Genomic DNA, 72089 nt, shown 5'->3' with positions numbered 1-72089 from the left:
CTGAAGATAGGTGCAAAAATGTCCTCGGGTAAGGATAAATAAATAAATAAATAAATGGCAAAACTATTTCAAAGTTACAGTGATTAAAACAATATTTTGATAATTCTGGAATAAACAGGTAGTTCAGTAGAACTATCTAGAGTAAAAACATACTAACTCAAGTGGTCATTCTCTCAGCACAATCTCTTATCCTTCTATTTGTCTCCTTTAGTTATCCCTGTAGAGCTGCTTCTTCAATCTTATCAAAACCTTGAATTCCTGACCCCTCTGCTTCTTACTATCTGTTCCTACCTATTCATCTTGTCTTCACTCCCTTTCCAACCTAATAGAGACTCCATGTATCATCATCTCAACAATTATTTGCTCATACTTTCAACTTCCTTGCTCCATTTCCTTTCCATTACACCCTATGGTAAAAAAAAAAAAAAAAAAATTATTAAAACAAACAAATAAGCTTGGCTCTAGTGTCTAGAAAGAGACACAAAAAAGGTATACTAATTTGAAAACCATCCTCCCAAAATTCATATCCACCCAGAACCTTAGAAAGTTCCTTATTTAGAAATAGGATCTTGCCCTGGCCAGTTTGGCTCAGCGGTTAGAGCGTCAGCCTGCGGTCCGGAGAGACCCGGGTTCGGTTCCCGCTAAGGGCACATACTTCGGTTGCAGTTTGTCCCCGGCCCTAGTTGGTCGTGCGGGTGGCAGCCACTCGATGTGTCCCTTCACGTCGATGTTTCTCGCTCTCTCTCCCTTCCTCTCTCTCCCTCCCACTCTATCTGTACAAAAAATGGAAAAATGTCCTCGTTGAGGATTTAAAAAAAAAATAATAGAAATAGGATCTTTGCATATGCAATTAGTTATAAGATGTGATTACACTGGATGAGGGTGATCCTAAATCTAATGACTGGTGTCCTAATAAGAAGGCTCTGTGAAAAAAGAGACACAGAAACACAGGCACAGACATACACAGAGGTTTAAGACCATATGAAAACAGAGGCAGAAATCAGAGGAATGCATCTATAGCCCAAGGAGACTCAGTGATTGCTGGGAGCCAATAGAAGCCAGGAAGAGGCAAGAAGTGTTCTCCCCTGGAGCTGACACCTTGATTTCAGACTTCTAGCCTCCAAACTGGGAGGGATTAAGCTCTGTTTTTTCCAGCTACCTAGTTTGTGGTAATTTGTTACAGGAGCCCTAGGAAGCTAATGTAGGGGGTTGTAGGATGCTGGGTACACAGGTAACTTTACTGTGTGAATTCATCAAGCTATATATGATGTATGCATTCTTTCATGTGTATGTGGTACTTTAATTAAAAGTAAAAAATATATGAATAAATAAATCATCACTTTCCCTTATCTGAGGTCACACCTGTGCTGTTAAGAGCTGCCGGCGAAATTCTCCCAACCTCGGTGAGCAGCACTGACCTCTGCAGAGCTCCCAAGCCGCCAGCGATCCTTCTGTATGTCCCTGGGAAGGACTTCTCTTGCTCTAAAAAAGGCTATTTCAAAGTTTTCTTCCATTCTCAAAAGTCATTCCATGAGAGCATTACCTCCTTCACTTTCATGAAATGACCTTGCTTCCAACTTCTCAGAAAAAAAAAATGCCACTTAAAGGAAACTCCATAGTGTCCTGCCATACCTCCTCCCTACCCACCTCTGACACTTTGCCCATACCATTCAAACAGGAGAACTTTCCCTCCTCCTGTCAAGAATCATTCTATTCTCTGGATTCCATCTCTTCTGGCCTCTGAAAAGATCTAACTCTTCTGCCTTGTTCTCCAATTTATAAATAAATTCGTGCTGCCTGTGGCTAAATACAACAATCTTGCCAATTTTGTTTCACTCCATTTCCCAGAGAATCTAAAATGTTTCCATTAGCAAGGTATGTTCCGGTGTCCTTTTAAGAATTCTTCCCTCTTGATAACCTCGAGGCAGAGACAGCCGATTCCGCACAGGAGCGATGCCCCCCGGAGCCTCGCACCTCTCTGCAGTAGCTCCAGCCGGAATACGCCGGAGGACCTCAGCAATGTCGAAGCCCCATAGCGATGTTGGGACAGCCTTCATTCAGACACAGCAGCTGCACGCAGCCACGGCTGACACGTTCCTGGAGCGCAGGTGCCGCCTGGACATTGACTCACCACCCGTCACGGCCAGGAACACTGGCGTCACCTGTACTATCGGCCCTGCTGCCCGATCAGTGGAGATGCTGAAGGAGATGATTGAGTCTGGAATGAATGTGGCTCGTATGAACTTCTCTCATGGATCTCACGAGAACCATGCAGAGACCATCAAGAACGTGCGCACAGCCACAGAAAGCTTTGCGTCTGATCCCATCCTCTACCGGCCAGTTGCTGTGGCCCTGGACACGAAAGGGCCTGAGATCCGAGCTGGACTCATCAAGGGCAGTGGCACCGCGGAGGTGGAGCTGAAGAGAGGGGCCACGCTCGAGATCACTCTGGATGATGCCTACATGGAAAAGTGTGATGAGAACACCCTGTGGCTAGACTACAAGAACATTTGCAAGGTGGTGGAAGTGGGCAGCGAGATCCAGGTGGATGATGGACTTATTTCTCTGTGCGTGAAGGAGATAGGTGCTGGCTTCTTGGTGACCGAAGTGGAGAATGGTGGCTCTTTGGGCAGCAAGAAGGGTGTGAACCCGCCTGGGGCCGCTGTGGACCTGCCTGTGTGTCAGAGAAGGACATCCAGGATCTGAAGTTCGGGGTAGAGCAGGATGTAGATATGGTGTTCGCGTCTTCCATTCACAAGGCATCTGATGTCCATGAAGTCAGAAAGGTCCTGGGACAAAAAGGAATGAACATCAAGATAGTCAGCAAAATGGAAAATCATGAGGGAGTTCGGAGGTTTGATGAGATCATGGAAGCCAGTGATGGGATCATGGTGGCTCGCGGTGATCTGGGCATTGAGATTCCTGCAGAGAAGGTCTTCCTTGCTCAAAAGATGATGATCGGGCGGTGCAGCCGAGCCGGGAAGCCTGTCATCTGTGCCACACAGATGCTGGAGAGCATGATCAAGAAGCCACGTCCCACCCGGGCTGAGGGCAGTGATGTGGCCAATGCAGTCCTGGATGGAGCCCACTGCATCATGCTGTCTGGAGAGACGGCCAAAGGGGACTACCCGCTGGAGGCTCTGCGCATGCTACACCTGATTGCCTGTGAGGCAGACGCCGCCATCTACCACTTGCAATTATTTGAGGAACTCCGCCACCTGGCGCCCATTACCAGCGACCCCCCAGAAGCCGCCGCCGTGGGCGCCATGGAGGCCTCCTTTAAGTAATGCAGTGGGGCCATAATCGTCCTCACCAAGTCTGGCAGGTCTGCCCACAAGGTAGCCAGGTATCGCCCCCGTGTCCCCATCATTGCTGTGACCAGTAATCACTAGACAGCTCGCCAGGCCCACCTGTACGTGGCATCTTCCCTGTGGTGTGTAAGGACCCAGTGCAGGGGGCCTGGGCTGCGGACGAACTTGGCCATGAATGTTGACAAGGCTCGAGGCTTCTTCAAGAAGGGAGATGTGGTCATTGTGCGGACCGGGTGGCGTCCTGGCTCTGGCTTCACAAACACCATGCGTGTAGTGCCTGTGCGTGCTGGGCCCCAAGCCCCTCCTCCAGTCCCTGGCCCATCCCTTTCCCCCAACCCGTACATTAGGCCAGCGATGCTTGTAGTGCTCACTTTGAGCTGTAGTGTGGCACTGGTCGGCTGGGACACCAGGGAAGAAGATTAATGCTTCTGTAAAACATGATGATTTTTAAGACCCTGCTCAGGGGAGGTAGCCCAGAGCCAGACTGCCCATCTTATAGCCCCACCCAAGCCAGAGGGGCAAAGATGCAGGACTGGAGGCTCCAGAGCTTTACACAGAGGGCAGCAGCTCCTGCTTCTCCTTGGTGTACTCCATCCAGTTCCTGTAGAATGGATACTCAGAGAACTCCTGAGCCTAGCCTGGGGTCAGAAGACGCAACTAGAGAAGGCAGTGGTTCCAGTTTCAGCAGACGCTGGCCCTGCCTTCACTTGCTTGTCCCACCCCCTCAGCCTCCCTACGCCCACCTAGTTGTGCACTGTGCACTCCTGTTCCTGCACTCCACTCAGCTGTTACTGCAGGCAAACTCCACCTCCACCTGCGTCTTCCCCACTGCTGCAGCCGCCTCCAGGCCTGTTGCTATAGAGCCTACCTGTATGTCAATAAACAGCAGCTGAGGCAAAAAAAAAAAAAAGAAAGAAAGAAAGAAAGAAAAGAATTCTTTCCTCTTCTCGGTGTCTTCACCAGATAAGAAGACTCTGTGGAGCATTGTGTAAGCATTACATACACATTGTGTATTGTTTTCCAGATGTGGCAGGTAAAATATGGAACCTTTGTCCTGGTATTTCCTGTTACCCTCTCCCAGCCCCACATTTAGGCAGCTAGGCATTTTGTTTTGTTGTCTTGGGGAAGAGATGACACAGAAGAATTGGATAACAAAGGAGGTTCATTTTTGGCTTTGGAGTTTCAAAATCTCAGGCCTCAGGCAGATGTAATGAACTAAGAAGAATATAGAAAAGACAGGCTACCTTTCCAGAACCCAGATTCTGGGCCCTGAGGAGTCAAAAGAGAGTTAGAGGGGCCAGGGGCTCAAAGAAACTAATAGGCCAGTGGACCACAGTGGTAGATGCTGTCAGGCTATCCACCTCCCCTTCAAGACTGAACGCTCATTTGCTCCAGCTTCAGAAACTGTTGACAGCTGTTGGCTCTAACCTGAGTCTTCTGAGTTCCTCCCTGGGAATTGCAAGGGGCTGCCTTGCCCAAGATTATGCCCCCTCCCTAGAGACAACCAGTAATAAAGATTCTTCTATGTGAAAGAACAAAGGTCTGCCCCCTTGCCTCAGTTTTGGATAACCCTGAGGGGCCATCCAGCTTCAGTATTCCCTGGGGAATTGGTGGTGGCCTCTGCTGTGACACCAACTTCAGTCTTTCCCTCTGCCCAATCATAGCTATTGTTCCCAAAAGCACTTCCATTCCCATTTCTTGCACACAGATGTTTGTCTTCCTAAGAAAGATGCTCAGATGGGGCCCTGCTACCTCCTGGGATGATACATCTGAATATTGAAGAATGAAAGGCACCTGGAGAGGTCTTGGAGTTCCTGAAGCTCAGCCTGGTGCGGGAGAATAGAGAAGTGAGGTTGGTTTCTGTAAGCTGAGAAGGCCCAGTTTGACCTCAGCATTTCCTACAGGTTTGAGCTTCTGCAAGCACAATACAGTATCAGTGCGGGCAGGAGGGTCCCAGATGTGGCACTGGCCAATAGTGGACCTGAAGAGGCCTCAGGCTTGGGACCTGTATAGACCCACACAGATGACCAGATGGGAATGAGGGCATCTCAGAAGATGCCAGCGTGATGAATGGTGACACTGAGCCCCAGATCCCAGCCCCTCTCCTTAAAGTCTTGATATTATTCACACTTCCCTATGCTTCCTACAGAAAAGGGAATTGGGCTGGGATTGGGCAAAAATCTCATTCCCATAGGCTGTGAAATAATGGTTATCAAACTTCCATGTGACCTCCATGCCAATGATCAAAACAAAAAAGAAGTAATAGATTGGGGGAAATATTCAGCAAATGTGAAGACACAGAACTTTTATTTTTAATGCAGAGTCCCTACAAATGGACAAAAATAATCCCACAAAGACCCCAAATGGGAGAGGGAGAGGAGAAATAGGCACCAAACTATTATAGTGGGTATCTTGGGTGACATGGGTAGATTATATAGGATTTTCACATTTCTGTAATTTTTAAATTATCAAAACTATAAAAATGTAATTATAATAAAAGCCAATATCTTAGTGTAGCCACACATTGTACTCTGTTGCTTGCCATGTGTTACCTCATCAGTTATCTCAATGGTCTTTTAAGCAAGTTTTATTGTTTCTTTGTGTGAGGAAAATGAGGCACAGGAGAGGCTGAGCACCACTCAGTTTGTGGTGGAGCTAAGATTCAAACCCAAAGCCTGATTCTGTAGCCACGGCCTTGACCAGTATGTTATATTGGCATATATGTTATATATATGTGTGCGTGTTCTACACATATGTATATATACTATCCTTTATACATAAATGTATTTATACATACTAGAGGCATATATACATATATATATGTTTTAATTTGCAGTTACAATATTTATGAGGACAATACAAACATTAAAAACTGCCAATGAGATAATGTTACCTGAAAGGCAACCCACAAAACGTGTGTACACTGTGATATGTGATTTTCTACGTATATCACATGCACCTCTGAAGAGGCTTCAACTATGGTATGCACAACAGAGATGTTGTCTCTTTATTTGTCAATGTGCAAAAAAATAAGTACCCCAAACCAAGGGTTGAACTCATTCATATGCAGTTCAGGTGTCCAGCCCCGACTCTTTCCTACACCATCACCCTGGCTCGTTATGCCACGCTATCGTTGGTGACATGATTTGCCTTCCAAAGGGCACTGTGCATTCATGAGAGAACTGAAGATCAGAGAGGTGGTGTGTCCTGCTGCACAGCTAGAAAGAAGCCAGCATGGACTTGAACCCAAGGTTCTCCAGATTTGACCCTGGTGTTTTGACCTCTGTTATAGTTGCTGTTTCCATTCCATCATTCTACTTTTTCTCTATCTAGGAATTAAAACATGTTTTGAAAATATACTTTTTAATAAAAATTCTCACCCAAGGATATTTTTCCATTGATTATTTTTAGAGATGGTGGAAGGGAGGGAGGGAGCGAGAGAAAAAAAACATCAATGTGAGAGAAACGCATCAATTGGTTGCCTCCTGCACAACCCCGACAAGGGCCGGGGACCGAACTGCAACCGAGGTATGAGCCCTTGACTGGAATTGAACCTCGACCCTTCAGTCCACGGGCCGACACTCTAAATGCTGAGCCAAACCAGCAAGGGCTAAAATATACTTTTTATTTTGGAGTAAGTTTAGACCTACAGAAAAGTTGCAGAGGTAGTACAGAGAGTTCTATATGCTTTTCACCGAGTTTGTCCATCTTTCATAACCATGCTATATTGTCAAAATTAAGATATTCGTATTACTATTATTATTAATCAAACTTGAGACTTTATTCAGATTTGACCAGTTTTACCAACAATATCATTTTTATGTTACAGTATCCAATCTAAGAAAATACCTTCAGTTGAAACTGTTTTTCCTTTATCTACTAAAACATCGAAACTCACGCTTTAATGCCAGTGGAAACACTGCACAGTTGTGGCCATGCTTTTCCAAGTCCGCTCAAAGAACTTTTTGCTTTTCAATGACCATCCTCACAAATATGCAGTCTAGTACAAGGAACGGAGAACCCCTCAAACCAGCTTAAGTAAGGCCATGGGGAGAGCCCACAGGAAGTTATGCACAGGAAGCAAAGGACCAAGGAATCAAGGACAGGAACTGGAACTGCTGACAAGAATGGAGGCTATGCTCTCAGGCTTCTCTCTCTCTCTCTCTCTCTCTCTCTCTCTCTCTCTTTCTCTCCTTTTCTACCCTCCGCTTTGCCTCCCTTTGTACCTTTCTTTTTTCTTCTCTCGCCTAACCTAGTTTCTCTACTTTATTACCCTACAATGTCCACATTGAGCACCTTGGTCCACAATCCACATAGGTTAACATGTACCACCATCTGCACCTTCACTCTGCTTAAGGCCCAGCTCCTATATTTCAGCCAACACCTAGTCACATGGGTGCTAGTCAGTCAATGGATAGTGGTAAAACTTGGGTCTATTTTCCATCCTAATCAACCTTGAAATATATCTACCATAATTTTTTTTTTTTGTTATTGTGGCAGAAAAATCCACTTATCTTGATATAAGTTATCACTGATTTTTGACAATAGCATTATTAGAATCCACTCATAAAAACCGGAGGAAGGCAATAATCAAAATTGGATTTGTAATTGTTGAGGGGGAACTAGAAGAGAATAAAATCTCTAGGCATTATTGAACAGAGTTATAGAGATTCTATCTCAAAGGATTTAGGGCAAACTATATAAGATTCAAACATTTCCCAGAATTTCAGCGGAAACAGAATTTAGCTAATGTCCTAAAAAAGAAAGTAAATAATTCAATTAATAGAACACACTGGCTCTTCATGGCCGTTCTCCCTTTGGGAGAGGAAAAAATAACCCTGCTTGTAAATTCATGTTTTCTTAAACAGGCAGCCTGAAATTTACTACAGTTCCTTAGGGATTTCTGGCTTTGATTAACTAATGGGAAAGTTTTTCTTTGAATGGACATACACATCCTCTTCCCTACTGACACTTTCCACCCTCCCTCTCTTCCTACTCCTTCCTTTATTCCCACCATAAATACCTATTGAACACCTACTACGTGCTACAAATCTTCAGGTCTTGGTGAAATAGCAGTTAACCGAAAGTAGCAAAGGGGTGCAGAATACATCATCCCAAAATATGCTGCTTTGGCACATTGATTATTTTGAGCTAATGTTACTTGAAAACAACAGGAGCAGAAGGTGGCAGTGGGCAGGACAGGAGGGAGGTGAGTGTGTCAGAGAGTGTGAGTGGACGTGAAGGTGGACGACCAAACCCGAGCAGGGCAGAGCCACGGAGCAGAAGTTTCCTGTGCTGTGGATGGAGCAGCCTGCTGCCGGGGTAAGCAGCCCTTCAGGGCGCTTCTCCCTGCGCCACGGGGAGGTCTCACCATTTTGGAAGATGCCGGGTCTTCCCTGAGAGGAGGCAGTGGGAGTGGATAGGGCCCAGCAGCCTGAGCCCACCAGTGCACCTGGCACCATAGGACCAGTGGGCACTCTGTGTCAACACAGACCAGTGCACAGTAGTGGAGCTCCCGAGGTGCTGGTCACGGAAGCCACAAATAGCCGGGAGCCCAGCACCATCCCCCATAGTAGCAGCCCAATCAGAGTCCAGATATACCACCAGCAACAGAGGCTGGGGAGCAGCCATCCATCCCCAGGCAACAGAAGCACAGACCAGCTGAGACCCATCCCCAAAAACTACAGCAAATGCTGAGCAGGATTTGAGCCCTATGAGGCAGCAGCACTCTCCAGCTGCCTGCGGTGGGACCTGGGGCTCCACAGAGGCCTGTGCCGTTCAGCAGCTCACAAGAGCAGTGGGAAGCCGGAGCCTGAGAGGGACTGGTGCGTTCCAGCTGCCCACCCACGGGACCTGCAGGGTGTGGGGCACCAGAGAGGCCTCTGTGACCCAATAGCCCACAAGAGTGGTGGGAAGCCAGAGCCCGAGAGGGACTGGTGCAATCCAGCTGCCTGCCCACAGGACCTGAAGGGTGTGGGGCACCAGAGAGGCCTGTGCGACCCAGCAGGGACTGTGCCATCCAGTTACCCATGGGACCTGCGGGGTGCTGAAGTACCAGAGAGGCCTGTGCAACCCAGCAGCCCATAACATAGGCATAGAGCCAGGTCCCCAAAGGGACTGTGTGATCCAGTTACCTGCAGACCTGCAGGGTGCAGGGGCACCAGAGAGGCCTGTGCAACCCAGCTGCGCACAAGATAGGCATAGAGGATGTGAAAAGGGATGCAGAGTGAATGGAAGCTACACAGACGATCTCCCAGGACCAAATGGGAATTACAACTAAAATAAAGACAAATCCTTGGAAAAAAGCAACAGAAAAGCAGCAGGACAGGGCCATATAACCAGGGACACTGGTAGGATCTGCGGAGGCACAAGAGGGTGGTGGGCTGTGAGCCCAGGGACAGAAGCAGTCTTAGCTGTGAGCAGCGCCCTTGGGGAATAAAGACCAAGCCTGCTCCACAGCACAGAGAGCCCAGGCAGAGCGCTAAAATAGCCACATCCACTCACCTGGGGCTATGGCAGAGGGAGTACAGACTGGGCTGGAACTCTGTGGGGACCATCAGGATTTGGAGGGCACTAAGAGTTTTTGCTGAGTTGCAGCCACAAAGGACAGTGGCCAGTGTACTTCTTCACAGAGCTGTGGGGAAAAGCAGCAGCACCCCCTCCCCCCCTTGGAGATTCAGCCTTTCCCAGGTGAGGCAAAGAAATGCAAATTGAGGCTCATTAACAACCAGCATCTGTCCCACCCTCTGAAAATCCTCTTATGCAGAACACTAGGGCTACATTCCAAGGCACTGAGTAACAGACACTACTAGCCTCCAGGAAAAAGCTAGAGGATAACTAGACCTTTCCTGGGCTTGCAAATCTACCCAGGAAAGTAAGACTGGACAGTGGTGTTTAACGCGGGCCCACCCAGGCCCATCCAAACCCAGTAGAGGAAGCCACAAATAGCAAAACACCAACACCCACAGGGAAAATTTGGCAGGCTCCAAAACCCACTGAGATAGCCAAAATGGTGAAACAAAGAAACAAATTCCAAATGAAAGAACAAGAGAACTCTACGGAAGATGAGATAAACAAAATGCAGTTAAGCAAATTATCAGAGGTAGAGTTCAGAGCCATGATCTTGAAGAAGCTCAGCAGTATGAGTAAGGACATCAGCACCATGAGTAAAGATATAGAAACATTGAAAACCAACCAAGTGGAAATAAAGAATGACATAGCAGAAATTAAGAACACATTGGAAGGACTAACCAGCAGAATAGAGGAAGCTGAGGACCGAATCAGTGAATTAGAAGACAGGGTAGAAAAAATCAACCAGTCAGAAAACCAAAAGGAAAAAAATTAAAAAAACAGGAAGATAGTTTAAGAGAACTGTGGGACAACTGGAAACATAATAATATTTGCATCATAAGAGTCCCTGAAGAGGAAGAAAATGGGAAGGGTTAGAGAATATATTTGAAGAAATAGTGACAGAAAACTTTCCTAACTTGGTGAAGGAAGAAGGCATTCAAGTTCAAGAAGCACAGAGAGCCCCAAGTAAGAAGAACCCAAATAGGCCCCCACCAAGACACATAGTAATTAAAATGCCAAAAATTAAAGACAAAGAGAGAATCCTACATGCAGCAAGAGATAAGCAACAGGTTACCTACAAAGGAAACCCCATAAAGCTCTCAGCTGACTTCTCAACAGAAACACCACAGGTGAAAAGGGAGTGGCATGAAGTAATCACGGTCATGAAAAACAAGGATCTGAATCCAAGACTACTCTATCCAGCAAAGCTATCATTCAAATTAGAAGGCCAAATAAGGAGCTTCCCAGACAAGAAAGGCTAAGGGAATATATTAACACCAAATATATCTAGCATTGCAAGATATGCTAAAAAGACTGCTGCAGTTAGTAGAAGAAATAGGAAGAAAAATAGAACCACACTAAACAAAAATGGCAATAAATAAGTACCTATCAATTATCACCTTAAATGTGAATGGTTTGAATGCTCTGATAGAAAAAATTGCAGTTTGTCCCCGGCCCTGGTTGGTCGTGCGGGTGGCAGCCACTCGATGTGTCCTTTTCACATCGATGTTTCCCTCTCTCTCTCTTCCTCTCTCTCCCTCCCACTCTGTCTGTGCAAAAAATGGAAAAAATGTCCTCGGGTGAGGATAAAAAACAAAACAAAAAAAACCAAAAGAAAAACAGAGTAGCCCTGGCCGGTTTGGCTCAGCGGTTAGAGCATCGGCCTGCGGTCCGGAGAGACCCGGGTTCGGTTCCCGCTAAGGGCATGTACCTCGGTTGCAGTTTGTCCCCGGCCCTGGTTGGTCGTGCGGGTGGCAGCCACTCAATGTGTCCCTTTCACGTCGATGTTTCTCTCTCTCTCACATATCACACACGTTATCACCTAATGTGAATGGTTTGAAGCTGATAGAAAACACACAGCGTAGCTGATCTGGATAAGCACGCATCTCACCCCATTATATGTTGTTTACAAGAGACCCACTTCACAACAAAAGACTCATTTAGGTTGAAAGTGAAGACATAGGAAAAAATCTTCCAAGCAAACAGAAAGAAAAAAAAAGCTGGGGTAGCAATACTCATATCTGATAAAGTAGATTTCAAAATGAAGGCCATAACTAGAAACAAAGAAGGCCACTACATAATATTGAAAGGATCTATCCAACAGGAAGATATAACCTTGGTAAACATATATGCATTCAATTTAAGAGCACTAACATATATTAAAAAATCTTCTGGAGGACTTCAAAGGAGAAATTGACAGCAGTACAATCACAGCAGGGGACTTCAACAGTCCGCTGACATCACTGGATAGATAATCTAGACAAAAAATGAACATGGAAACACAGACTCTAAATGAAGTGCTAGATCAAATGAATTTAATAGATATCTACAGAGAATTACACCCCAAAACTGCAGAATTCACATTCTTCTCAAGTGCACATGGGACATTCTCAAAGATAGACCACATGTTAGGACACAAACTAGGTCTCTACAAGTTCAAGAAGATTGAAATCATATCAAGCATCTTCTCAGATCACAATGGCATGAAACTAGAAATCAATTGCAACAAGAACATGAAAAGACATTTGAACACATAGAAGCTAAATAGCATGTTATTGAACAATGAATGGGTTACCATGGAGATCAAAGGAGAAATTTAAAGCTTCCTGGGAACCAGTGAAAATGAACTCACAACAACACAAAATCTATGGGATGCAGCGAAAGCAGTTCTGAGAGGGAAGTTCATAGCACTACAGGCCTACCTCAAGAAACAAGAAAAATTTCTAACAGACTAACCTCACAACTTAAAGAACTAGAAAGCAAACAGAAAAAAAAAAAAACCCAGAGCAAGTAGAAGGAAGGAAATAGTAAAGATTAGAGCAGAAATAAATGACATAGAGACCCCCCAAAAAAAGAAACAATTCAAAAGATCAATGAAACAAAGAGCTGGTTCTTTGAAAAGATAAACAAGATTGATGGACCCTTAGCTAGACTCACCAAGAAACAAAGAGAGAGAACCCAAATACACAAAATCAGAAATGAAAGAGGAGAAATAATAACTGACACCACAGAAATACAAAGGATTGTGAACAAATATTATGAACAATTATACGGCAACAAATTCGACAATCTAAGCAAAATGGACAAATTTCTAGAAACATATAGTCTCCCAAAACTGAACCGGGAAGAGATAGAAAACATACCAAGAACAACAAAAGAAATTGAAGATGTGCCCTGGCTGGTTTGGCTCAGCAGTTAGAACATCGGCCTGCGGTCCAGAGAGACCCAGGTTCGGTTTCTGCTAAGGACACATACCTTAATTGCAGTTTGTCCCTGGCCTTGGTTGGGTCGTGCAGGAGGCAGCCACTCAATGGTTCCCTTTCACGTCGATGTTTTTCTCTCTCTCTCTTCCTCTCTTTCCCTCCCACTCTATCTGAACAAAAAACATGGAAAAATGTCCTTGGGTGAGGATAAAAATAACAAAAACAAAAAAAGAAATTGAAGATGTAATCAAGACTCTCCGGGCAAACAAAAGTCCAGGCCTGGCCAGCTTCACAGGGGAATTTTACCGAACATTCAAAGAAGAACTACTACCCATTCTCCTCAAACTATTTAAAAAATTCAAGAAGAAGGAAGACTTCCAAACTCCTTTTATGAAGCCAGCATAATTCTAACTCCAAAACCAGAAAAAGACACTACAAAGAAAGAAAACTACAGGCCAATAGCCTGATGAACAAAAATGCCAAAATCCTGAACAAAATACTAGCAAATTGTATCCAGCAATACATCAAAAAAATTATTCATCATGACCAAGTGGGATTCATCCCAGGGATGCAAGGCTGGTACAATATTCGCAAATCAATAAATGTGATACACCACATAAACAAAATGAAAGATAAAAATCATATGATCATATCAATAGATGCTGGAAAAGCATTCGACAAAATTCAGCACTGATTTCTGATAAAAACCTCAGCAATCTTGAAATAGAGGGATCATATCTCAACACAATAAAGGCCATATATTAAAGACCTACAGCCAACATCATACTCAATGGGCAAAAACTAAAAGCATTTCCCTTAAGAACAAGAACAAGACAAGGATGCCCACTTTCGCCACTCTTATTTAACATAGTACTGGAAGTCTTAGCCTCAGCAAACAGACAGGAAGAAAAACTAAAAGGGATCCAAATGAGAAAGGAGGAAGTGAAACTGTCATTATTCGTAGATGACATGATACTACATGTAGAAAACCCCAAAGACTCCATCAAAAATCTACTAGACTTAATAAACTAATTTGGCAAAGTAGCAGGATACAAAATTAACATCAAGAAATCGACGGCATTCTTATACACCAATGATGAACTCACAGAAAGAGAAACTGAAAAAACAATCCCATTTACCATCGCAGCAAAAAAAATTAAGATACCTAGGAATAAACTAAACCAAAGAAGTAAAGGACTTATTTGCAGAAAACTATAGGGCATTGAAGAATGAAACAGAGGAAGATATAAAAAAGTGCAAGCACATACAGAATTAACATCATTAAAATGTCCATACTACCCAAAGCAATCTATAGATTCAATGCAATCCCCATCAAAATACCAAAGACATACTTCACAGAACTAGAACAAATACTTCAAAAATTCATATGGAACCAAAAATGACCCTGAATAGCCACAGCAATCTTGAAAAAGAAGAACAAAGTAGGAGGGATTACATGATCAGATTTCAGGTTATCCTACAAAGCCACTGTAATCAAAACAGCCTGGTACTGGCACAAGAACAGGCGGATAGATCAATGGAACAGAATAGAGAACTCAGAAATGGACCCAAGACAATATGCTCAATTAATATTTCACAAAGGAGGCAAGAGCATACAATGGAGTAAAAACAGCTTCTTTAATAAATGGTGTTGGAAAAATTGGACAGCTACATGCAAAAAAATGAAACTAGACTGTCAACTTATACCATACAAAAGAACAAATTTAAAATGGATAAAAGACTTAAATGTGACTCATGAATCCATAAAAATCCTAGAAGAAAATGTAGGCAACAAAATTTCATACATCATACGCAGCAGAATTTTCACTGATACATCACCTAAGGCAACGGAAACAGAGGAGAAAATGAACACATGGGACTACATAAAACTCAAAACTTCTGCACAGCAAAAGAAACAACCACCGAAATGGAAAGGCAACCCACTGTATGGGAGAGCATCGTTACCAATGACATATCAGATAAGGGGTTAATTTCCAATACATATAGAGTGTTCATACAGCTCAACAAAAGAAAGACAAAGAACCCAATTTAAAAATGGGCAGAGGAACTAAATAGACACCTCTCCAAACTGGACATACAAATGGCTAAGAGACATATGAAGAAATGCTCATCATCACTAATTATCAGAGAGATGCAAATTAAAACAACAATGAAGTATCACCTCACACCTGTGAGAATGGCCACCATCAACAAATCATCAAATAACAAATGTTGGTGAAGGTGTGGAGAAAAGGGGACTCTAGTGCACTGCTGGTGGGAATGCAGACTGGTGCAGCCACTATGGAAAACAATATGGTATTACCTCAAGAAATTAAAACTTGAACTGCCATTTAACCCAGTGATCCCACTTCCAGGAATATACCCTAAGAAGCCTGAAACACCAATCAGAAAGAATATATGTACCCCCATGTTCATAGCAGCACTATTTACAATAGCTAAGATCTGGAAACAGCCCAAATGTTCATCAGTAGACGAATGGATAAAAAAGCAGTGGTACATATACACAGTGGAGTACTATGCAGCTGTAAGAAAGAAAGATCTCTTATTCTTTGAGATGACATGGAGGGTCCTTGAGAGTATTATCCTAAGTGAAACAAATGAAGCAGAGAAAGACAAATATAACATGACCTCACTTATTTGTGGAATATAATGAACATAACAGTCTGAGGAATGGGGAAGTCCCAAAGATGTGGAAGTGGGGTACAGACTGACAATCCCCAGAAGAGGGGTTGGGGGGGAGAGATAAACCACAGAACTTATATGCATGTATGCATGAACAGTGGACATGGACAACAAAGCTGGGGACAGAGTGGGGAGGGAGAGGGAGGGGGTATCAGTGGGGGAAAAAAGGAGAAACATTTGTAACAAAAATAAATAAATTAATTAATTAAAAAAAAAAAGAAAACAGGTACAAGAAGGGTGCTCTGACCTCCCATTTTTCTTCTATAAACAGGAGATAAAACTCCCATGTGAAAGATGCCCTCCCTGTACTAGAAGAAAGACAATACTCTTAACACCAGAGATGAGGAGCTGAGGCCGAGAGACATTCGTACAAACAGGCCCTATTAAAATAACTCTTATCTTCCTTCAATCCCCCATATATTTTAGTTACTTTTTCATAATTACTACTCTTTGTTCAATCTAGTATATCAGCACTTAGGTCTAGACATTTCTCTGGGTCATCATTTTCCTCTGAGGATGTCCATGACATGCAAATTTTTATTAAAATAAAATTTGTATGTTTTCTGCTCTTAATTTGTTAAGGCAGTTTTGGGCAGAAACCCTAAGAAGGTAGTGGAGAAATTTTACCTCCCCCACAGTGGTAAATAAATAAAATATAATGTTAGATTTGCTTTGGGGAAATATAAAGCAAGCTGGCAGGGGAGGGGGTCAAGGGGTGCTGGTGAGGGGCACTGCAATTTTAAATAAAATGTCAGGGAAGGCTCATTGTGAAGGTGCTATTTGGGCAAAGACCGAAGCAGGTGAGGCAGGAAGCCTTGCAGATATTTGGAGCAAAAGCAAAGGAAACCAAGTGCTGCTGATGAAGTGTGCCTGGAAGTTTGAGATCACTGAGGATCAGGCTTGGGATCAGGGGGAGGTGAGTTGTGCAAATGTAGGGTTGGATCCTGTCTTTCTTCCAAGTTTTTATATTTTGTGTATCATAATATTTTTGCATCAATTTTGATATTATATTAAAATACTGTTGATCTTAGTTACTGAGTTTTTTGGTATCTCAAAGCTAATGCCTCATGAGCTTTACTTTAGTCCAGGCTCTGGAGTTGATGTAGGGGGTGGAGGCATGACTAGGAGAGAGTAGTAGGAAATGACTTCAGAGAGAGAGGGCAGTAGTGATTCTGGGGAGCTCGGTTTGTCCTCTGAGTAGGAGGGCTGTATTCATTTTCTGTTGCTGCCATAACGCATTACCGTACATTTAGTGGCTTAAACAACATAAATGTGTAGCTTACAGTTCTACAGATCGGCAGTTCAGCACAAGTCTCACCAGGCTAGAAATACGAAACATGCACACTTTGGCCCTTTGGCAGGCCCGCATTCCTTACTGGAAGCTAGGGGAAAATCTGTTTCCTTGCTCATCAGTTTGTTAGCACAACTCAGTTCCATGCAGTTGTAGGACTGAGGTCTCCTTTTCCTTGCTGTTGGCTTGTGGCCCCTTCCTCCATTTTCAAAGCCAGTGGCGGGGGTTCAAGTCCTCACAGCACATTTCTCTGATCCACTCTTCTGCCTTTCTCTTCCAGTTTTAAGGACTCATGTGATTCAGTTATGCCCACTTGGATAATTCAGGATCATTTCCCCATCTTAAGGTCCATACCCTAGGCACATATGCAAAGTCCCTTTTGCTGTGTCAGGTAACTATTCACAGGTTCTGGAGATTAAGGTGTGCACGTTTTTGGGAAACCATTTTCCTGCTTACCAAGAGGACTTTGAGCAATGGAGCAATGGTCACTCTAGCTGTTCTGTTGAAAATAGTTGCGGATAGGGGTAAAGAAGGGGTACGGAGACAAGAGAAGAAACAGAAAATGGTAAGAGGCTAAAGCTATGGGAGAAATGAGGCTGACTTGGACAGTGGTTGTGAAGGTGAGGGATGAGGTTAGATAATGTGATGGTACGTTTTATGGGTCAGCTTGGTTAGGCTCCATCTCCCATTATTCAATTAAATACTAATCTGGCTGTTGCTAAGAAGATATTTTGTAGATGTGATTAAAGTCTCTAATGAGGTGACTAAGTAAAGGAAATTATCCTCGATTCAGGGTGGGCCTGACTCAATCAGTTGAAAGACCTTACAAGCAGAGCCGAGGGTTTCAAATGAGAAAGAAAATCCGTGCATTGAAAGCAGCTTCCCACCTGCCCTTCTTGAAGGCCCACCCTATGGATTTCAGACTTGCCTAACCAGCCCCCACAATCATATAAGCTGATTCCTTGCAAGAACTTCCTTAATATGTATATCCTACTGGTTCTGTTACTCTTGTTGAATCCTACTGAATACATCTTGTGATTTAGATTGCTATAGACTCGCTGATATAGGTGCTGAATACATTCTGAATGCAGAGCCAGCAGGACATGCTGGTGGGCTGGACGTGGAATGGAGAAAGCGAGGAGTCAGGGACGACTCTGAAGTTGTCACCCTGCGCAGCTGGAAGGATAGTTCACTCGCCTTCCTCTAAGGTAGGAACCACTCCCCAGTGGAAGCCACTGAAAGAGCCCATTCAAGTGACAGTGCGTGACTATGCGCCACTCACCCCCAAGGAAGCCCCTTCCAGAGGGAGGACATGACAGGCAGGAATGGATGGCTTAGCCTGGCCAGGCCTGAGGTAGGAGGCTCCGATCCGAGGGGGGAAACAGGGAATCACGTCGCCGTGCTCCGTGCCACTCCTGCAGAACTGTTGTGCTTTCCCACCGCCTTCTGGAAAAGCAGAACTTTTCCTGCTCTCTCTGTGAACCCCACCTCCCCGGCTGGTCCACACTCTGTGGGAACCAGTTAGCTGAACCCTGCCAAAAACAAGCAAGGACAGCTGAATAGAGACTTTAGGAATAAATGTTGCTCTGTGGACTTTTCTCCTTGTGAAGGAACAGGGTGTGCTTGAAGTAGAAAGTGAGGTGGTTCTTTTTCTTTTTTTAATCTTCCTGGAAGGCAGAAAAGAAAAAGAAAAAGGGGAAAGAACAGCATTTGTCGTTTGTACTGCTCTGGGTTACACAATGGTTGGGCCCCTGACCCCTCTCCAGGCCTCCCAACCTGGCACTGAATAAAATCAGAAGAAATGAAAGGAGGTTTTCCACAAGTTGGCAGCTAAGAAATGCTGAGGTGGCAGATCTGGGTGGTGTCAGCCCACACATGGGGGCCTGCATTTCTTGGTCCCTTCCAGAACACAGCACCCAGAGCTCCACAAACCTGCAGTCCTGTCAGGGAAACCTCAACCGCACTCACCTCCACACACCGAATCTCAGACTTCCACCCCTGACAGGGACAGGGTGGGCTCCTCAATTTCTAGCCTAGTCATTTCTAATATAAGTGTTTGAGTGGCTCTTGAATAAATAAATCAATAGAGCATTTTTAATCAGAAGAGGGCCAAATATTGTGCTTCTTTGGTCCCTTATGTCAACAAAGGTTCCCAATCTGAGGTACTGCAAGAGGAGAAATTTTATTCAGGTGAACAGTTTGCAAACCTGGGGAACTCAGCCTCCCATGGAAACCGAAAGTGCACTCCACCTAGACAAGGGGGAGGCTGTTTTTATAGAAAAAGTTCCCATCTTGGTTCCTGATTGGTCAATTTTATGCAAACAAGGAGCCCAAATCGCACAGCTCTGACTGACCTAAATTGCATGGTCCTGATTGGTTGGCTTCTCATGTTCTGATTAGTTGTTACTGAGCCACTCTGATTTGTCAGTGTAGATCCAAATAAGGATATAGATGCACAATTCTAATTGGACAGGGCAGGTCTTAGTCCATTGGTGGAAAGTCCAATTGGTGGAGCTCCATTGTAGAGGTCAACCCAGAACCTAGGAGTTCTATGCAGGAGGTTGAAAGCTCAGCCTGACTTTTCCTTAAAACACAGTGTGCACGAGAGGCCTCCGTAAGCAATGTCTGCAAGCTTCTGGTCACGAGACGTCCTTCTTGGCAGATATATTCTTTCTTGAGGTCCATATATACAAATGGCAAAAGATTTCACACTTTCCTTTGTTACGCCAGCTTGATTCCAGAACTCTCTTTCTTTCTCTCCTTCTGTTCTACGTTGGGCCACCAGTTAGAAGTCAGAACCAGGTCCTTCTACCCAGAGAAGTATCTAGTGTTTGTTTTTCTTTCAAAAGCCAAGTCTTCAAGTTTCAGGTAGACTTTGAGTGATTTCCTCAGAGTCTTTGCTCTCCTTCCACCTGAAATATTTACTCACTGCTGAGGTCAAGTTAGACAAGGTCCTTGTTGCCTCATATCCATCCTGTCAAAAAAGTGAAGTATTTTTGTCCCTCTGCCCTTGATCTCCACAGGAAAGGGAAAAAGCCTCAAAGGAGTCTGGTTTGGAAGAGAAATATGCACCACACAGGATTTTTGTGAAGATAAAATAATTTAGGCCAAAGTGTTCTGAGAGCTGCCAAGGGGTCAAAAATAAGATATACAGATGTATTGGCTGAAAGCAGACCTAGATCAAGAAGCATAATGTAGATGTAAGAAGCTGAAACAGTCTCTGCAGTCCCTGGGTGTGGTAGCCAGACAGGGATGTTCAATCATCATTGATGGGAAAGAGAGTCTGCCAAGAAACAAGAGAGATTCTTGGCCCAACAAAATGCTAAAGAAGGGGAGAAATGGCACACAGCAAAGTGAAAAGTGATAATGATGTAAGACAATCTGTGGGGTTTTCCCATTTCTATTCACTAGGGGTATAGATGTCTGAGGGACACATTCAGTGTTAGGGACGGACCCCAGAGCCCTGTGGGAAAACCAACCCAGAGGAGTCTTTGTCACTTCTGTCTCAGTGCATGGGGTGAAGGACACCCAGAGCGTGGGATTTGGGGAGTGTAGGGAATTTTGGCTTCTATATGGTGCTTTCAGACAAAATATTTGTTGCTTTCTGTTAGTTGAACCTTTTTTCTGATGATCTTGTGGTATGCATGCTAGGAAGAGAACTGAGCTGGCCATGCTTGTCCCACGTTTCAGCCATTCCCAGAAGTGTGTGGAGAAGGAAATTGTGGGTGGAAAGTGTGATGGCAAAATGCTTGGAAACATGAGGAAGGGCACACTGCTGGACAGGATAAAAACAAGCTGATGTAAGTTGATTGATGACTTGCTATAGGCCAGGCACTGTTCTGAGTATTTTATATGTATTAGCTCATTTTATTCTCAGCAAAATCCTGTGAGGCAGGATGGTTATTGCTCCCATTTAATGGGTAAGAAAACTGAGGTACAGAGAAGGTAAGTAATTTGCCCAAGGTCATACAGGTAAAGCCAGGTTTCAAACTCAGATTACCTAGCTGTACAATCTTCCATTAAGTAGATTAGCATATTTCCCTAGCCTGTCTCCAATAAGAAAATGGGGAAATGACATGATAGCAAGGGCAAGAATCATTTGTGTTGACTGGTGGCCTTTAAAGATACAGTATTACAGCTTAGAGTGTTAAAATGCTTTTGGCAACTGTATCAGTAAGGATGCTCTTGGCTATAAGTAACAGAATATCTAACCAAAATTAATTAAACAAATAAGGACATAATTTCACAAAGCAATAAGCTGGATTCAGTCCAATGGAATTGGATCAATGATGTCATCAAGGACTCAGATTTTGTCCATCTCTTAGGTCTGCCTTCCTCAGTGTACCAGCCATGTCTCCCTCCTACTAGCAAGATGGCTACAGCAATTCCAAGCATCACGTATCAACCAGATTAAACCCAGGGAACAAGAAATTTCCCATAAGACCCTCAGCAGACTTTACAGGTCAGTTGGATTAAATTGGGTCCCCTATCTGTGTCTTAGCTGCAAGGGAATCTGAAATATGACTACTGGAATTCACAGCTCTATTGAAAGGAAAAGCTCCTCCAGCAAGAAGGGGGTGAGATGAGAGGTGTCGTGCCACTGATTTACCACTACTTAGTGTTTGTATTTTTACTTTGATTTATCTCTAAATGCACAAATGACAGATGAAAGTTATGACTGAATGCAAATTACTAAAATATGAGCCTTAAACCCCTCATACCCAACTCCAGATATGTTTCTGATCTGAGGTTGGACTTAAAATCTACACAGTTCAAAACATCTACTTCTGACGCCAGCTACATGATTCTGAAGAGACTGTGCCAACAGTGAAACTCCACCTGCCCTGGCATCCCCAGGGTATTATGGGTGGTGGCAAACCAGGTTTCCAGGTTCAGTCCTGTCCTGCTTCGCTGCATCCTCCCCACCTATTGAGAAAGAATGTGTGTCTGTTTCTCTCTCTCTCTCTCTCTCTCTCTCTCTCTCTCTCTCTCTCTCCAATCTCATATCCTCCTCACTCTAAAGAGTGAGATTTAAATTAGGTCATTCCCTGTTAATAGAATTTGTGTAAAATACTAGAAATGAAGTTCCTAATGGCCACTAGAGAGAAGTGCTACTATTTCTAGCACCAGAATGACAGGAACTGTGTCTGTTAGAATTAAGTTCAACTGCAGCAGTGACATTAAACATGGCCTAAATGTGACTGGGATGCATTTTTCTCTCATGTAAAAGTCCTGTTACCTCACAGGGTTATCATACTAATTAAATAAGGTAATTTATGTGGTGTCTGGACATCATAAACTCTCTCTTCTTATTTGATAATAAAGGTAATAATAGCTAATATTAATTGAGCTTTATGTATGTTCCAGGCCCTGGGTAAGGACTCTCTATGTATTAATTCATTGTCCTCACAACAGCCCTATGAGGAAGGGACAGTCATTATTCCCATTTTACAGATGGGGACACTGAGGGATAAGGCATCTTGGTAAACAATGCCGAGTTAGTTAGTTTAGTTAGTCAGTCAGTTAGTTAGTTAGTTAGTTCAGAGCTGTGATTCAAACCCAGCCTGTCTGATTCCTGAGCCCAAAAGCCTCATCACCAGGCTGTCCCACCACCTCTGATGTCAGACCCCTTCCATCATCTGTCTCCTTCACTCTTGTCACAGTGTAACAGGGAAAGCAGAGCATATACCAAAAAAGGTGAATGTATAATATATGGCAGTGGTAGTTACATGTCAAATGAATGGTATAATTCAGGCCAGGCAGAAGTTTCACTTCCTTAGAAGTAAGGAAAGAGGGTGTCGCAGCAGGAAGGGTGACCAAGTTGGGTTGTAATGGACATACCGATGTTGAAGACTGGAGGCGGCATGGGGTATGGAGGAGGCTTGGAGGTGGGAAAGGAAATGGCATGATCAAGAAATAACACGGAAACAATCCTGGCTACATCAGGATTCTCACAGAGGAGTCCTGAGAGAGCAGTGTGTCAATGAAGATTGGAATTAGATAAAGAAGGAATCTGAATGTCATTCTAAAAAGCTGAACCGTATTTGGTAGACATTGGTTGGTTTTGCACAGTGAACTCATGTGATGGAAGTCGTTTATTTGGGAATAATGTGGTAGTTATGGGAGGGGTGACTTCGCGACATAGAAGCTAAGAGATAAGTTAAGAGCCTTTTGAAATGATCTAGACATGAGGTAATGAGAACTTAAAATGAAGTGTTAGCATAAGGCATGCATGGAATGGGAGGGATGCGAGACATCACTGGAGCAGCACTGCGGTGCGTGGGGCCTAGAGGAGCTGCGAGACAGGGAACGGGAGGGGTCAGGATGCCTGCCAGAGCCTGGTGACTGGAGAAGGTTGTTATGAACAGTGTCTGGCCCTCCAGCCTCTGCTGGGTATCTGTAGCCACTGAGCATCTCCACGTACTCACATTCGTCAAAGGTACTTGGACCAGCTGGCCAGCTTCTCTTCTCGGCTGCAAAGTGCTGCTTCCACAAGAGAAGACTCTCGAATGAAGGGGAAAGCATGGACTTTGGGCCAAAGAGAGAGGAATTTAAATCTGCTCTGTCACCAGCACAGTAACCTTGGGCACATTTCTTAATTTCCCTGAGACTCAGTTCTCTTTAAAATAAGGATGATAATACCGGCCGATGGGATATCTGGGGAATTGGATAACAAACGCAAAGCATTTAGTACTGTGCCTGGCACATAGTAGAGCTTACTCCACACAGTGCTCTAACTGCTTTACCTATATTCACTCATTCATTCCTCAGAACAATCCTGTGAGGGAGACGCCACCATCACCTCCAACTCCCAGATGAAGACAGGAAGCATGGAGAAGATACAGAACTCACTAAGGTCACAGGGACAATGTGAGCCTAAACCAGGGTTTGAACCCACGGAGTCCAGCTTCAGAATCTGTATTTGTCACCACTCCCCTGCCCTTATATTAATAATCAAAGCTATTGTTTGCAGTAAGAGGAGGCAAGTTCTCTCCAAGGGGGATATCAAAGTATATAACCAGAATGCTAGGTCACCGACCTGAGAGAATGGCTACTGGTCATAGCTTGGAGCTGGTCCTGTAGAGCCCCCTTGGTTGCGGGATGGTGGAGACGGTGTTTTGACAGAATGGTCTCAGTAGAGGGGCTGGGTTAAGGGACTGTGGCAGGTTCTCAGGAGACTCAGGTAGTGGCTTTAAGCAATTCCTACAGAGAGATTTTTGTATGTTAGCTTCCAGTATGGCAGTATGGGGGTGTCCCAGAAATATACCAGAGCTAGTTAACTCTTAGCAGTGTTCTCTAATCAACCTGTGGACAAAACAAACTATAATTTTTAAGGACATCCTCAGTGTTGAATATTATATTGATTTTAATAAATATATACATTTATTTATTAATTAAATATTTTTATTGACTTTTTAGAGAGAAAGGAAGGGAGAGAGAGAGATATAGATGTGAGAGACATCAATTGGCCACCTCCTGCATGCCTCCCACTGAGGATCTAGCCTGCAACCTGGGCATGTGCCCTGACCAGGAATCGAACTGGGACCTCTCAGTCTATGGGACAACACTCAATCCACTGAGCCACACCAGCTGGGTCATTGATTTATTATTAATACTGTGCTTAAATTATTATTTTTTAAATTAAGATAACATGTAGTGAAACAACTCTTTAAAAATAAAATGTTAAGCCCTTGCTGGTGGCTCAGTTAATTGGAGCATCATCCTGTACACCAAAAGGGTTGTGGGTTTGATTCTTGGTCAGGGAACATACCTAGGTTACTGGTTTGTCCTGGGACATGGGTTCAATCCCCAGTTAGGGCAAATGTGGGAGGCAACCAATCAATATTTCTCTCACATCGATGTTTCTCTCTCTCTCTCTCTGTCTCTCTTTCTTTCTCTTAAAAATCAATTCTCAGGGGAGGATTTAAAGAAAAAAAAATCCTGTTCTTCTAACTCAAAATATAGTTTCTTAAAAAAAAAACAAAGCTCTGGCTGGTTGGCTCAATTGGTTAGAGGGTCTCCCTGTACACCAAAAGGTTACGGGTGCAATCCTTGGTCAAAGTGCATAGGGGAGGAAACCAATCAATGTTTCTCTTTCTCTCTCTCTTTCCCTCTCTCTAAAAATCAATGAGAGCATATCCTCGGGTGAGGAATAAAAAAAACCAACAATAAAAATAAATAAAATTATTAAGATATGGGTAAATAATAAACATTGTAACATTGTGAATGTAAACGTGTTATATCTGAAAACTTAAAATGAGAATACAAAGTAAAATGAGCACTAAATTTGGTTCTGAGATTCCTAGAAGCCAAGATGAAATGAGAAATAGAATAAGTGTCTTGAAACTGACTATGGAAATAGACCTATATGCTTGGATCCCTATGCTGAGAATGTAGATATGCAAGAACAAGATGGCACTTTGATATGAAAAGAGAAGCTTCAACTTGTATTCTTGCTCACGTGCTAGCCACCTGAGTATTATATAACCAAAGTGAAACACACCTCACTAGCTATCCTTACACTGAGTAAAAAGTCATTCATAGCTTTAAAGTGACGAACTAAAATAAAAACAGGGCAAAGGGTATGCTTGCTATCTCAGGAGAGGAGAATGTGATTTTGTATTTGCTTTTTACTTCAATGACCTGCCTAAGAGTAAAATGCTATTCAGGGTGGCATCTTAAAGTATAGTAAATAAAATAATTTGCATGCCATTGATTTTTCTCTACTCAAGTATAGGACCAGCCACTTGCATGCAATTTTCTCTCAACAGAGGGAAAAAAAGAGAGAACTTTGCAAGTAATAGAGAACATTATGGTATCTCCCATCTTCCATAAGATGTCTGGGATTCTTTCCTGGAGCACCTTCCTAGAATTAAGGAAACTCCTTAAGGTTGCAATTATAGTTTATTGGTTTTCAACTACATCAAATTTAAGGGGGCTTCTTTCTAATAGATGTTATGATTTAGAAGATCAGTTTTCCAGGACCAGGAGGAACACCTTTCACACCTTTTTCACGATGCTCATGTGGTGTGAACATCCCAAATCTCACTACCCAGGTGTACAAACGAGACTGCTGGGCTGCCCAGCTGTTGACTCAGGGCTTCAGATTCTGGGACTCTCCCTGTACACATAACCGTGGACATAGACAACAACGCTGGAGACCAGGTGGGGGGGTGTTGGGAGGAAGGTGTCAATGGGGTTGAAAGGAGAAACATCTATAACAAAAATAAATTTAAAAAAAAAGAAAAAGAGCCCTAGCCAGTTTGGCTCAGAGGTTAAAGCATCGGCCCACAGTCCAGAGAGCCCGGGGTTCAGTTCCTGCTAAGGGCGCGTACCTCGGTTGCAGTTTGTCCCCGGCCCTGGTTGGGGTTGTATGGGTGGCAACCACTTGATGTGTCTCTCTCATGTCTATGTTTTTCTCTTTTTTCCTCTCTCTCTTCCTCCCTCTCTCCCTCCCGCTCTATCTGAAGATAAATGCAAAAATGTCCTCAGGTAAGGATAAAAAATAAAATATTTCTGGGACTCTCCAGGGAGTGTTTTACAAACAATAAAAACAAGTCTGCTCCCAGTGGGTATCTGCTAAGCATCATCCTCTTTGGCTGGGCATCTGCTAACTCCTGCCTTTCCTGCTGCTTCCTTTGCAAAGCGAAAGGCATAGTAGGCATTTGGTTTCTGGAAAGAGAAAAAGGGATATGGTTTGCACGGACAACGTTTTTGTTCATAAGAGGGCTGCTGACACCTGGGCCTGCTCCTGATTTGCTATGTCACCTTGCACAGGTCACATTGGTGCTTTAATGATTGAACAACATTTTGAAAATACCAAGTGCAAGATGAGTGCTAGGACAAGAAAGCCACAGACCTGCGGCTTCCTTAATGAGGCAGCAGGATGTGCTTGTTTTTAAACCTCCAAAGGAAATACAACTTTAAATGTCTGTATGATATGAGAGAAAACAATCTTGAACCCGCAGAGTCAATAGATTGCTCTTTGAGCCGCCTGAATGAACTAGGTTGCTGGATAGGTGAGCCCAGTTTACCAGGAGGATAAAGTCTTAGCAAATCCTATGCAACTTGAAGTTATATAACTAGGAACATTTGGACAACAGAAAATTTGGGAAAGAATGAGACTCCACAACCAACATTTGATAATTACACTTTAATAAGAAGGACATTTAATCATAAGCTACTCTGATGGCATTAATAGTCTTTATGAAACTCTGTACTTAAATTTTTTTTTATTAATTTATTTTTGTTACAGATATTTCCCCCCCCCCGATTCCCCCCTCCCCCTCCCTCCCTGCCCTGTCACCAGCTTTGTTGTCCATGTCCATTGTTCATGCATACATGCATATAAGTTCTGTGGTTTATCTCTCTCCCACCACCCCCTCTTCTGGGGATTGGCAGTATGTACCCTACTTCCACGTCTCTGGGACTACCCCATTCCTCAGACTGTTATGTTCATTATATTCCACAAATAAGTGAGATCATATGATACTTGTCTTTCTCTGTTTGGCTTATTTCGCTTAGGATAATACTTTCCAGGTCCCTCCATGTCGTCTCAAAGGATAAGAGATCTTTCTTTCTTACAGCTGCGTAGTACTCCATTGGGTATATGTACCATTGCTTTTTTATCCATTCGTCTACTGATGGACACTTGGGCTGTTTCCAGATTTTAGCTATCGTAAATAGTGCTGCTATGAACATGGGGTACATATATTCTTTCTGATTGGTGTTTCAGGCTTCTTAGGGTATATTCCTAGAAGTGGGATCACTGGGTCAAATGGAAGTTCAATTTTTAATTTTTTGAGGTAACACCATATTGTTTTCCATAGTGGCTGCACCAGTCTGTATTCCCACCAGCAGTGCACTAGAGTCCCCTTTTCTCCACAACCTCGCCAACACTTTTGTTTGATGATTTGTTGATGGCAGCCATTCTGACAGGTGTGAGGTGATACCTCATTGTTGTTTTAATTTGCATCTCTCTGATGATTAGTGATGTTGAGCATTTCTTCATATGTCTCTTAGCCATTTGTATGTCCAGTTTAGAGAGGTGTCTATTTAGCTCCTCTGCCCATTTTTTAATTGGATTCTTTGTCTTCCTTTTGTTGAGTTGTATGAGCACTCTATATATATTGGAAATTAACCCCTTATCTGATATACCATTGGCAATTATGCTCTCCCATACAGTGGGTAGCCTTTCTGTTTTGATGATTGTATCTTTCACTGTGCAGAAGTTTTGAGTTTTATGTAGTCCCATGTGTTCATTTTCTCCTTTGTTTCTATTGCCTTAGGTGATGTATCAGTGAAAATTCCACTGCGTATGTCTGAAATTTTGTTGGCTACAGTTTCTTCTAGGATTTTTATGGATTCATGAGTCACATTTAACTGTACTTAAATTTTAAAGGTGTTTCATAGGTAAGAGAGAATGGAAAGGAGAAGACAGATATAAATTTCAAAAACTTTAGCTGAAATTAGGGCCTGCTCCCCATTCATACTATCAGAAACCATATCAAAAGAAGCTCCTTCCTTCAGAAGATGAGACATGTTATGGATTGAATTGTGTCCCCTCAAGATTCCTAGGTTGAAGTTCTAACCCTCAATACCTCAGAATGTGACCTTATTTGGAACCAGGGTCATTGCGGATGTAATTAGTTAAAATGAGGTCATACTGGAATGGGGAGCATGCCCTAATTCGACATGACTGGTGTTTGTTAACAGGGAGATCGGATAGAGTCCGGCACTCAGGCAGAGCGCCCTGTGGAGGTGGAGGCAGAGATCGGAGTGATGCTTCTGCAAGCCAGGGAACAGCCAAGATTGCCAGCAAGCCCCAGAAGCCCGGGGAGAGGCATGGCAGTTTTTCTCTCATGGCCCTCAGAAAGAACCACCCCTGCTGACCCCTTAATCTCAGATTTCTAGCTTCCAGCTCTGTGAGATGATACATTTCTGATGTTTAGGCCACTCCGTCTGTGGTCTGTGTTATGGCATCCCTAGCAAACTAATCCAGTACCTCATACCCTGAAGAATCAGAAGTCACATGGAAAAGGAGAGATTAAAGGTAGTTAACACACACTCTTCAGTCCGTATTCCACTATTTGAGATTTATTTAGCTTCATATATTCATTTCTTACCATATGAAAATTTCCTTTAAAGGTTATCACCATCAGTTATTTATGCCTATGGCATATTGTACTTTCCAAAGGAGGCCACAAGAGCTCCCATCCTACGCTGCTCTTCTAGAACCTCATCATTTCTCCATTAGATAGCGAGACTAATTCCCTTTGAATAGGTGGGTTTGTGACTCTCTTCTAATCGACACAACGTGGTAGAAGTGATGCTATATGACTTCTGAGGACACGTTATGAGAGTTGATGCAGCTGCTGCCTAGGGAGATGAAATGCTTGCACCAAAGCACCTAACTGCCTGTGGCTGCCATGCTGTGAGGAAGCTCAAACCGGCTCTATGAAGAGACGACATGGAGAGACACCCAGTACGACTGCAACTGCTCCAGCCCCTCTGCTGTTCTAGCTCCCACATAATGGACTCCAGACCACAGTCTCCCCTTCAGGGCTTCCCAAGTTCCTGTCCACAGAAACTGGGAGAGACAATAAAATGATTGTGGTTGATTTGATTCATGAAGCTTTGGGGGTGACTTATTATGCAGCAGTGGCTAATGGGCTTGCCTTAATGCATTACTCTGTTAATCAAATTTCTCGACTTTTAAATGAACTGTTCCAGACTTTAATTTTCTTTTAAAAAGGGTGGGAAGCATGCAGGAGAAACATCTACTTTGCAAATTTCCTCGGACCTGGTGGGCAGTTTTGTGTGCCTCCAAAACCCAGCAGCTGCCCTCCTTGGCGTTCTGCCTGTGGTTAATTTGGAATGTAAATGTGAAGGAGGCTCCATAGGACTGGGAACCGCTGATCACTCGGATGCTTATGTAAATCAGTGAATTCCTGATTGGAGAGTCCGTTTTGCTCTCTACTCGCAAAGCCGTCCTAATTATGCAAAATTGTGCATCAATTGCCTTGGGCATGAACTAGTTCGTTATCACTGGTACCAGGCTCTTGCATGTTGAATTTTCCAACTTTTGAAGACTTCTATTTTCAATCAGAATCTGGATCTAATTCTAATGATTCTTCTTTATTTATGGTGGGGGTGGGAAGGCCTGAAGAGTGAAGATATTTGCACTTTGAATAATCCCGGGCTCTTGGTATCTTCCTCCTGTTATTAGTAGCTCTGCTCAATTACAGGGGCCATTTCCCCCAGTCATTTCATTTCATTCAGAAAAAAGCCTGGATCCCTTTGACACCTTCATGTTCCAAATACTCCTTATCAGCCTGCAGCTTGTTTTCTATGATGTCTTTGATTAAGGCCTTCTTCTATCAGGGCATTTGAATAAGTAACCCCCCTTCGTTTTTGTTACCAGAGTTCTTGCTTGCTGCTTCTGGTCTCCAAGACAGCCCCCAGTCTGTACTGCCGGGGTTTAAGATGCTTGTGAAATCAACCCTTGCCCTGCAAATGCCTTGCAAGGGCGTCCTTTGAAAACATTGACTTCTTTTCCTCTTTCAGCCCTGAAACAGTAGTTACTGGCAAATAGTCATTTCATGCAAGGCTATTAGTTAAGCATCTCTGCAGACAATAGCTGAGGGGCAACAAAGACACTAAAAAGAAAGGCTCCATAATCCCTTATTTGTGACTCCCAAGTGGTGGCTGCTACAAGTGACTTTGGCAAGCAGGCAGCTGCTTCTGCCATTTACCCCTAATCAGATCATCCTAGGGCTGGGGGAGGCCTTAATGCGCCCCTATGCATGAGCCAGCGCCGGCTACTCCTGTTCGGAGCAGAGGCCGAAAGACTTTATTTTCATCACCTGATCCTCTCTTTTCTTTCTGAACAATCTTTGGGTAGATAACAACCTTGTTCCTTAAATACCCTGTGAATGTATCATTATCCTCATTTCACATATGAGGAAATTAAGGTTCAAAGGAGGTTAAATTACTGGCTACTGTGTGACAGACCTAGGATAAGGTGACCAACCACCTGGGATGGGGGTTTGAGGGGCTGCAGGACTTGCAGTGCTAAACCCAGGAAGTTCTGGGGAAGCCAGGAAGGCTGGTCAGCCTAGGTTTGACCCAGGTCTACCTTGTCTCCAAAGCCTTTCCCCTGACCCCTGACCCCATGCTAACTTGCCCTTAATCTGAGATCTGGCCCTGGGACAGATGAGATGTCTCCTGGCAGCGCCATGGGGAATGCAGAGTCCATCTCCCTCTGAGTCAGAGAACAAGAGCCAGGGGCATCAGTTCGGGGAGACTTACCAGGGCCTCTCGTTTGTTACTCAGAACCCACTGGAAAGACTAGTCTGGGAGTTGACTCTCCAGAGAGGTGAAAACAAGGTGTTAGTGGGCACACCATTTATCATTCACCAGCCAGGAGACATTCTACAGGAGACCTCAAATCACCACCCACTGCATCACCACGGCCTCACTGCAGAAACTTGAGAGGAGGTGTGAAGGAGGCAGAGTTTCGCTGAAATGCACAGAGCAGAATTGCACTGAATTAGTTAACAAATTCAGACCATGGAACATTTTTGCCAAAAAAGGAAATCAAGACCATGGGATGTTTTTTCAGGGATAATATACGATTCCTCCCTCCCTCCCTCTTCCTTCTTTCTCTTCCTCCCTCCTTCTCTCCCTCCCTCTTCCTTCTTTCTCTTTCTCTCTCCTTCTCTTCCTCCCTCCCTCCCTCTTCCTTCTTTCTCTTCCTCCCTCCTTCTCTCCCTCCCTCTTCCTTCTTTCTCTTCCTCTCTCCTTCTCTTCCTCTCTCCTTCACCCCCCCCCCTCGTTCACTCTCCCTTCTTTCCTTCCTTACCTCCACCCTTCCAACCAAGGGTTTTCTCTTTCAAGCTGTCTCCTGGGATTGCAGTGGAGGGTTGGGAACTGACTGAACATTGGTAAAAACATTGTAGTTGGAGCAGAATTATGGCTGCTCCCCACCACCACCACCACCACCACACAAACACACACACACACACACACACACACACACACACACACACTCAGTGCCAGGTGTTACCTTCTTGCTGCAAATCCTAGGAGGTCTAAGGAGGCCCACGCTGTGGAGGGGGAGGACTCGGACCCTTGGAGAGTGGAGTGTTTCAAGGTTCTAACAGTTGCTGAAGTTGTGCCCAAGCACTGACACTTCCTCTCAGTCCTAAGTGGGGGTAGCCAACCTCCTCCTATGGCTTCGTGGGGTCCTTCCTCTCCATCAACCTGCCCCTGATTCTCCCCTTGGTGGACAGAAGATTAAAACAGAAAAGACCCCGGAGAGCTCAGCGGGCTCCGCTCCCTCCTCATGCAGAAAGGGCAAAGGCATGGAGGAGAAGTGGGCTTCCGCACTCACACAGTCTGCTGTGCTGCTTCCGAGGTGGAGAGCAAGAAAGAGGAAGGAAAAAGTCTTTAGCTTCTCATTAAAATTCCTTCTTTCCCTTTAGCTGATCCACAATTTTACTCCAAATTATTTTCAACCCTTTCTCCACTATGTCAAACGTGCAATGTATCTATTTTTGTTTTGTCTTCAAACTTTGTACTTTTGTTAGCTCCACTCTCCTTTCTTATTCCTCTCTGTTTCCAAGTAAAACCATTTACAGAAATCAAGTGTCTTAAATAAATGATGCGGAGCTCCAGGTTGGGGACACCCCATGGGGTGGGGTGGATTCTGCTCTTCCTCTCCCGCCTGGGCTCCTTGAGTCTTGGCTGCAAAGGTCAAGCTCCGCAGTAGTTAAGAGCGTGAACTCTGCCTGGGTTTGATGCCAGCCAAGCAGGCTTTCTACCAGAGAGCTCCCCAACCCTGCTTTCTGAAAGCACAGGGCCCATCCCTGAAAGTTCAGTAGTGGGTGTGGGGATACTCTGTCCTCGCCCCGTGTGTTAGCGATTACAGTCAGGCTGAGGTGGCCCCAACCTGCAATAGCTTCCCATCATTCAAGGAAGAGGCAGCCTCTGAGGGGAGGCTGCTCCCCCACCCCTCTTGAGAATGTCACCCTGCGGCTTCTGCTGCAGCCCCACCAGCAACAGCAAGTCCTGATGCTGAGGGAGAGAAACGAGGCATTGACGGTGGAGAAAGGTGCCTCCCCTCCTCCCCTTCCACAGATGCAATGATGCTCCCTGTTACAAAGCCCTACCCTCTTCCAACCTGTAGCATGAGTGGGTTTTCGATGAAAACCAAGGCTTGCGACCTCCCTGTTCATTAGACTCCGGATGAAACTAAATGGAACAAGAAGAAACTGGTTCTTCAGTCAAAGAGCAAAGGCCACATGGGTCACACCAGTTGGAGCAGCCTTCCCCGGGCACCCTCTGTGATGGGCGTTGCTAAGGGTGGAAGTGTCCTCAGTCCCAGTCACCAGCTGACTCAGGCCTCCACGAGGACAACACATGGATTAGGTAAGAGGATGGAATCCATGCTTAGAATGAAATACCCGCAGTTCACCGAAAGGATGACCTAATCATTTATTAGGTATACAAAACTACAAAGAATACAGAGAGAGGCGATGTTAAAACCCTCCACCAGGAGTAGCCAAGGGAAACCTCCAACCTGGGCCAGCTGGCACCCTCCCTGTGTCCCCGTTCTCTGTCACCTGCTGATCCTCCTCTATTTCCCACACTCTTACTCATCCCTACAGGCCGGGCCAGGAAAGGCACTCAGGGAGTCAGAATTTCCACACCGTCTGTAGGGAATTCGCAGTCTCTCTGTAAATTCATATCTTGGGGCAGAATTTTCAGCAAATATGCTTCTACATTCTGGCTACCTTTCTTCCTAATTTGCTTCTTTACAACTCAAATCCCCTTGGGAGGTTTATATCCTTCACAGTGGATTTTCGTTAATGCCTTTGGTAGTTTTCTGTTCACCAAGGAACGGCTTTTCTCTCTGCACCATTGCTTGGTTCCATATGCTCCCCTTACATAAAGTGGCTCTCTGCACTTCAGCGACCTCCAGCTTTTGACAGGAAGAAAATAGCTTCCCCCACTGTCCAGATGTCATTGCCTTCTATGTGGCTCCACCAAACACCCCTGTTTGCTGTAGCACTTGGGGGTTTAAGGTTTAACTATTTCATGCCTACCATGAGTGCATTGCACAGAGATGACTTAGGAAGATCTGGCTTCTTGTAACTGTTAGCAGTAGCCACCATTTATTGAGCATATACTATGTTCTTAGCAGTATGCTAAGTGATTAACATATATTATCTCTAGTCCTTACAGAAAACCTGTGAGATAAGCATCGTGATTCCCATTTTATAGACGAGGATACTGAATCTGAGAGAAGTTATATAAGTTGTCCTGGATCACAGAGATGATGTGAGGTGGGACTTGAATCCAAGTCTGCATGATTCATTCAGCCCATACTCTTTCCTTCCCACCATTCTTCCAGTCACTCAGCAGATGCTTACGGAGCACCTCCCACCTCCCAGATGTTGTTCTTTCTTTGTGGAACATAACTTCTAGCTCACCTCATCCTTCGTCCTAATTCTCATGATCTGTGACAATGGAGGAGAGACTTCCTGAAGCGCATTGCAAGTGGAAGGTCCAGAACAGCAAAGAGAAGGGAACTAATTATCTAACTGCAGGTGTTAATTTGAAACTTGCTAACCACCAGGAGAAAAAGTACTTTGTGAGAATTACTGTATCAGCCAGGCAGTAGCTGGAGCTCCCAGGCAGAGACAGATGCAAACATGTTGGATTATGGAATTCCACTGAAATATAACAGACAAGAAGAGGAGCAGGAAAATGAATCTTAAAGCTTATAGACGGTTTTGCAATCTTTTAAAAATTAATTGCAGTATTGGAGCTGATGTTTCTTTTTTTTTTTTTTTTTATCCTCACCCGAGGATATTTTTCCATTTTTTGTACAGATAGAGTGGGAGGGAAAGAGAGGAAGGGAGAGAGAGACAGAAACATCGACGTGAAAGGAACACATCGAGTGGCTGCCACCGGCACGACCAACCAGGGCCGGGGACAAACTGCAACCGAAGTACATGCCCTTAGCGGGAACTGAACCCGGGTCTCTCCAGACCACAGGCCGACGCTCTAACCGCTGAGCCAAACCGGCCAGGGCGGAGCTGATGTTTCTAAGAAATCAACAGCATCATCAATCCCATCTAACAAAGGAGAAGAAAAGATTGTTATTCTCTGGACACGCAGAAAATTAGCAGTGATATAAAGACGTAGGATCTAAACTTGCAGGAAAAAAAATCACTGTGGCCATCTACTTCCCTTAATTGTGAGTTGTTGAAATAGTTTTAATTTTTCTGAGAGCCAAAGCCAACTATTCTTATTAAAAACAAAGTGCACAGCCCTGGCCAGTTTGGCTCAGCGGTTAGAGCGTCGGCCCACAGACCAGAGAATCCTGGGTTTGGTTCCCACTAAGGGCATGTACCTCAGTTGCGGTTTGTCCCCAGCCCCGGTTGGAGTCGTGTGGGTGGCAGCCACTTGATGTGTCTCTCTCATCTCGATGTTTCTCTTTCTTTCTTCCTCCCTTTCTCCCTCCAGCTCTATCTGAAGATAAATGCAAAAATGTACTCGAATGAGGATTAAAAAAATAAAAAACAAAGTGCACAGAAATACAGAACTGACAGAATAAAACCCAGTAGCCATGGCCGAGACTGGTGTCCAGGCAATAAAGCAGTTGGGTTACCATATCTTACAGGGCTTCTTGGGTTGGTTGTTGATAGCGCTTTTCCACTTCTTCCCTCTGAACTGAATCCTGATTTGGTTCAGTGGCTTCTGGAAAGATTTTTCTCTCTAACAAACACAAAGAGATACTAAGGAGAAAGCCCGTGTTCCTTCCTACCTGTGTCTGGATGTTTTTGTTTAAGGACATGATATACAGAACTACTGTAGTAATCTTGCCACAATGAGAGCAGTCAATGCTGTCACAAAATAGAAAAGTGTGTGGGTTCTTGGTGCTTCATTGCACTACTAAACAGACTGAAACCGCATACTGGCAGAATCCTTTTTTCCTTCCATTCTAAAATAATTTTTATGCTTCAAAAACAGTTGACATACATTATTATATCAGTTTTAAGTGTACACTCCAGTCAATAGACATTACATAACTTACCACGTGATCACTCCAATAAATCTTGCACCCATCTGATACCATGCATAGTTATTAGAATATTATTGACTATATTCCCTATGCTGTACTTTACATCCTAATGACTATTCTGTAACAACCAATTTGTACTTCTTAATCCCTTCACTTTTCACTCAGCCGCCCAACACCTCTCTCATCTGGCAACTGTCAAAATGTTCTCTGTGTCAATGAGTCTGTTTCTGTTCTGCTTGTTCTTTTGTTTTTTTAGATTCAATTGTTCATAGATATGTATTTATTGCTCTTTTTTAACATATATTTTCTTCTTCTTCTTAAAGAAGACATTTTAATATTTCATATAATGCTGGTTCAGGGGTGATGGACTCCTTTAGCTTTTCCTTGTCTGGGAAGATCTTTATCTGTCCTTCTTTTCTAAATGCCAGCTTTGCAGGGTAGAGTAATCTTGGTTGTAGGTCCTTGCTTTTCATCACCTTGAATATTTCTTTCCAATTCCTTCTGGCCTACAAAGTTTCTGTTGTGAAACCAGCCGGCAGTCTAATGGGAGCTCCCTTGTGGGTAACTAACTGCTTTGCTTTTTCTTTTTTTAATATGTTTTTATTGATTTTTTAGAGAGAGAGGAAAGGGGAGAGAGATTGAAACATTGATGTGAGAGAGAAACATCGATTGGCCCTTCTGCACACCCCTCACCAGGGATCGTGTCTGCAACCTGGGCATGTGTGCAGACTGGGAATCAAACCGGGACCTCTCAGTCCATGAAACCATGCTCAATCCACTGCGTTACACCAGCTGGGCATTGTGGCTTCTTATTTTACTCCCCAGTTGCAGGACTGTCATTCAGCTAGATTTCAGGCAATTACGAATGATGGCTGTTTTGTAGTTTAGTTGTAATTTTGATGTGGTTATGGGAGGAGGAGAGTACTGCATTTACCTATGCTCCCATCTTGCCCAGAAGTCCCAGAATTTTTAAATGATGGTTTTTGCCACTTTTGGTTTCATCTCCATGATACACTGGATGAAGAGAAATACCTTGAAGCCAAAACATTACACAAGAGCAAAAGAAATGTGTCTGAAGCGAGATGAGACTCTGATTATGCCAGGCCCTCTGTCTTTTGGGTTAAGTAGCCTTAAAGGAATTTAGAAAAAGAGAAAATAGCACTTATTTACTGAGCACCTGCTATAGTCATACACTGTGCTAGGTGCTGGGGTCACAAGAGTGGACAAGTCAGGCCAGGTCATTGAGGTCACGGAAGTCATATTCTAGAAGACAGATGATAAACAAGTAAAGAAATAAGGATAAGTGAAAACATTCTTAGTCAACTTTCTTAGTATTGGTTCAAAGGAGTTTTGAGTGTACATTTAGACTCTGGAATCAGATAATTCTGGATTCATATTCCACCTCTACCACTTGTTGTGACCTTGGTAAAGTAATTTAATCTTTCTGAGCATCAGTTTCCACATCTGTAAAATGACAATAGTAAACAATCTTGCCCAGCCAGTGTGGGTGAGTGGATTGAGCGTCATCTCATGGGCTGAGAGGTCCCGGTTCAAATCCTGGTCAGGGCTCATGCTGGGTTGTGGACTCAAATCCAGTAGGGGGCATGCAGGAGGCAGCCCATTGATATTTCTCTTTCACATCAATGTTTCTATCTCTCTCTTTACCTCTCTCTAAATAATCAATAAAAAGATTAAAAAAGAAAAAAAACTAGCCCTGGTAGGTTTTGCTCGGTGGTTAGAGCATTGGCCCATGGACCAGAGAGTCACGAGTTCGATTCCAGCCAAAGGCACATACCTCAGTTGCAGTTCGTCCCTGGCCCTGATTGGGGACGTGCAGGAGGTGACCAGTCTCTCTCTCTCTCTCTCTCTCTCTCTCTCTCTCTCTCCCTTATCTCTCTTTCTCTCTCATCTCTCTTTCTCTCCCTCCCCTCTACTCTATCTAAAGATAACTAGAAAAAATATCATTGGCTGAGGATTAAAAAATAATAATAATTTTAAAAAATAACTCATAGAGGAATACAGTAGACCCAGACACACGGAAGTAGGGCACAGACTGACATCCCTCAGAAGAGGGTATGGGGGGTTGGGGGGGTGGGAAGAGATAAACCACAGAACTTATATGCATGTATGCATGACCAATGGACATGGACAACTAAGCCGGGGACAGGGCGGAGGTGGGGTAGGGTGGGGGGTGCCAATGGGGTAAAAAAGTAAAATATCTGTAACAAAAAAATAAATAAAAATTCATTAAAAAAAAATAATAATAATAAAAAAAAAATAAAAGGCTAGAAAAAAAAAAAACTCATAGAGTTGTAAGGATTAAACGCATGTAAAGTGCTTACGTGGAACCTGACATATAGTCAGTTTCTCTAGATTCTAGACGATGATGATAAGGGTGGTGAATCATCCTCATCATCATCCTCCTTTTCATTGTCATAATAATTTGTGCCAGGCACTGTGGGTGTCAAAAGATGAACATGACATAGACCTTGCATTCAAGAAATCTGGGAGGCAAGAATTCAGATTTGGACATAGAACAGTCAAAAGTTAGGCAATGAATTAGGCAGGAAACAAAAGAATTCCTCTGGTAACCAGGGAGGGGGTAGGCTAGGCCCCCGTCTCTACTTTTCTCCCGCACATGTTTTATAACCATTATCCCCTTTTCCAAGAAGGAAAAATATATTCTGAAAGATTGCTGCTCTTCTTTTACAGACAGCCACTGTTCCCAAGAGAATCAAGTGGGCTTTTTCTTTCTCCAGTGAAGTGAAAAATATAGGACGTGTATATCTGGGTGGCACTTACCAGTCTGTGTCTGTGCAAACACACACAGCGATACTCCCATAAATTATCTCACCAAACCCTGTCTCCCTTCCTTCATCCTCCCGAAATCATACCCACTTAATGCGTTTAGTATTCTGCAGTTAACTATTAACTGCCACATTTCGCTATAAATTACAGATAAACATTAACTAATCAGGTCCCCACGCCCACACACATACCCTCACCCTTAGAAACATTTCCACTAATGGTCCCACGAACCACTGAACACTCTCTCATTCTTGGAGAGCATCTTCCCACAGGCTCGCTTACACACTGGCTTTTTATGTGAGCTCTCAACTCTTAGATAGGAATTTCATTAACAAAGGGAGGGGAGGGGAAGTCAGGAGGAAAGGAAAGATGCATGGGGAAAGAAATGACAATCGTTTTTGAAAGGGACCTGAAATTGTATCATCCTAGCCCGAACTTCCCTTATAACTATTTTTTATTTGTACGTTCTGTGCCCGAAAACAAAATAACTTTTCATTGATTGGGCAATTGTCCAGGCTCTTAGCTTGGCACCCAGCCCCAGAACTGTGAAATCAGCCTCACCAAGCCTATGCTTTGAAATGAGAAAACATCTAACTGGAAGCCCATTCAAAAATAGGAACTTGGCACAAGGCTCCAGGGTCCTATGTGTCTTCCTGCTCTCAGCTGCATCTCTCTCATCCAATCTTGGTGAAGAGTCTTGGCTAAGAGATAAGGAATGGGAAGGTAGTCCCAAGAAAGTTCCATGACATTCTCAGAAGTCACCGCCTGAATATCAAACCTGAATAACCAGGAGAGATGTAACCTTGGCATACTTTCAGCTGTTTTCTTCCTGCCCACGCTCCAGGCTGTTCAGGTCCTTGCTTGAGCGTGAACTCACGGGCGTAAATAACGCGTTGTCAACAGCCTGTGTCAGGCAGCCCGGCTATTTAAGCAGGCTGGCATCAGAGACCGCAGCTTCCAAATCCAGACTTGGCCTCTTCCACGTAAGTAACTTTCAGAGGTTTGCCTTTAATGTAGCAGAATGAACTTTATGTAGAAGCAACTGAAATGCTGTAGTTGCCATATCTGCTCTCCTGTTGGGAAAGGTGGAGGTGTGAGGGAGAATGAAAGTGGAGAGTTGGTCCCGCGCAGGGAGGCAGAGACTGCTGCAGGATGTGCAGTATCAGAGCCTTGCAAACGTGTGCAGAGTTGAGGTGGCTTTGGGGCTGTCTATGCTGACCTTTCGCCAGAAAGTAAGATGTTTTTCTCGCTCTCTCCTATCTCTCAAAGACACTTTGAAACCAGCGCTTGTATGACTGTGCTAGATTGCAGGTGAATTTATCCCTTGGAGCCGATATTGCTATTCTACATCTCAGACTAAAGTCAGACGTGGTATTTAAAAATTTTTTGTGTGTTCAATGTAGTGGGGAAGGGGAGGTATCTCTGGACTGAGTGGAGGTGGCTTGACTGTCAAATTTTGTTTAATCTTTATTGTTGGAAGTATTACAGATGTTTTGGCTGTAAATTTGCAATGCTGTTTATTGTTACTTCTGGTTCTCATAACACTTGCCAGCTATGGAAATGAAAACGTTGATCATTTTTAAATGGAAAAAAAAAACAAACCATGCTCTGGGGCTTGGAGAAAGTGTAGGTTTGTGATATTCCAGCACAATGGTATCCGGGTACACTGTTAAGCAAAGTGGAACAAGAAGTATGGAATAAAAAGGCACAACGTATCACATAGCTCAAGAGAGACAGTCTTAAAGAGAAGAGGAGAACAAAAGTTTCCAGGAAGGAGCACTGCAGTGTAATTAGTTAAGAAGGGCTAGTAGAACCGGAGCAGGTGGAAAACAAAATAAAGGAACAGGGGAGGAGAGAAGCGGGGAGAAGGAGGAGCAGATAGTAGAAGATAGAAGAGGATGTATAATTAGACACCATAGTCACAAAACTCATATAGAAATATAATAAGGAATAAAGAACGACATTAATTCCATAGTTCCGCCCTTGGGCCAAGAAGCCTGTGATTAAGATTAAGAAACTGGTGAAAGCCAAGAGCCTTTTGCAGGTACTCCCCCCACCCCCGTGTCCCAAGCACACACCTCGATGTTTATTTCCTAGAAGTCCAAACCCTAAATGAAGACCTCTGGCTGAAACCAAGGCATTAAGTTTTTAAACTGAGCTGAAGCTGCTAACTAGGAACCTACAGACATGATGTGGGAAGTTGAGACCCTTAACCCAACAGGCACCTCTTAATCACCAAACTGAAGCTCAGTTGTAAGGTCATAAAGGTCTGATTTCAAATAATGATTAAGGGGCTTCTCTGAGCAAACATAAGTTGGAGGCCAGGAGGAAGAGGAAACAAATTGAAAGGTGGCTCCTATTCTCAAAGAGCTTGGTATCTAAAGTACAAAAACAAAATAGCATGAGGCTTGGCCAAAAAAAAAGTACATACTGTGTGATTCCATCAGTACAAAACAACAGAAAATGCAAACTAATCAATAGTAACGGAAAACAGATCGATGGTTACCTGGCAAAGAAGGGTGAGAGGAAGAGGTTTGGAGGGGTACCAAGGGACACAGGAAACTTTTGGGGATGGTGAATATGTTCACTATCATGATTATAATAACCAGTTCTGACAAGTGAAAATCCATCAGATTGTACACTGTAGATATTGCAGCATTATATGCCAATTATACCCCAACAAACAATGCTCTAATATATCTTTTTAAAAATAATTAAAAGCATCTCTAAATATCAGCCTATGCAACATACTGAAAATAAAAAATGAGTATGTCTGGGAAAAAGTTAGCTCAGTAAATAAAGTAGAGTAGCAGACCAGTGGGATTGTGGACTTTCGTAGAAAGGGTCCCAGAGAACATCTAACTCAGTTTTGGACCTGGGACTGAGCCCCACCCCAACCAATGAAATCAGAGCCCCTGGGTGTGACCTGACATTGTTTTTTTTTGAAACTATCCAAGTGATTCTGATGTGAAACCCAAATCTCTCACTTCACAAGTGAGGAAAGTGAGGCCCAGGATGGGGTGGTGGGGCTGCCCCTGGCCACTGGACCATATGCCCCAAGGCCCAGGGAGGACAATAACAGGACCTCAGAGGAAGAGGGACCCCTGAGGCCATTGCTTCTGGGTCCTCAAAACTGCACGTCCAGCTCTAGCTGGCATAGGGTATCCAGCGTGTTTCAAGCACATTCTTGGAACCCAGGCATGCTCTGGGGCGGCCAAGGAGAGGAATCCCAGCGCCTCAAAGGTGCATTATTTAAGAATTGTGCTAACGCATGAAAAGGGATGTTTCAAAACTAAAGCTTCCTTTTGTTCCCTACATAATAGCCAGTATAAGCCAGAGGATTATAATTACTAAAAAGAATTGTGGCAGACGCACCAGGCCCTCTGCGCTGGCGGACAGCCCAGCTGTTCTCTCAGGAACTAGCCTGAGTTCTCGGCATTGAGATGAGTCGATTTGGCACTACGGGGTCTTTTCAAAGTGAATCCAGGTCTCAACACCGGAAGGACGTGTGAGTGGTGAAGTTTGTTTCTGTGGCTTCTGCTCCTCGGGTCTGTCCCTCACCTCGGCACCTCTGTGGGTGCAGGGGTGCCCACGGCCTCGGCCAGCTGGCATGTTGTAGGTAGTTTCTCTTCTCTCCTCCAACCCAAACGTCTCATCTCCTCAATGCTTTGCTTACCCATTTCTGGAAAAGTAATTAAAGGTATGATGTTAATAGACAATAATTGTCTAATGAGTTATGCCTCTCCCTGGCACATGAAATAGGTTCCAGCAAGATAACACATCTGAGAGTTCTTCAAAATGTTATGTAAATATAATTACTGTTTGGGACAATCAGGAAAATCAAAGTTTCAGTCAAATTTTATAATCCGTACCGGTCAGAATTCCAAGCAACTTGCTGGGGGAACATAGACTAAGAATGGGAGTTTTCAGTAGAATCCCTCAAATCACATCGGAACTCCCTACAGACTGTGGGCCCTGAGCGATTTCTTTTTCTGAATTGGTTTATTTTTTTTGTTAAATGAGTTCATCTTCATCGGAGGTGGCTGCATTTAATTTATCATTCGGGGAAAAAAATGGAGAACTACCTTAAGGGTACTAAAATGTCAAGACATTCTGCTCACAGGGCTTTATGAATATTACCTGGTTCCTCTGGCAGAGTTTTCCCTGCCCTCGTGTCAAGGAACCCCCTTCCTGCAGCCCTGGGGTGAGGGGTCCCCTGGGTTCCTGTGACTCTGGACCCCTGACAGCCCTTTCCCCACTGGAGAGCCGAGACTGCTGCAGCTCCTGTCGGCAAGTGGCAACTGCGGCACCGCCTCCCTCTGAGAGGGGCGTGGCCAGGTGTGTAACTAACCTCCCTCTGGGCTGAAGCAGAGTCCCAGGCGCTGGGAGTCCAGGGCAGCTGGGCAGCCAGAGGGCACAGTCTTCACTGGGGAGAGCAGCCGCGTGGAACGGGAGGGAGAAGGTAAGCTCCATCCTGAGCCCTGGGACCCGGAGACCAGGAGACAGGGGACCAAGCTCTGGGGGAAAGGATTAGGCTGTGGGCATCAAGGTGGTGGTCAATTTTGGTTTCATGTTGCTGTTTGGAAGCCAAATGGTTCCTGTTCTTGCCATTCGAAGTTTCACCAAATAATAATAATAATGTTCTTTAAAGTGAGTGACAGGTTTGCCCAGCTGATAAAATAGGTTTGTATAACAGCGACAACATTTCTGCCTTCTTTGGATGAATTTCTTTGAACATTTCCCCCTCGCCTTTGTTTCCACATTCTCTTACTGTGAAATGGCTTAGTTGATACATAGACTTTTTGTTTTAAAGGCCGTGTCATAACCTAAGCTGGATTAATTTTTAGAAATTGCTGATGGCAGTTCTAATCTCTTAGTGCCAAGTAAATGGGGATGGTGGATAGGGCTATGCAAAGATAAAATTGTTGGCAGAAAGTGAGCTGTGGCCTGGAGTAATTTATAAAGTACTAACCTGCCCATTTAAAAACCAGCACCTGAGGATCCTGAGGCAGCCATCCTGTCTGCTGGCCTTGGGTGGGCTGGTGCAGAACAGGTTTGAGGCTGCAAATAAAAAGGATTCTCCTGCTGCACAGGGGCAGAGAGGGGAGGGTGTGCAGCATGTGCTCTCTTCCTGACCCTTGCTCCCTTAGCCACCTCTGCCTTTCAGTGACCCTGCTGTGGATTTGTCATTCCAGTGCTATTGATTCTGAGCACACGTGGGGTTTGGGGTGTGTGAGTTCATGAGCTAGCAGGTACAGGTCAGTCTGTCCTTTCTACTTGCTGGGAAAGTGCCTTCGTGGATCCTTAGGTTGAACACCCTTCCACAGAACCCCAGTGCAGATAAGTCCTGGCAGGAGATAACCTGGCTTGGGGAGTAAAGTACAGGGCTGGTGACCAGGAACCCAGGTTTTATTTGCAGATCAATCTCAGCTATAATGAAATGTTAAAGCAGGAGGGAGCCCCAAAAATCAGTTGTCCAGTGGATTATTAATAGCACCCCCTTTCAATCTCAAAAATACCTGCCCTGAGCAATGAACTATGTGGTCTCCTGTGAATACAATTCATAAAGGTACAAGTGAGTCGCCCTAAATTTTAGGATTAGCCGGTGGCTTTGCTGACTCTGGAACCCAGGCCTGCACGTGTCTCATTCTGGCCTCTCTGCCAAGTCACTGGCTCCCACCCTGACTCAGTTTCCTGGGGGAAGCATTGTACCTGTACTGCCCGGACAGAAAGCTGGTGTATTTATAACGGCTTGCCAAACAGAATTTCAGTGTCAATGCTGAGGGACTGGTTCATCACAAGGCCACGTTACTCTATTTGTCTCAGGTTCCAATGTTAGCTTATGGCCATGTTTGGATAGCAATAGACGCTCTTTTAAAAGTAGAGAAGTTAATTTTTACCCATCCGCATATAATTGCTTGTAATTTGCTTTCGGCGGTTTTGATAAAATGTGACCAAACATGAAAACCCTGCCAGATCTTTCAGAACTGCTTTGTTCTTTTATGTTAAAAATAAAAACAAAGCCGCCCTCGCTGACGTGGCTCAGTTGGATGGAGCATCGTCCCATACACCGCAGGTCACGGGTTCCATTCCTGGTTAGGGCACATATCTAGGCTGTGGGATTGATCCCCAGTAGAGGCAAGTATGAGAGGCAACTGATCAATGTATCTCTCACACATTGATGTCTCTCTCTCTCTCTCTCTCTCCCCCCTTCTTCCTCCCTCTCTAAAAATCAACTTAAAATAAATAAATAAATAAATAAATAACAAAAACAAAGCCCCAAACAGCCTAAGGCAGACAGTGATCAGTTCTAATCTCTTAGTGCATACCGGGCAGGAAACTAATGCCAGTCATTCCCGCTATTAGATCTAGATGGATTGTGGTTGACATTTCCTAGAATTCTTAAGGAGGAGACAGATCTGCTTAGTCTTTGTTGATGTATTCTCATTTCCTTCCTGTGTGGTTTCTCCCTAAGGAAATTTACATAAACAATCTTCTCTAGCTCGTATATCTCCTTATTCCTTTCCAAATTTTTGGTCTACTGGTGCTCAGGAATGAAATCTGTTTTAGAAAAAACTTTAATTCCGTAACTTATGCCTGGAAGTGTTTACACTTTGTTATGTATTCTTCACACACTTCCTAGGGGGTAGCATAGCACCGTTTGGAGACCGTGTGTATGAAGCAAGAGTGAAGAAAGCAGGAGCATTGTACCTGATTCATGTTCCACAATTTATTTATTTAATCCTCACCTGAAGACATTTTTGCATTTACCTTCAGATAGAGTGGGAAGAAGAGAGGGAGGAGGAGAGAGAGAGAAACATCCATGTGAGAGAGACACATCAACTGGTTGCCACCCACACGACCCCAACCAGGGCCGGGGACGAACTGCAACCGAGGTACGTGCCCTTAGCAGGAACCAAAACCGAGACTCTCTGGTCAGAGGGCCAATGCTCTAACCGCTGAGCCAAACCAGCCAGGGCACGTTCCACAATTTAAAAGGGAGGAGAGTCCTTGGAACTAGCTCAACAAGGCTCCTAGATGACTACATAATAATAAAACCAAATCTGCAAGGAGCAGCAAGAGGACCTGATGTTATTTCACTTGAAGAAAAGGTTAGAAAGCCATTTGATGATGGCGGAGAAAAGCATGGAGGGTGGTCATAGAGGTCAATGGCTAGCTATTCACCATGCCCTTTGAAGACAAAAAAATAAAAAAAAAAGAGCCTAGCAATTAGTATAAGCTGCAGCATGAAGGCTATTAAGTGAGCCATGAAGTGTCATCCCATCATGCAGATAAATACATTGGAAAGGATTATATAGGCAAGCTCTGGAAGATGGAGCAGTCCAACAATCTGTTATTTTTTTGTTTTTTTGTTTTTTTTAATCCTCACCCGAGGATATTTTTCCATTTTTTGTACAGATAGAGTGGGAAGGAGAGAGAGGAAGGAGAGAGGAAGAGAGAGAAACATCGACGTGAAGGGACACATCGAGTGGCTGCCACCCGCACGACCAACCAGGGCCGGGGACAAACTGCAACCGAAGTACATGCCCTTAGCGGGAACCGAACCCGGGTCTCTCCAGACTGCAGGCCGACGCTCTAACCGCTGAGCCAAACTGGCCAGGGCTCTGTTATTTTTTTTGAAGTCTTTTTTTTGTTTGTTTGTATTTTGGCTCATGTTGAGTTAACATATTCCTTAATTCATAATACACAAGACCCTTCTTCAGCTCTCCTTCTCTCTTACAAATATGTTTTTATTCATTTGAGAGAGAGAGAGAGAGAGAGAGAGAGAGAGAGAGAGAGAGAGAGAGAAACATCGGCTGCCTCCTGCACACCCTGTACTAGGGATTGAGCCTGCAACTGGGAATGTGCCCTGAAAGGGATGTGCACCAGCACCCTCTCAGTGCCTGGAACAACACTCACCCAATCGAGCCACACTAGCCAGGGCTCTCCTCTCTCCCTCTTGCTCTCTCTTTCAACTCAACACCATATTTTAAAGTTCTATTTATATGGCTGATTATATTTCTAATATTTCTAATGAATTATTTCTGTTTTTTTTAAATAATCTGCTATCTATATACACCCTTTGCTTACCTAATCCTCTGATGTTAGACATTTCTGCTGCCTCCAATTCCCATAAATGATTCCATAATGAATGCCCTCATATGTATACTCAACCACCCGTTATATCTGGTTGCTGGGAGACAGGAGAAGAGGAAGGGATGGGCTAGATGGCCTGTGTTTTCTTTAAGCAATATGGAATATTGAATTGCCCATGAGAATGGAGACACACGCTATCACAAGCTCAAGTCTAGTATTTCAAACATTTTCTGAGTTCTTTCATATTTTACTAGGGCTTTAATAGCGACTGAAATAATTTTCTGGAACTTGAAGAGTGTGATCTCAGTGATCTCCCCTTCGCAACATCATTTTCTTAAACTTGAGCTAGTCAGTTTTAGAAGCACTTTATTTCCCCATATTGGCCATTGATTACCCCGGCAAAGCAAATAAAATGTTCTAAGAAATTTAATAGTTATAGTAAACGGTTGAGTGAGGTTTCTAAAATGTTTCCCTATTTTAATGATTACAAAATCTGATGTCATTCAGTTGCCCAACATTATGTTCTGAGTCACTGGGAAAGCTGGATTAGAACCTTAATAATGGTACTTTGTATTTATACATTGTTTATAATTTATAGTGCTATTCATAAACATAATCCCTCTCATTGAACCCTACAGCAACTCTGTGAGATAGGCTGGGATAGGATTATAGCTTCAACTGTTGATGAAGAAATGAAGGTTCAAAGCAATTAAGTGAGTTGTCCAAAGTCACTTGGAGATGGAAGTGATGTTGCTAGGAGAGTATAGGTCTCCTAAGGCTCCGTTCAGCCTCCTTCGGCAACACTGTGTCTGGTGCTCAGAGAAACAATTTATTGTAGGTTCAGTTATCTCCTGAGCTGGACTTCTGGTGTATCTGTCACTTCCAGTGATTTTATGATGTAAATGAGCAGGCTAGAGCTGCACAGTCTCTGTCTCATTAGTTGAACACCTGTTCATAAGAACAACTCAGAAAGACCCATATAACTGAGTCACCTGGCAACAAGCAGCATGCGTGGTTGGACTTCGGCATAATCTGGGATTCTACAAAGTACCGGGCATGTATCATTTTATCCATTACCTAATTACAGCCATAAAATAAGAATGGTCGTTGGACCATAAAAAATAATAATTGATTCAATCATATTTGTGCAAAAAAAGATAATTCCATTTTTCTCAGAAAATCTTTTTTGTACATTTCACAATGTACAAACAGCCTGAGGAAGTTATGCCTTCTTGCGTTAGCAAGTCACAGTGGCCTACGGAAACATCTACTGACCATACACATACAATGCCATGAAGGTCTTTAACTGCTGTTCCTTACTAAGCAATTAGGGCCTGGACAAAAATATTGTAGAACCAAGAATACATTTTTTTTTTTTTTTTATCCTCACCCGAGGATATTTTTCCATTTTTTGTACAGATAGAGTGGGAGGGAGAGAGAGAGAAACATCGATGTGAAGGGACACATCGAGTGGCTGCCACCCACACGACCAACCAGGGCCGGGGACAAACTGCAACCGAAGTACGTGCCCTTAGCGGGAACCGAACCCGGGTCTCTCCAGACCGCAGGCCGACGCTCTAACCGCTGAGCCAAACTGGCCAGGGCCAAGAATACATTTTTAAAAAATAATCATGATGACATGTCCCCAGACTTACAAATAAATAGCCCTTGTCACAGTCAGGCACTGAGAATGAGAACATTTTCAGAAAGAAACCCTTCTTTTTAACATTCTAAAGTGACTGAATGGCTTCATAATATTATGACAATTCTATCTACTTGCTTTCCAATGATCTGCATATGGCTTATCTATATTAGCTTTTTTTTTTTTTATCCTCACCCCAGGACATTTTTACATTTACTTTCAGATAGAGCGGGAGGGAGAGAGAGAGAAACATCATTGTGAGAGAGACACATCAACTGGTTGCCACCCACACAGCCCCAACTGGGCCAGAGACAAACTGCAACCAAGATATGTGCCCTTAGTGGGAACCGAACCCGGGTCTCTCTGGTCCATGGGCCAATGCTCTAACCGCTGACCCAAACCGGCCAGGGATATATTAGCTTTTAAAAATACCAGACTGATTTCTATCATCAGCATTTAAGTTTTTGAGCACAACTCCTCTTCTAGGCAATAAACACGCATATATCTCCCTACCTTATAGTCTATTGATCTAATTAATCTAATTAATGCTTTCCTCAATAAAATATAATTAGTAAGCTAAAGGGGTGACCAAGCCCAGTCGATGTGGCTCAGTGGCTGAGTGTTGACCCATGCACCAAGAGGTCGTTGGTTTGATTCCCCATCAGGGCATATGCCCAGGTCGTGGGCCAAATCACCACTGGGGGGCATGCAGGAGGCGGCCAATCCATGTTCTCTCTCATTGATGTTTCTCTCTTTCTCTCCCTCTCCCTTCCTCTCTCTCTAAAACCAATAAAGAAAAAAAATAAATATAGGGGTGACCAAAAATGAATAACATGCTCTAAAACATAAAAAGAATATTTATTACTTGTCATTTTGACTTATTTGTGCCATTTTTCTCTCCACAAACGTTTAGAAGGTTGATCTTTTTGTTATTTACTTCTAAGCTTAGTAGTGCAAATTTCTCTTTCTGTTTAGTGCTTTTCTTTAGAAAATACTGAGATCTCTGCCCCCTCCACAGCAGAAATCTATTTGTCAAATGTGTTGGTGTATTAGGGCATCAGACATTTTCAAAGAGGAGATCAGATCATTCAATTCACTTCCCAAGTCTCACCTCTCCTGTGTTATCTGGTTTGAAAAGCCCTGAGCACATGGCCATGCCCCATGGAAATCTCTAGTACAAGCTGTTTTTTGTTCCTTTGTTTATATTTGATCACAGGGCTGAACTCGGTTTGAGATGTAATGGATATTCGCACTTACTAAGCATTAGCACAGCCATACAAACAATACCCAGAGCAGGCAGAGGTCCAAGCATTATTCATCCTACCAGACAAATTTCTCGCCTCCGTATTCAAACTGCAGTGAAAATGAAAGGTCGGGAAATTTGAAGCCGTCCTGTATCCTCCTTACCTTTAACCACACAGAGTTGCAGCAAAATGCTTTCTTAAGAGTAAAAAACAACTTCCTGTCTGTTACTTTGGTTCTGTCCTCTTAGATCCTAACAGACCTGCATCTTGCTCATCTGTAACAGTATCACAGATGCCTAAATTCACCAGAAACATTTTCACCATTCTACACCTAAGTGAGAAATTTGACATTTTACATATAATAAGGGGACCAGATGTCCAGGTTTGCCTGGGACACTTGTGATGTATGTCTGGTATCTCAGAGTAACTATTCATAGCACCCTCTTTACACTTGAGTGTTCCAGGTTGGATGACGAATTGTTCATGGAGGTATGTTCATGTTAATTTAACACATAGGCTGAATATTAAAAAGCACTTCGGTTCAAAACGTTTCATGGGCTCCTTGGTTGTCATTTGAAGTAGAAACTAGTCACATTGTTTGGCAAATCAGGGGCATGGCCTAGAATGGGCCACCATACTCCCCTTTCTCAGTTGAATGACATCAGTAAACTGTTGATGAGGAATAACACCATATATCAAAACCCTGACCATTCTGATCATCAGAATTTTGGAGGAGAAATGATCTCAGAGGTCATCTGGCCCAACTTCTTCACATTTCTGGATGAAGAAGTAACATAACACTTCTGGAAATGTGTATATCAGTTTAGTTTTCTAAATTGTTTCATGAGCTTGATCTCACTGGACCACAACTGTAGTAAGTAGGCGAGGAAGGAAGTTCTGGGCCACAGTTTACAGAGAACTGAGCTACATTTCAGATACACTTAAAAACCTCAGCCATAGCCATGTGACTATTAAGTAAGGGAATTAAAACTGAAATCCGGGTCTGACTCCTTGCCTAGTGCTCTATCACTCCAGACCAGGTCAGTATTTTCATTTAATAATAGGGATTTAAAATGTATCCCCAGCATTACAATGTATCCATTAAAGATATACAAACATTCCCTCTGTTACAACACTGTATATTTAAAAAAAAACGATTTCTGCCTCTCTCTCTCTCTCTTTGCACCCACGAAGGGAGCTGGCCAGCAACCACACTAACTGTCCTTGTCTGGCAGCGCTGCTCGGTGGCTGGCTCAGGAAATGCGAGGCATAGAGTCTTTCTCCTTCCTTGTCCCTAGGGTGGAAGGAAGAGGAGGACAGGAAGGACCGTGGAGCATAATCTCTGGCTTTCTCTTTATTTTTCATTAATTATGCCTCTAACAACCTACTTCTCACATCAGTACTTTTCAATATTCCCTTTCTTCCTCTTTCCCCCTCTTTATTTCATCTATGCAGCTCTAATTATTATACCTTTGTAAGATAAAGTCAAACATTTTGCAGGGAAAATAAAGTTTAATCTACTTATATTCAATAAGTATGCACTGCACAGCCAGCAGTGTGTCAGAGACTATTCTGGATACTTGGAATACATCTGAGTTGTGCTATAAACCTCTAAGATCATCAAAAGTTCCCTGAAAACCTCTCCAACATCTGCACCAAAATCTCATTTCTCTAAGCCAAATTTTAATTAAAACTGCTTTTTATTCAGCATTAGCTTTCAAAATGAAATGATTTCTTATTAAATTTCACTAGGACATTTGAACAGGATTATTTTCTACTTTTTTTCCCCCCCGTAACAAATACGTAGCATTTTAGTTACACTCCCTTTTGTAGGTTAGCCTGGGATTCTACCTATAATTTATAATGTTCTTTCCAGAGAAAACTTTTTCTGAATCCCAAGCCATCATCGTAGAGATAGGCCTTTGGAAAAGCAACCTGTTTAAAATGTGGAGACCTCTTATAAGGAGATTATGGAAACGAGAGTGCCCTCTTTCATTTGCCCATTTATTTAGTCTAAGGCAGACTAAATGCTCCATTGATTTCACAGCACACTCCAAAGAAGCCTAAGGTTTTATTATCCCCTTTCACCATTTCTTTTTGTTTCCATATGCAAAACTTCAGATTAGAACATGAGTTGTGCTATCAATGAAAGAACTCAGACCCTGGCAGGTGTGGCTCAGTGGTTGGAGCACCGGCCTATGCACCAAAGGGTCACAGGTCAAGGGTGCGTACCTGGGTTGCAGGTTTGATCCCTGGCACCTGTCGGGTATGTGTGGGAGGCAAGCAATCGATGTGTCTATCTCACAATAATGTTTCTCTCTCTCTCTCTCTCTCTCTCTCTCTCTCTCCCACTCCCTCCTTTCCACTTTTTCTAAAAATCAATGGGGAAATAATATCTTCCTGTGAAGATTAATAAAAAACAACAACAAAAATCTCAGTGTGTATACAAAGACTTGTATGTCTGGGATTAATTCACTGCTGGAGGTCATTCACAGACACTCTCCCTCTAATAGATTCTATAACATCTTGCTATTTTCTGTAGGTGGCCACAGAAAGTCTGGACCACTGAGAGACTTGTTCTAACTACAGTTTTAAGAAGTTCCTTAATCAACTCAAGCAAACTGTACATCGAGGGATTAAGTAGCAGAGACAGTCACTGAGATCCACCTGGTCTGGTTGAAGCCCACCTTCCTTATCCATTCTGTCAGATCTGTAACTTTTTCTCATTTGTATACTATATTATGAACAGAATGTCATCTTTCAATTATGTCTGTACCAAGTAAAGAAGAGCATGTGGAGAAAGAAAGCCAGTCAGGCTAGTGGTGCTGGTAATACTAACGGAATTCACTGGCTTATCCATTTAGCTGGGTCAGGGCTGTGTCTGGTCACCAACCATGAGAAACATGCCACAGGGAAGGAGCTGCTGCTCCCAGACTCTCCCCGCCCCACAGGGGAGCCAGAGCAGACGCAGGACACCACATTACTCCTGTTCAGGTGGCACCACATTGCTCTACTGCCCTTCCTTCCATACCACCCACCAAGGGTCTTCTGTCTGCACAGCCACCCAACACAAGGAGGAAACATCCTGTGGTGGTTAATAACATGGATGCAGGAGCTAGACTTGCTGGGTTTGAAACCCTGCTCTGCTACTCACTAAATTTGCATTTGGGGAAAGTTATATACAAAGTTTTCATCTATATCAGTTTCCATATGTGTAAAATGATGATTAAATGAGTTAATGCATTTAAGACATTTAGGACTGTGCCTGTTGCCTAGTAATTACTCAATAAATATTTTGTTGTTATCGTTATAACAGGGGTGAGGTTTCTGTATGCAACTCAAAAATATGAATCAACTCTGTGTTGTTTGAGGGCCATGAGGAGCAAAAGATATTAGAAGGCTGGGAAGTTATTGTTTCCATTGTTATGTTTTGGTTTTGAACATGGCCAGTCCTGGTTATTGAACACACGGAACAGTGTGTTCCTAACTTATGTCTTAAATCAAGTCATCCAGATGGCATCAGTTAGGTTCAGTTTAACAGACATTTAATGAGTACCTATTACATGCCAGATACTTCTAATGAATGCTGGAGAGATGTAAATGTGTGAGAGATGCCATATCCCCCATAAAAGAACATATAATTTAGTGGGGAATGCAGGCCCATGAACAAATTATTTCAAAACAATTTCAATTTGGTCATTATTCTCATAGGCCAAGACAGCCTAGAAAAATCTATTCATCAATTCATAGAATATTTGTTCCTGCTTACTTTTAACTTTCTCACTACTCATCTTCTTTCCTATTCATGTTGCCTCATTAATAGGTGAAAGGGTAAATTAGGGAGTGGCTTGGAGGAATAAACAAAGAACCCATATTTTAGTGAAAAATACAATCAATTCAGTTGAAATCAATGCACACTGTAGAAATACTAATGAGAAAACCTGCTTAACATATGACCCCACCCCACCCCTGACCTTGTTAGTCTTGAGAAGTTCTACCCATGGATATATCTTCTGATGAAGCAATATATACAGCATTTGACTTTTATTTTTAAAAAGGTTCTTATTTCAACCATTGTGCTTACCAGTCCAGAAAGCTTGAACAAAGGGACTGGTAACCCAGAAAGAGTAAAACTTATAAGCTGTTCTGACCAGTTTGCCACCCAGGAGACACTCCACTGATTGCCTAGCTCACACTCATTCAAAGAACAATGTGTCTGTAAGCAGGCACTTCACCGTTTAGAAACACTGTCCCTACAGTAACATACGAACTTCACAACAGAACCGCGAGCTCGGCAGCGGTGCACCTTATAATATTCCTTTTTCACGTGAGAGAAATGGGAGTTTAGCAATCACGTACTGGATGATTAGTACTCTAATTACTTGATCCTTCGACTCCATTAAGTTAAATTTTATTTTGCCCTTAATGCTGCTGGGTTTCCTGAAACAGGGGGACTTCTAGGTAAGAGGAAAGCAAATCTAAAGAGGAGACCTGGAAAGCAGTGAGCTGAGCACATATCGACGTGCACATCAGACATGCAGAACCTAAAAGAAAGCAGCGCTTCCTATTTTTAAGCGTTGGATTAACTACTGAGCAGTAATCCCAGAGCAAGGCTGAGATATCGAAATCCAAACCTGGCGACATCTTTGCCTGACAAAACTTGGGGGAATAAGAGGTCCTCGGGGTGAGATGGTCCCTGGTGACCAGTTGGAATGGCGTGGATTCAAGTACAGGCTGGCATCTCGGGCTTCCTGCCTCACTGAATCCAGTGCAGCACGTTCTGGAGAACTGTGCTGCCAGGGAGCTGGCGGTGGTTCTCCACGCTCCTGCAGCTGTTACACTGGGTCAGAAGTTAAGAGCTCATGTCTTACCGCACAGACTTGAACAAATCTCCCCAATTTGTCTGTACCTCAAAAAATGGAGTCAGAACAAAACTTGGAAGGGGTGATCCTATCCTCTCTATTGCCCGAACGTCAAGTAGACACTAAGGCTTCCCAGGGTTATGTGCACGTCTGCAAGGCTGCAGCCACAGCTAAGGGAATGAGGCTGGAGAGGCCACAGTAGGTCAGCAATGGACTGACCCACACAAGAAAGGCCGCCCCCACCCAGCCTCAGACCTTCACAAAAAGTGACAGACAATGACTTAAATTAGAGCTCAGTCTTCCAAATAGGCAATTCAGAGATATCTTCGAATTTCTGACATCAATGGAGCATGAGGAGAATGTGCAGTATTTTATAGGTCTAAATCAATCTCGATGCTAATGACATCACAAACCGCCTTTACTGCTGTAGCCAGAAGAAAAGGCAGAATTCTGAGCCTTCCTCTGACTCTGTGGACAGTTAGCTAACCTTTCCTGATCGCAAAACAGGACTAATTCCAAAGAAAGAATTGTGAGAGAAACTGAAAGAACTAATACCTACCTGGTTTTGAACTGTAGCTCAGCACCCCATGATCATGGTATTGCAGTTCCGACACTTGAGTGCATTGCTCAATTTTACATGTTTATATCCTATTTTAAATTCACAGCCTAATAGTCTCTCTCTGGTATACTTCCTGTTTATCCCTATATCCTTTCTCCTTTATTCAATCATTTAAAATTCATCTCTGTGGTTTTTATTTGGGGACTTTGATATTCCCTTATTTGGAGAGGGCAATAATTGATATGGTTAACACAATTTTATTTATTATTATTTTTTAATATGTTCTTATTGATTTTTTTAGAAAGAGAGGAAGGGAGAGAGAGGTGGAAACATTGATGTGAGAGAGAAACATCGACCAGCTGCCTTGTGCACCCCTCTACTGGGGATCGAGCCCACAACCTGGGCGTGTGCCCTGACCAGAAATCGAACCAGGCCCTCTCCACCCATGGGACAATGCTTGATCCACTGAGTCACACCAGCTGGGCTGGTTAACACAATTTTAAAGTGCAGAATCAAGTTCTGACTCCCAGGAGCTCTGTAGAAGGGGAAATAGTAACATTTTTAACGTAACACAGACAAGGTCTTCTGTAATTAGTTTTCCATACATCTTTTGTACTGTTCTTGGTCATCAATGGAAATAATGAGCTAGCCTGGAGACACAGTCTGAATTCTCAAAAAATACCTCAAATCTCCTTCTGGGCTGGAACAGGAAATACTCTTACAAGTAAATAGTAAACATTTGGAACCTTTTAGCCCCAAGAAGTTAAGCAGGCTGAAAATAGAAATAGCTTCAAGAAGGTTTAGATATTATTCATGGATAAAAAGAATACAAAAAAATAGGAAAAATTAATACAAGTGTTGGTGAGGATGTAAGCAAAGGAAATACTATACATAGTTTTGTTCAACAACTTTGGAAAATGAGTTAATATTACGTTGCATAGATTTATAGCCACATCCCTTATGACCAGTTCCACTCCCTGTACGTATCCTAGAGAAACCTCCTAGAGGTGCTTCCGACAGCATATATGAAAATGTTCACAAAGGCAGTGTTCATCAGAGCAAAAAACAACACACACAAAAACAACTGGAAAAACCCAACTATTCACAGAGTGAAAACAGCACTGAAAATGAATAAACTTCTCTAAATGCAGAAATATGGATGAATCTTGGAAGCACGTTGGTGAAAAAAGCAATTTAAAGAAGACTTATATATAGTGATACCATTTTTATACATCTCAAAAATCTACAAAACTAAACAAAGGTGTTATTTTGGGGAATCATAAATAAATGATAGAACTAATTTTAAAAGCAAGGGAATGATTAGTACAAAAATCAGAACCTTGGTTTCCTCTGGGGGCAGATAAGCCAGAGAGTGGGATTGGGAAGGAAATACAGTAGCTCCATAGGCCTGGTAACAATCTACTTTTTATATTGGGTGGGGTTCACTAGTGTTCATTTAATTTATGCTTCATAACGTACATGTACATTACCTATATCCTTAGTTACCTAATAATCTGGGAAATGAAAATATTTACTTCCCTAATCATCTAGGTAGACTTGATGGAAAACAACTCCCATACTTATTCTGAAAATATAATTTGGTACTAATAATCAGATGAAACAAAAGACAGACCATTGGTCTGATCAAGGATGCCTTTTTCTAAGAAAAAATAAATTTTTAAATTTCAAAGTAATAAATGTGAAAAACCAGAAAAATATAAAGAAGAAAAACTTTTAGGTCACCTGAAGTCCCTCAATCTAGATATAATCACCGTTAAGATTTTGCTATATTTTCCTCCAGGTTTGTTTGTTTGTTGTTTCTTAACTATGTAACATTGGAATCAATATAGTATTTAAAAATGTATTTTTCCATAAAGAGTTGGAATCTTGTTTCCCTGGAGACAGCAATGATGCTATGCATACATGGTATATTCATAGTCTAATGCTCAGTTTCAAGCTCTATTACATAAGTTGTGTATATAAATGACAAATTAACTCTAAGCATTCCCCTTCCTGGAAAATTTAAGGAAGTAGAGAAGGACAATCAAACTCAAGGTTGCCAAATCGTTTTCACTGCAATTTTTAGCTTCTAAATCAGTTATGGAAATTTATATGATGAGGTGGAAGAATTTTTCTTTTGATGGCCTGCTTTCTTAAACTCTGATCTCAACACAAGAATACATTTTTCTGAAAGACTTTTAAAAAGGGTTTTACGTTATTTCTCATTTTGAAACCATGGAAAATTGGCTTTTGATAATTCATAGTTTTTAAGGCAATTTTCCTATTTCTGACCATATATACAAAAGATTAATAGCATGCTGTATAGATTTTTTCCCCAATGTATATTTTGTTTTTGTTAATCCTCATTTGAGGATATTTTTTCCATTGATTTTTTTAGAGAGAGTGGAAGAGAGGGAGGGAGGGCAAAAGGCAGAGAGAGAGAGAAACACTGAAATGAGAGAGACACATCTATTGGTTGCCTCCTGTACGTGCCCAGACCAGGGCTGAGGATCAAACCTGCAACCCAGGTACGTGGTCTTGACTGGGAATCAAACCCCAGACACTGGTGCACAGGCTAATGCTTTAACCACTGAACCATACAATCAAGGGCCCCAGTGTGTATTTTTAAAAGCTTATTCTTTTAAAACGACCTCAACCTACTTTCTAATAGACTGTTGAGATGACATAGTGCTAGAGTTATAAGATATTTTAATGCATATTTATAGGTATAAGGTATAAGAAGTTCTAAATATTTATAGTTGATTTTAACTGCAAAATCTTATAAGGACTGGAAAACGTTTTATGTCTCTCCCACACTGTTTTCTAAAACATAGTTCTGATTCAGAAGATCTGGGGTGGGCCTGGACATTTCTACAAGTGATTCTGAGGCCCAGCCAGGCATGAGAACTATTGCTCTAAGCTTAAGGATAGTAACCAACCAGAAAACAAACCAAAACTCTCTCTTCTTTAACAGACCTGGGTTAGCGTGGGGAGGCAGGTCAGTATTCCACTCCTATTTGTCAATTTGTGAGAGACACGACACAACTTGGGTGATTCCTCTCCCACCCAGTCCAGAATCCTTTAGTAAGTGATGAGTGGGAAAGTCTACCCTCTTCCAAAAACCAACCACTTTTCTTGGGGAAATGACAGCACATCTTTTTTTCTTTTTTTTTTTCACTTAAGAAAATACAAAATGTTTCAAGAGCCCATTGCTTACAGAAAGATCATAGTAACCATAAAGGAAATTCAAGCTAAAGAAAATTGAGAGATGGCTCTAAAGAATGACTCATCTGCTTTTTTTGCTTTGGGCCAACTCACTGTGGGACTCTGTTTATGAGTAGTATCTGCCACTAATAATCTTTTTCTCTTGATTTGATATTAGTGGCTTTACAAAGAGGTCGAATGGCTGGGAGAAGGAGGAGGAGATGATAAGTGTGAATCCACAGCAATGTCTACAGCTGGTTCTCAACCTTCCTAATGCGGGGACCCTTTAACACAACAGTTCCTCGTGTTGTATGTGGGCGTATCTGCATGTGGGCGGACCCGCCTGGAGACAAATAGAAGAGCGATGTCTCGGTTCCTAAGACCATCGGAAATATGTGTTTTCCAATGGTCTTAGGCAACCCCTGTGAAAGGGTCATTCGACCCCCCAAAGGGGTCACGACCCACAAGTTGAGAACTGCTGCTCTACAGGTTACCAGGTAGCCCTTCCTATGAGCTAGTTCATGTAGGTAAATATCTTTAAAATAAATTACTATAGGTAGGAGACAAAAGTAAAGCTGTCTACCTAGGCGTTAGAATTAACTTAAGAAAAAGCCAGGGCCCTGGCCGGTTTTGCTCAGCGGTTAGAGCGTTGGCCTGCGGTCTGGAGAGACCCAGGTTCGGTTCCTGCTAAGGGCATGTACCTTGGTTGCAGTTTGTCCCCGGCCCTGGTTGGGTCATGTGCGTGGCAACCACTCGATGTGTCCCTTTCACGTCAATGTTTCTCTCTCTCTCTCTCTCCCTCCCACTCTATCTGAACAAAATATCAAAAAATGTTCTCCAGTGAGAATAAAAAAAAAGAAAAAGCCAGGAATTTTCATTTAACCACTTTGGAAGTGTTTCTGCATTATCTTCCCCATCCACAAAAGAAAACACAGCCACAAGACAAATTACTCTTTGAAAACTTCAAAGGCTATTAATAACCACAGCTACAATCGAACTTGTGCTAAAATTAAAGTTTAAGAAGCTTTAAAATATTTTTAGTTCTTTTCATCTGAAATTGTTTAGACTACCTTCAGAGAGACTTCTCAACAGTTTCCTTACTGGACAGAGTTGAGAAGTTTTATAAGGCCAAGGTCACTAGAATGATTTGATTTAGAAGTTTCCTTTACAAGGAGAGAGAAGGAGAGAAGAAACAAAGCAGCAGCAATAAGCACTAGTCAACCAAAGAGGGCTGAGATGACAGTTCTGTGGAGAAGTAAAGCAGATCCAAATGCAGAGGTTAGACCTTTCATCTTCGCTTCTACAGTCAAATTTGTTTGGTGTACCTTGGAGAAGTAGGTGCTTTCAAGGGGTCCTCCCACAAATCTCCTTCGCAGCCAGCCAAGTCCAATGGTGCTCAGCCCACTAACCCAGGGAATACTTGAGTCAGCCGGCGCCTACCCGTGACACCTCATTCAAAGTTCTGTACCAAGAAGCCACGAAAATACCATAAGAGAAAATGCACCTGATTAAGCAGAGAAACATTAGCCCACCCTTGAATTATATAATAGCAATTATTATTATTTTTTTTAAAAAAGAGGCAAAGTACATGCAAACCAGCCCTTGAATCTGAGTCCAGTTTAGAAATCTGTACATTTGATTAATATTTTTGAAGGACTGAGGACTCCACAAATAAGTAGCAAATATTTCCTAGAAGAGCCAGCATAATTATGTCAATGGAATTAGATGGAACCTTTCTAGGGCAAGAACTAAAATAAGAGGCAGCAGTTTCCTCTCTTCTGTGTTCTTTTAGACAAAATGAGCGGTGGTGGGTGGTTCCAGTGGGCTGCTGTGGCTTGAATCAATATTCCAAGGGGCGGTCAACACCCATTCAGAATGGCACGAGCCGCTGCCTGCAGGTAGACTGTTGGCCTGCTGAAAGGGGGCTCTCAGAGCATGGGACTGAAACTAAAGCTAACGCTTTCCATCCTAGGGTGCTGGTCACTAACTGGGCAACACTGGGATAATAAGCCTTCCTGAGCCTCATTCTCCTGGGCTGTTAGAGGAGAAAACTGGAGTTCATCTCCAAGGTTCTTTCCAGCTCTGAAGTTCTTTGTCAAAGACAGGGAGATAGGTGCCACCAGGAGAAGAGGCATTGAGACCTGGCTGGACCCTGTCCTAACTTTGAACTGTGACAGGAATCGCTGCTACAGATTTTTTGGAGGGGGAGCACAGGGCTCCCTAAAAACACAAGGAGATTTTACAGTGACCTGACAAGTGGCTTGAGCCCAAGATTCTCTCTTACCCAAAAGCCTCTTCAAATGACCTAGAGGAGCAGTCAAGAACTTGATTTAGGGAGTCTAGGATGTAGGGCCCAGCATGGTAGGAAAAGTACGGGTCACATTATGCAGGCAGATCAGTGAAGGGTGGCTCCTCCCAGGCACAAACCACATCAAAACATGCTCAGGACCTGGTGGATGAGTTTGCCAACGTTCGTTACAACAAACCCACGTGATTCCCACACTCGCACTCTTTTCCTGTCGGGCCCAAGTCCTGACCTGTGCGTACCTAATCCACAGCCAAGGTCTTGAACACGCTCACTAACACTTGGATATATTTTAAATTGGGGAGAAGGGGGGGTGTGCACAACTGGCTCACCCCTCCCCCATCCGGAGGCCACTCAGGAATGGATGGAGAAGATGCAGTGGGAAGTCATGTTGCCCCAAATCTGCTAGAGTAATGTTTGGCTCTAAAGTAAGGAAATACAAGAGACCAGAGAGCTTGTAATGGACCCATTCTCGGGACTTCACAGTTTATTTTAATACAATCACCGGGGAAGTGTGGGATTTTAAAGGACAGTTGCTGTAGATTCTCCTCAACTGGGTTTTGGCTCTATCCTGGAGTCCTTACCGAGAGGGGACACAGAGTGAAGTGGGCTCTCTCCCCGGCGGAGCAATGGGCAGGCCACGGGGCGATGAGCAGCCAGGTTGGCCAGAGGCCTCAGACTCATGCCTAAAACTCGGGGTGGAGGGATGGAGGAGGAGGGTGCAGACTGCAGTGACTCAGACCAGCCCTCTGGTGGAAATGGGTCCTGATGCTCAGTCCCAGGCCTTAGGAATCCAGGGTAAATCCGTCTCTGTGGACCTGTCTCCACCTCTGTAGAGGGAAGAGATTAAAAGTGCCGCCCAGCTTGGAGAAGTCACTTCTGTCCTGTGGGTCATCTCCCCGGAGGAGGTGGGGGTTTACAGCGTCCCTGGCGAGGGCCCCTTCGAGGCGGCCCCGCCCGCCGCGAACTCGGGTGGGGCCCAGTCGCCCCGAGTCAAGGCGTCCCCCGCAGCTGCCTCTCCCCGATGAGGCTTTGAAGGCGGTTTTTCAAAATCACCGCCGCGCTCCCTCCACTCCCCCTGACAGCCTTAGGGAGCGCGCGGGGTCACCTTCCTCCCAGCCGCCCAGACCCGGCCGGGAACGTCGCTGTGAGATTCCCGGGCAGGTCCCGCCGCAGCCGGCAGCCGGCGACCCGCGCCGCCGTGCGACCGCGGAGGGGACAGCCCCGCGCCCGCCCCGCCCGGCCCGGCCCTCCGTGCGTCCCGCCCGCCGCAGCCTCTCACTGCAGCCGCTTCTCCTCCCCCGCAGCCACTCGGTATCATGTCGGCGAAGACCGCGAGCAGCCCCACGCAGGACCAGGTGGAGATCCTGGAGTACAACTTCAACAAGGTCAACAAGCACCCGGACCCCACCACGCTGTCCCTCGTCGCGGCCGAGGCCGGCCTCTCCGAGGAGGAGACTCAAGTGAGGCCCCGCACGCGCTCCGCGCTTCCCGACCCCTGCCCGGGGACCCTGCCCGGGGACCCCGCCCGGGGACCCTGCCCGGGGACCCTTCCCCCGCACCGCCGCGCCACCCTCGCCTGGGCCGTCTCGCGGATGTGAGGGCGCCCCTCGCCCTTGCCTCCCTCTGCTCCCCCACCCCCCGGTTCATCGCTTCTCTCCGCGCCCCGGGAGCCCCATCCCGGCAGCTCAGGTCCTCCCACCGCCGCGCCCCAGCTCCCCCTCCACGGGCTCCCTGTCTGCCTTCCATCGCTCGCCCGCGGGGCTCCCCAGGAGCTGCCTAGAAACCTCAGCTCATCCTCCCCTCTCCCAGCTTTCCACTGCCCTCCACAGCCCGGCATAGACGCTCTCTCCCTCTGCGCTGGAGCAGCCTTCCCGGCCCGCTCTTGCGTGCCTTCCGGGGCTCAGTGTGTCCCCGGGCTGCGAGCGAGACCGTCCTGAGCGGGGCCGCGCGCCCCAACGCAGCGCCCCGATCTATTCTCCGCCGGAGTGTCGGAGCTGGGGGAACCCTGGCGACCGGCTGCAAAGTCAGCCCTCGGGTTTGGCAAACGAGGAAACTGAGGTAGAGGGAGGGAACTGCCAGGACGGACCGGGTCCTTAAGCATGCTCTTCCCACCCCGCCGTACTCCAGCTTCCCCTTAGCGGGGCGAAAATTGCAAATAGCCTGGAAATTTGGTTCGGATATTAAAAAATCCACTGGCTCTAAGGTTTAGTTTTTTTTCTGGAGTTTTCCAAGAAGGTAGACACCTGACCTTAGAGCTGAAGGGGATGGAAGCAGATGTCCCCTTAAATGCATTGATTTATTTATCTAATTTTAAAACTTCCTATATTATTCTGAAAATTGTTTAGGGTAGAGAATGAAATACTATCCATGATTGTTAACCTCCAGGCAGTGTTGGCTCCTCCTACTGACTTTTTAAATTCATTTATTTATTTAGTATCCTCTCCTAAACTCTTTTACTTTCCCTTTGGTCCTGGAAAAAACAGTTGGTTATGCATACTACTACTTGGAACTGCTCTAGCATCTCTCCCTAGGGAGCCCAAAGCTCTTCACACCTCTAGTCTCAGCTCCAAGGCGAGCTGTTCTTGTTCTTCCCATTGCATAGACCAGAGCATCAGACGCTCCTCCTCTCACCATGAACCATACTCAGATGAGGCTTAAAAGTTTGGAATGGATGCTCTGGTCGATCCTAGAACTAAGTCCCTGGACCCCAAGTACGAAATGATTTTTACTAATTAAGCCAGACACACTTTGTAGAATTTGCCTCTAGAAAATCCTCATTCCTAGGTCAAACAGAAAGTCAGGGGAACAGCAGAACTCAGTAGGAGGTGATTTACTGTAACCCAAGTCTTACAGCTCATGTTTCTGGAAACCCATGAGGAGGCAGCCTGGCTGAAGTTTTATCATTTAAAATCCCATGCTATATTTAGAAAAGAAGAGTGATCACAGAGACAGTAATTACTCATCTTTTAACTAGAAGGCTGTGGATGTATTGTGGGCACAGCACCAACTAGGGGTCTAAGCTTCTCTCAGCCTCTGATTCTCCCATGGTAAATTGTCATCACTCCCTTACCTATAAAGCAAAATAATTGTGTTGACCTTTGTAATGGCTAATAGTTGTCAGGTATTGTTCCAGGCATCCTCCAAGTATTATATCACTTACTTGTCACAACAGTGCTGTGAGGTATGCGCTGTTAGCCCAGTGGTATAGGTAAGGGACCTGAGGCACAGAACGGTGAAATAACTTGCTCGAGAACACAGCTAAGAGGCAGCAGAGCTAGGACTTGAACCGTGGCAGTCTGGGCATAATCCAGACTCCTAACCAGGATGTTCTGTTGTCTCCACAGAGGAGGAATACAAACACCTCAGTGTCCTGGAAGGAAAAGACTGAAAATTCAACTCATATTTCTTCCTGAAAAAATATCCATGCCTTAAATAACAGTCATCCCAGGCTACATTCATCCCTCAAGATTCATCATATGTTAGAGAACTGAAATGAAATCGAGTGAGGGACAGGAAGAAAGAAAGGGCACCTGCTTCTTTCCATGACTGAGGTCAGCCCATTCAGACCCTGACAGCAGGTTCATCTGTCCCTTCTCCCATTTCCCCTCTTCTACCTTCCTCGAATGAACACATGGTAGACCCAGCCCTGAAATCAGTGGGTGTAGGGGTGAGTCAGCCTCACAGGAGGGCCCCTGGCTTCCTTTTCCTGCCATGGGGCCAACACCTCCTTCCTCCCTGAGGCTGCCACAGCTAGGCTTGCCTCTGCCTTTCTGCACAGACCTGCAGGGAAGCATCTGAGAGCCCAGAGCTCAGGGAGAGGCAACATTTTGCAAGTTCAGGGAAAGAAGCTTCCAAGGTAACCCTCCAGTCATCCCTTATCAGGCTGGGTCTCATCTTCCAACTTCCCATTCTTTCCACCCACCACCCTCCTGCCTGCTTCAACCCTTTCCAACCCCTCCCACCCGTGTGCACTGGTAGGTGAGAATGGTTTCTTCTTTAATCTTCCAAACAACATTTAAATTTTAAAAAGTGTCTTCTAAAGATGTTATGCCAATGATGAACTTTCAGACACCAATAAAATTATAGCAGGCTTTGCAGTGACCCTTTAAATAACTCATGGAGGCCTACACATCAGCAGTGTCTGGTGTCAGCACACCCCCTATTTCTAGTCTTTGTTAGTGTTGTCCCTTTACACCACTAATAAAGGGCACCAAAATGATTTTGATTTCATATCCTGATGCCCACGTCCTTAACACCCCCACCTCCAGAACTGGAATCCTGTTCTTCATTTTCCTAGAACAAGTAATGCGATAGTAGAAAAAATAAGCATGAGATGCTCCTATGAGATAATAAACTAGAGTGATTCACATTGCTGATACTTTGGCAGGGGCAAGAGGGACTGAGAGGTTGAAACATTCTCTGACTAGGGGCTTGGGTGACCTCTTTCTAACTGTCCCACCGTAGGACCATGTTCTCCGCTGGGATGGGGGGGCACCTAGAGGAACCCAGAGTGATGTGAAGGGTGAGCTAATGGAAATATCTTTTTAAGTTGCATTTTCTGGAATCCTAGAATAGGTCTTTCTCATGACAGTAATTTGATATCTCCTACATTTAAATGAGATCAACCTGACAGTACCGACCCCAGTATCTTTTATTGTTTTGAAGTTAGTGTTAGACGCCTCTGAGAAAGCTCTTCCCTCAGCCCCTTGGGAGGCTGAGATGAGCTGGTGTTTTCTGTCATCACTAACTCAAGCCCAGTGGAGCTGGCATTGGTTCTTAGAGAAGTTTCCAGTATTCTTATCTCCTCTTGATGTCCTGGGACTATTCCCAGAACTCAGTGGTTTTAGTTGTTAGACGTTTTATCAGTGGAATAAAGACCTCTAAAGGTCTCCCCCTGAAAAGGATGAAATGTTAGTTACTAGAGAAAAGGACAGGAACAATGTCATTTTGCCTCAACCCCTCCCCATCACAGCGTCTAATTATCATCTGTTCACTTGGAGTAAATAAATCTCCATCAATGGGTGAGGGTAATGAGGGCATCCATTTATAAGCAGGCGAGGGATGAATGTCTTTCCCAGGGGGTGACTGGAACAAAGGAGAGAGAGAGAGAGCTAGGAGGAAAATCAGTACCGATGTGAGTGAGGTGTGGTAAGATTCAGCTCTAGAGGGAAAAAAGCAAATGAGGTGTTGAATGGTTTTTGTTGGACAATAACTGGTTTGCTAAATCATTATATACATACTTGATTTAACACCTATATCTTTAGAAAATAGTCAAGCTTTTCTTGAACTTTTTCCCACTCCTCTATGCTAGGGTTCAGTTTGTTAAGCATCTGGATGCTAACTCACCAATTCCCAAACGGGGTCCTTGCCGAAGTTATTTTTAGTAACTGTACATTAACATTCTGCATCACTAACAGTGTAAAGATGTGGGTGGCTCTTCTGAATGAGGCCAACTCAATCATGTTGCCTTCAATGAATCCTGATAGAAAATGAGACTTTCCTCCTCCAAGTTTTAATTAGTCAGTCGTTAAAGCTTTGCCCTTTATTCAGCCCTGGTAACTGGAAATCCTATTGAATCAGACCTTGTAGCCTTGAAAACACCCCACAGAGCTGCCTCGTTAATGAAGCTGGAGCCCTGATATTCTCACACCAGATTTCAGAGTTAACTAAACACACCCATGGATCACAGAAGAAAATGATGCCCACCTTTGGCAGTAGAATTTTGGTTAACCACTGAAGTTACACAAGTTCTCTCTTCTCTTGAAGGTTAGTTATCCCCAGGAGTAAAAGATGCCCTCCCCACCAGAGCAACCCTTAAAGGGAAGCTTTCCCTAAGGGTGGGTAGTATGCGGTCTTTGGCTTTAGAGCACTTTTCTCTGTTGCCACCCCACAGTACAAAGGTGTATATGACAACCGATCTTAACAGCTGTGTGCGGCATTTCAGTGTGTCAACTCTGTTGTCCAGTTAGGGTGAGTTGCAGGTATGGTCCCCTTCTGTGCAGCCAGCCTAGCGTCGGTACAGAGCCCTAAAGTGTTCTGTGGCCTCACTCCCTCCTAACTCCACAGGCCTTGATGTTCAGAAACCCTGTCTCCTGTGGTTCTCACTCTTTCTTCTGATCTTGAGCTTATGCCAAACTGCCTTTCAGCTCCCTAGTTGTCTGCAGAGATGACACCTTCTCCAGCATGGCCCTAGAGCCCAGCCTATTTGTTCCGAGGTTAAGTGTGCAGCTGGGCGGGTGTCTGTCTGCTAAGTCGGAACCCACTAGATGTTTCTCACCACACTCTCTCCATCATCACATCCCAGGTCTGACATCCCATGGCTGTGCTCTTTCTGCTTCCCTTCGGTCCCCTCATCTGCGTACCCCTAGAATAGGTAAATGTTAGAAAACCCAGAAGGGACAGTAGAGACCACCTGAGCTTACCTCTTCATTTAGCGTTCAGCTGATTGGTGCTTTATTTTTAGAGACTTCCTCAAGTTCTCACAGCCAGTTGGTTACAATAGAACTTCCCTTTGGCAGGGCCCAGAACACCTAGTGGTCACCTACCCAAGCAGCTTGCCTGTTTATACCAGTGGGACCTGAACATACCAGCATTCTCCCTGTACACCACGATGTGTGAAAGGTGGGGACGTAGAGAGGAGAATAAAGCCTGCAAGTCCCGACTCCCCAGAGAGTGCTCTAGCGCATCCCCTCCGGGTGGATCAGTGCGTACTGCTTCTATTTCTCACTAGTCCTTCTTCCAAGGTTGTTGTTGTTGTTTTGTTTTGTTTTTAATCCTTATCCAAGGATATGTTTTAATGCAGAGAGGAAGGGAGAAAGAGAAACAGATGTGAGAGAGAAGCATCAGGCAATTGACTCTCATACATGCCCTGACTGGGGATTGAACCCACAACCTAGGTATGTACGCTGACCAGTAACGGAACTTGCAGTCCTTTGGTGTGCTGGATGACCCTCCAACCACCTGAGCTACCCAGCCGGGGTTTGTTGTTTTTTTAAATCACAGTTTCCTCCTGGCCAACCTCGTTCATACCCTAGTCTTTTCCCCAGCATGGTCTCTTTATCTTCTCTTGGCCTGGTTTCCCTTCCCCTCAGCAGCATAATAAAGGCAGCCACTGCCTTTCAACATGTAAAACTGGTTTAGCCCTCATATGGTACCATGTGTAGAAGCATCTCATCTGGGGGCTTCCTTAAATCCTAGATCACTTTTGTGAGGTGCGAATATTTGGGTCACAAAGAGCTAGAAGATTCTAAGTAAACTGGTAGACCCACTTCATCTGCTTTCATTGCCCAGCAGCCCTGGAGCAAGAGAGAATGAGCTAGCCCACCCCATGGATCCCCAGGAAGGAGTTCTCTGAGGCTGTCCAGTGCTCAGTTACCTATTCCTTTTATTCAACAAATACTTACTAAGCACTATGCATGAGCAAGGCCCTTGGTGTGATCAGCACACTGATGAGATACAGCAGCTGTAGGTATCTATTTGGGGCATTGAGGAGATGCGTCGGTTTCTTTTATGCATTCAGTAAACATTGATTACTTTCTAATTGGTAAGCCCTTGCACTGGGGGCTATGGATGAATAAAGTCTCTGCTCATAAATATTGTATTCTAGAAGGAAATGTAGATTAAATGTGAATACACAGATAAACAATTTTACAGACGTTAAAAGTTCTGTGAAGATAAAGTTCTAAAACAGGTGGAGAACCTACTTTAGATAAAGTAGGCAGGGAAGGCTTCACTGAGAAGTTTCTATTTAAACAGATGATGCCTGAGGATGAGAGGGAGATCATCAGATAAAGATAGAACATTCTAAACATAAGAAACAGCATGTGCAAAGGTCCTGAGGCAAGAAAGGCAAGTGTCACAGTAAGAACCATCCCCAGTGGACACATTCCTTGCTCTCCTCCTTTCCATTTGGACCACAGAGGCTACCTTTTAGAAAGGAATGGGCGTCTCATTTTTTTCAGTATGTGTCAGGTAATTTTGCACATTTCCTTCCTCCAGAAATGGTTTAAGCAGCGCCTGGCCCAGTGGCGGCAGGCGGAAGGCCTACCCTCAGAATGCAGATCCGTTACGGACTAAGGAGATGGTGGCAGCTTCCCTCCGTGAAGACCATCTGCGGTTTCTCGCCTCAGCTTAACCAGGCTATTTTGGTTTTTCAGTGTAGTGTTGTATGTTCCTCTGTTAGCTGTCCTGCTATTTAACACAATGTTGTATTTTTTAATGTATATAACTAAAAAAGAAAATAACAATAAGAAGCTATGTGCAGCTTCTGTGTATAGCAGTGGCTTGGCTAGGAAAGTGGTGTGGCTTGCATTTCCCTCGGGGTCATGATGACAGATGGTGTGAAAACTATCTAGGTTTGCTTCTGATCATCACCTCCCAATCATAACAATTTACTTTCAACATCCAATTCAGAACAGGCAAGGCCTCTGTTGAAAAGATAATGTGACCAAGAGGGAGAAACATTTTCTTCTGAATCTACTTCCCCAAGTTGTTTTCCTTATGTTTCATTTAATACATTGAGGTGGAATGAGAATACAGAGGAATATTTGAGTCACTCAGATTTCATAAAGTAGTTCCTTGGATTAAAGCTACATTAACTTAGAAAGAACCCAGTTAGATTAAAAGACAGAAACTCCACAAGTAATATGACAGAAGAGCAAGTAACTAAGAAAAAAAATCCCTAAAGTCTTTAATTTACTTTATTTAAATGTTTGTTAATTTTTTTTTTTGCTAACCAAAATGAACTGCTTTTTGTCTTTAAAATGATGTTCTAAATAAAAGTTTTTGTTGAAAAATGCACTGAGTTCTCTGAATTTTTTTTTTTTTTTTACTGAATAATAACACAGGAGCAGACTGACAAAAGAGCTATCATTTTCCAAACTCTTGCTGCTCAAAGTGTGGTCCAGGACTGGTCATCGGCATTAGCTGCGAGCTTGTGAGAAATGCAGAATCTCAGACCCCAGTCCAGACCTACCCATCAGAATCTGCGTCTTTCACAAGGTCCCCACGTGGTGGACACACACGTGAAAGTTTGAGCAGCACCGTCCTAAAGGACTCTGCAGTCCATCTGTACCCACTTTCTATCACAGCACATTAACTAACCGTCTTAATACTTTATCAGTGAAGGTTGTGTTTGACTGCATGGAACAGTAACTTGATTACAATGGGTTAACCAAATAGGCCTTTTGTCTGTTTGGTTAAATGATTACTGTTTTTACATAAGACACCAGCAGGTAAGTGGCTCCCTACTTGTTGTCAGGACCAATGGTCCTTCTATCTTCCTACTTTGCTATCTTCAGCATGTGGCTCTTGTGTTCATGGATGACAGAGGATGCTTGGGCATTGACTCTGCATTTCAAGGGGGGAACTAAAGGAAGAGAAAAAGAAAAAGGCAAATGAGCCCTGGCAGGTTTGGCTCAGTGGTTAGAGCGTCAGCCTGCGGTCCAGAGAGACCCGGGTTCAGTTCCCGCTAAGGGCACGTACCTCGGTTGCAGTTTGTCCCCGGCCCTGGTTGGTCGTGCAGGTGGCAGCCACTCGATGTGTCCCTTTCATGTCAACATTTCTCTCTCTCTCCCTCCCACTCTATCTGAACAAAAAATGGAAAAATGTCCTCGGGTGAGAATAAAAAAAAGAAAAAGAAAAAGGCAAATGACAGCCAAGACTCTCCCCTTTTAAAAAGGTTTCCTGGGAGCCCCCCACCCAGCAACTTCTAGCTGCATATCATTGGCCAGAATTGGGTCACATGGCCACTCCTAACTCAAGTGAGTGTGGTAGGTGAGTATTTTAAATTGGGCATATTGCTGCCTTGAGCAAAATCAGGGTTCTTTTGGTAAGAAAGAAGTGGGGGTAGATATTGGAAAAGCCACAAATGTCTGCCAACCCAGCCTGGAATGACACTGGTGGGTACTTCTGAACCCCCACCTACACAGTCTTTTCAGTTCTTTACCATAAATAGTCCAAAATAAGAAACACTAACAGTTATCCAGAATACAAATATTTATAAGATCCCCTTCAACATCTTTGACAAGCTTCCTCTTCCTCTACCTTAAAACATTTAGTTTGTAAACAATACACAGTGAACCAGGATTGGAACAGAACAGTCTCAACTGGCACACTCACTTACACCCTGATCAGTGGTGGTCTGAGCATCTGTCAGCACCCAGGGCTGGATGCTGACATCACTTTCTGGAAAGAAGGCAGGGAGAAGGTGAGGATGAGCCAGGAACATGTGCACATACTAGACACCGGCTAACAGGCAAGGAGAGGAACTGTGCTGCTAATATGACTGTGGGCAAAGGGCACACAGCTCAGTGATTTGTCCATGTCTAGCAATGAGAGAGACGCTAAACCAGGTCTAAGACCCAGGTCAGAAGTCCTTCTAGCATACCAGTGACGTAATTCAAGAACAAGCCACCAGGTCAAGAAGAGTTGGCCAACTGGGCAGAGAGAGAGCCTTTAGTTGGTGCTGAGAACTGTTTATGGCAGAAAGATCACAATGAGTCTTCGAACGGCACATGCTAGGAGGAAATGAGGGTTCGTGTCCACTCATTCATTCATGTTAGCAAGAGCCAAGTTTTTATTCATTCATTTCTTGCATTTGAAGTACTCCTCGATGACATCTTTGGCCCGAGAATCTTTACCATAGCCCTTAACTACCACACAAGTGCAGCCAACCACTTTAAGGGGTTTTCCCTCTCTGTCAATTTTTCAGAGGGCCTAGCCATCCCCCTAGTTTCTTGTTGTCATCAACATTACTGAGGTTGATTTGGGGCCTCACCAACTTGACATACACAAGTTCATCACAGATGGAAGCAAGCCCACTCAAATGGCCTTGGCTTTTGTCTAAGGCTTTGGCAGCTCCACGAGTTCCACATTAGGCCACCACGGTTGAGGCTGGTCTTCAGCACCTCTTGTCAGGCAATATTAACATCCATTACCCCTCCAGCTGCAATGCCTTCCTCGGCCACGACCATGGGGTGGATTACAGGTGGGTAGCAGGGGGGTGGCAGGTGGAGCCGAACCTTGAATGTCCCTGAGCTTCTGCCCCTGTGTGGCTCGGCAGCAGCAGGGAAAGAGTTGGTGCCTTTTAATGTGAATTTGTTACCAATACTAACCTACTTTTTCAACTGTGGTACAAGGATAGCAGCACTCTACTTTTAAAAAGGCACTTTGTAAAGAGTAATAATAATTACTA

The 72089-nt window shown here is 44.0% G+C and overlaps 1 protein-coding gene and 2 pseudogenes across 2 annotated transcripts; 2 read left to right on the top strand and 1 right to left on the bottom strand.

The window, feature by feature from the left end:
- The first annotated feature begins 2006 nt into the window (after window positions 1–2006).
- Window positions 2007–3734, top strand: LOC118624426 (annotated as a pseudogene).
- A 35889-nt stretch (window positions 3735–39623) lies between these two features.
- HOPX (HOP homeobox) lies at window positions 39624–69602 on the top strand. 2 transcript variants are annotated; one of them, XM_036245728.1, is made up of 3 exons: window positions 39624–39962; window positions 62200–62355; window positions 68894–69602. In XM_036245728.1, the coding sequence occupies exons 2-3, from the start codon at window positions 62212–62214 to the stop codon at window positions 68969–68971; spliced, it is 222 nt and encodes a 73-aa protein (XP_036101621.1). In that variant the 5' UTR covers window positions 39624–39962; window positions 62200–62211; the 3' UTR covers window positions 68972–69602. The 2 variants fall into 2 exon arrangements, with proteins under 2 accessions (XP_036101621.1, XP_036101612.1); XM_036245719.1 differs by lacking the exon at window positions 39624–39962 and adding an exon at window positions 43352–43441.
- Window positions 69603–71479: 1877 nt separating this feature from the next.
- On the bottom strand, window positions 71480–71868 carry LOC118624368 (annotated as a pseudogene).
- Between the last annotated feature and the right edge of the window lie 221 nt (window positions 71869–72089).

This window comes from Molossus molossus, unplaced genomic scaffold (genome assembly GCF_014108415.1).
Source record: "Molossus molossus isolate mMolMol1 unplaced genomic scaffold, mMolMol1.p scaffold_m16_p_1, whole genome shotgun sequence".
NCBI classification, from domain to species: Eukaryota; Metazoa; Chordata; class Mammalia; order Chiroptera; family Molossidae; genus Molossus; species Molossus molossus.
This window is presented reverse-complemented; position numbering and strand designations above follow the sequence as displayed.

Excerpts from the sequence above, each read along its gene's own strand:
- HOPX (XM_036245728.1), top strand. The coding sequence starts at position 62,212 with ATGTCGGCGAAGACCGCGAGCAGCCCCACGCAGGACCAGGTGGAGATC. Across the intron at positions 62,356-68,893 it reads TCTCCGAGGAGGAGACTCAA|AAATGGTTTAAGCAGCGCCT; the intron begins GTGAGGCCCCGC and ends TCCTTCCTCCAG.